This window comes from Humulus lupulus, chromosome 5 (assembly GCF_963169125.1).
Source record: "Humulus lupulus chromosome 5, drHumLupu1.1, whole genome shotgun sequence".
NCBI classification, from domain to species: domain Eukaryota; kingdom Viridiplantae; phylum Streptophyta; class Magnoliopsida; order Rosales; family Cannabaceae; genus Humulus; species Humulus lupulus.
In genome coordinates this window covers 232,595,618-232,652,948 of record NC_084797.1, presented here as the reverse complement: position 1 = coordinate 232,652,948, position 57,331 = coordinate 232,595,618, and the positions used below count along the sequence as shown (strand labels likewise).

The 57,331-nt window shown below is 41.3% G+C and overlaps 2 protein-coding genes and 1 long non-coding RNA gene across 3 annotated transcripts; all 3 read left to right on the top strand.

The window, feature by feature from the left end:
• The first annotated feature begins 891 nt into the window (after positions 1–891).
• Positions 892–2,714, top strand: LOC133834054 (uncharacterized). The gene is made up of 3 exons (XR_009893294.1): positions 892–1,067; positions 1,151–1,755; positions 2,474–2,714. It is a non-coding gene; the product is annotated as an uncharacterized LOC133834054 (long non-coding RNA).
• Positions 2,715–21,544: 18,830 nt separating this feature from the next.
• On the top strand, positions 21,545–31,453 carry LOC133778378 (uncharacterized). Its single transcript, XM_062218275.1, has 14 exons — positions 21,545–22,036; positions 22,148–22,901; positions 22,989–23,124; positions 23,205–23,298; positions 23,383–23,481; positions 23,597–23,896; positions 24,028–24,135; positions 24,236–24,307; positions 24,557–24,643; positions 24,788–24,859; positions 24,966–25,055; positions 30,678–30,785; positions 30,917–30,985; positions 31,145–31,453. Exons 1-14 carry the CDS (start codon positions 21,782–21,784, stop codon positions 31,217–31,219), a joined length of 2,319 nt encoding a protein of 772 aa, XP_062074259.1. The 5' UTR covers positions 21,545–21,781; the 3' UTR covers positions 31,220–31,453.
• Positions 31,454–32,343: 890 nt separating this feature from the next.
• On the top strand, positions 32,344–36,031 carry LOC133778377 (tetraspanin-10). Its single transcript, XM_062218274.1, has 11 exons — positions 32,344–32,611; positions 32,931–33,043; positions 33,147–33,201; positions 33,323–33,378; positions 34,234–34,281; positions 34,441–34,489; positions 34,592–34,675; positions 34,779–34,846; positions 35,062–35,187; positions 35,315–35,390; positions 35,579–36,031. Exons 1-11 carry the CDS (start codon positions 32,558–32,560, stop codon positions 35,642–35,644), a joined length of 795 nt encoding a protein of 264 aa, XP_062074258.1. The 5' UTR covers positions 32,344–32,557; the 3' UTR covers positions 35,645–36,031.
• Positions 36,032–57,331: the final 21,300 nt, after the last annotated feature.

Here is a 57,331-nt window from a genome sequence, read left to right as displayed (position 1 = left end):
GGGTGATCGTGAACGTCGAACAAGTGTGAAATGCCCTATCTTCGTTGTCCGTACGTGCTCATAATGGCTTCACCTCCATTCGAAGCCCAGATCTAAAAAGGAGAAAGCCTCAACTTCGTAAGCCCCACCACAACCCAACCCACCTTCGTTTGAAGACCATATCCAAGGAGGAAGCCCCACCGTGACCTAGTGAGCACCCACATTATTTTGATATAATATAGCCAATAATCGCATGATTGCATTGCATTGCATTACATATCATACAATATGTATAATTTGAGCATATGCATATTCTTATAAGTGTTTTCATGTATAAGTATAAAAGTTGTGTATGTGATGTCTATATGTATGCTCAATATTATTAACCTTGTGGCATTTGAGTTGTCTTTTATGGGTGTTTGATGTGTTCAAGATATAAGAAAGTATGAAAAATATGGACAAGGCATGGAATTAAGTGAGAAAAGTGAGATATAGAAGGCAAAAGATGTTAAGTGGTGAAAAATAGTACAATATCGATTACTAGTATTTCGGGGTAAAATTTAGTATTAGTGGATTTACCAAATATAATTGAGGTATGATTAAGGTCTCATTGATGAAGTAAAAATGGTTTTAGAACCATTAGATCAATTCTTGATGGGAGGTATACATAATCAGTGGTATTGATGCAAAGTCAAAACGAGCTTAGCATAAATGCGCTACGCTCGATCGGGTAAGCATAACTATTGGGTATGAACTCATATGGACCTAAGGTTTGGTGTGAGTGTTTTACACATAAGGATAATAGGCCCAGCAGATGATTAAGTCGAAATTATTGAAGTGATAAGATTTTCATAAGTCAAAATGTGAAATGATGAGGTGCAAGGTGTCAAATTTTGATACAATAAGGTCAAATCATTGAAAATAAAGAATTTTCATCAACCTTATCACTTTGCACGACCATTACTCTGAAAAACAGAGAGAAAAGAAAACCAAAAACCATTTTTTGGCTGGTTTGAAGAAATTCTAAGGAGATCCAAGTGAAATCAAAGGCAAAGAAGTGGATTAAGCTTAGTTCTAGCCTTTTTATGGTAAGTTCTTGTACTTGGAAGTTAAAATATGTTTTTTTGAATTTCGATGAGAGCTTATCTATGGTGTTTTATCTCTTGTTAAGATATTTCTTGGTGGTTTCCAAGTGGTTTGAGGTTTAGAAAAGCTAGAAGAGATTGTTTTCGCCGAAAGTTGCTCGGTAAGTGAAAATTTGTGTTTTATGAGGTTTTTGGGGTTCTTGGAGTACAAACTGATTTTTGGTTATTTGATTGAGTTTATAAGAGAGTATATATGTTTATAAATGTTTGAATAGATGTGGAGACTCATTTAATTTGGGTGATGATCTAGGAGATAAGAATTTTATCAAAATCGGTATATGATAACTTTATGATGAATCATGTTGGTATTTGGGATATATGGTTATGGCGGGTTATTTGATGTTGATTATTTGTTGATTTTGATATTTGAGGATAGCTAAAATTAAGGGGAAACTCTGTCAAAATTTCTCCAAATGTCTAAGATAAATTTAACGCTCGATCTAGGTGGTTTAAGGCATTTTAGGCATGAATTGGATCAGAAATTTGATATGATGTTTTATGGGTATTTTTAAATGAGAGTTCAATGTATTACTGCTATCATTATGATGAGAAATCCATGCCATTGTCAGAATAAGCACATCAACACCTAAGACACCACTTGTTACACGGTGAAATATATTTTGGACAGAAGGTAAGTAAAGTATTCAACTGCAACACAAGAATTACATGTTATGTGAAAATATGCATTATATGAATATTTTGTGAGCAATTGGTATTAACATACATTGACACTTCATCATAAATTTGCATGCATGACATAATAGTGATATGGTAAATTATTCTATGATATAAGACCACGCATGATATTATGATGATTAATTATATGATGCCTTTGCAAGTTTTGTGCAACATAAAAGAAAGTTGTCATAAGAAGTTTAAGTTCAGTGCCACTGTTTTGAAAAGGCAAATGAAAGTGTTAATAAGTGTAAACGGAGGCCTATAGTAGGCTTATAGTGGCTGCCCAATAATTTGGGCTAGGTTTTAGTGAACCAATTATATTGTTTGCCATGTTTCCGTTTTTATTTCTCCTCCATATGAGTTATTGTTATATGTATTGACACCACAGTGTGTGGCCGCCTTAACTCTTGAGCCCGACGGGGCAACGATGGAATAAGGTTTTTAATGTGCTCTACTGTGGTGATGGCTAGCCGGAGGAGAACCCATGGGATTTTATATGATATGTATAACAAGCCCTGCAGACATTGGCTTAATCAAACAGTGTGCACAATTTTAATGGGCCCAAAATTTAAAAAGAAGTTGTGTATGTCCTTTGACATTGAGTAATCATTAGCATTGCATGCATTACTTTGCTTACTGAGCTTTAGGCTCACAGTTGTCCTGTGTTGCAGGTAGAGAAAGAAATGATTGAATGACATAAGGAGAACTGAAGCATGGTCCTGACCCTGATTTGTACATATGAACATATCGACCTTTTTGTGGGTTATTTCAGTTATCAGTGTGATATTTGTAATAAAGTGTGAAGTTATGTTTTGAAAACAAATTGGGTTATTTAATACTTATGTAAAGTATGTTTGAGACACACTTTATGTTTAATGTAAATAATGTGAAATAAGTTTTCAAGTTTAAAAATATATATATATATGTCCAGACTTCCGCAGTAATAAAATTATGATATAGTTTTAAAACGTAACACCTCAAATATGGTTTTGACTGAAAATAAGTGAGGGTGTTACACCTAGGCCCATCGCCATTTGAAGACCATATCTGAGAAGGATGAAGGAGGAAGCCCTTAGGTGTAGAAACTCATATCTTGTCACCCAATCGATTCCTCCACTACCAGCGAGGGAAGAGGCTTTGTCGTCGTCCAGATCTTCTATCATCATTCTGGCTTGAAGTGCTCCGAGCTCCACCGATCTACTTGCAAGATAAGGGACGAAGAAGAAGAAGAAAAAAGGAGAAAAAAAATCAATTTTTTTTTTTATTATGTTAGATTAGTTTTAATTTTTGTTATGTTTTTATTTATTTGATTTACATTTAAGATTTTAAGTTCAAGAATATGTTTAATTTTAATTTTTATTCATTAAAATTATTTTTACATTTTAATTCATTTAAATGTATTTAATAATTAAAAATATTTTTTTTTAATTTTTAATTCATTTTATTTTTTTTATATTATTAAATTAATCAAAAAATAAAATATGAGGACAATTTGTTTCTATTGAAAATAGTTTGAACAAAATCAGGCTCAGAGAGAGTATTATTGTGTTTTATTTTACAAAATGTAGGGTGTATGCCCTAAATATCCACGGGTTATTAGCGAGCTGGAAAATGACATAATTCTATTAGTCACGTGGAAGCCACCTACCCGGAGCTGCTGTTACAAGTCTCTACCTCTCTAGCTCGAGATAACCAAAGGTTTAGTGATTATTAAGGGATCGGATCAGCAGCATGGACACTACGAGTTGAGACTACATCAAGCTCGGGGTACGAGCTTGAGATGACACCTCTGACATTTTATGAAGTCAACCACGCAATGTAAACGTGCATATATCAGACATCACGTGTCTACTCCATTCCTGAATTCTCGGACACGCAGCATAAACGTATGTGTTCAGGCACCCACGACTGGGTTAGGCCATACGGCCCATTATCCCCCTTACCTATTGATTAGACCACACTTCATTGTCAGGTTTTAGGAATTAATCATGAATGTCACAAAAGCGACATGATGGGTAAGAAGGTCACGGGATGACCTCCTTTGCCAACACCCAGGTGCTCTCTCCCTATAAATATGGAGACCCTGGGAGTTGCAAAGGGTTGGCTTCTAATTGGTAAATAAATACCCTGTAAGGAATATCAGAGATATATCAATAATATTGGCTGGTGGACTAGAAGGATTTTAACCTTTGAACCACCTAAAAAGCTCTTCGAGTTATAATTTTCCTCTGAGATCATTCATCGATTACGGTTCATTATTTAGCACTAATCCCTCTCCTTATTCATATAATTATTTGTTGCCGAAGAACTGCGTCAACAGTTTGGTGCTTTCATTGAGAGCTTTTAGATTGGTGCTATCACAATACCCAACCATGGTAGTCACTCGCTCAAGACATGGTAATGAGGCAGACCAACGTGATGGGCAAGAGGCCCACCATGCCGCCATGTCCGATGATCAGAACCCTGAGGTTCAACAGCGGTCGGGCAAGCAGCCAATGGGCCAAGATGACACTGGAAGTTCGGCTCCCCGGCCGCCCAATCCGAACCCGAATTTCTACACTGCGGTAGAAATGGAAAATGCACAATTGAGGAGTCAGCTGGCGAAAGCAAACCAACAGATTCAAGAGGTTTTGGCCCGGTTAACCCCTCTGAAAACCGACGCTAACGTCGGAAAGAGGCATGGAGAGACTCATAGGTCCCGCCGGGGTAACCGGTCCAGGCCCAGTCAGTCGGTCAGACCCCCAACATCAAATTCTACTCCCACGTCGCACCACCAGGAGACCACATTTGAGGAGCTTCCTAGGGCCGAGCAGCAGTTCAACCGATCGGTCCGGACCTCAACTCCTAGCTCACTTCCGCCCTCGAGCGCACCCAGGAGGGCTCGAGGAAGCTCGCGAAGGAGATCCAGGGAGGGATCGTGATGACAACCCGCCCCGGCCAGCCATCCTGCACCCCGCTCGGACCGCCGAGCACAGGACGCGGAGGATGGTAGAGCAGAGCGACCGCGACCTAGCTTGATCTGCCCTGACGGGACTAGGATCGCGTCCCCGGTCAGGCATCCTCCTTCACCAGTAAGATACCCATCTCCTCCCCGGCCAGTCCAAGACATTCCGGCTCATGGGAGCAGCAGGAGAAATCCTCCTTCTGTCGGACCTTCCCATCGTAGCCGGGCGCCTAGAGAAGTCCCGGATCCTCACCCCCAGCGGCGGGCTCTGAGCTTTTCGAATGGAAGTTATTGGACCGGAAGTCGTCGAAGTGACATGTCCAGCGGAGACCAGCGCCATCATTTGAGCTCGGCTCAAAGCCCTCAAGCCGTCCCGAGGGGCGACCTCCGAGATCGTTTAAACTCTTAGAGAGGAGACCCAGTTGGAAATGGCAATCGCGCTCGCCAAGGGGAAGGCCTGTCTGAGGTACGTGACAGCAGGAACTTCCCATATAACCTATCTCAAGATAGGAGGGACAATAACCCGTCTAACAAGTACCATGGAACCGGAGCTGTTGAACAGCCCCGGAACAACCAAGGAAGTCAGGGCCAAACCCTTGAGCTTCTGGCTTAGATGGAGGAGCTGATGAGGAAGCTCTTGTAGGAAAAAGAAAAAGACGAGTATGACTCGGGGGACGAACTTGAGCTCTTCACCCCCAGCATAGCAGCTACGGCGTATCCACCTGGTTTCCGTATGCCTCACTTATCCAAGTTCAACGGAGACGGGGACCCGTCAGATCATCTGGGTATGTTCAACACCTTGATGATGGCCCACAACATTGGTCCCGAGCTGAGATGTGTAATATTTCCTTCCACCTTGACTGGGTCGACCAAGCAATGGTTCAAACAGAGTAAAAAGCAATCCATCAGCTCGTGGAAAACCTTTTCTGCCGACTTTAAGAGGGCATTCCGAGCTTCTCAGGCTGCCCCCGTCAAGGCCGATACCTTGGCGAATGTAAGACAGCAATCCGACGAGCCTCTGAAAGCTTACCTGAGCAGATTCGCGAACGTCGCTACTCGAGCCAGGGACGCAGACGATAGTTCCAAGCTCATGGCCTTGAGGACTGGGATCCTTGTCGGAGGTGGACTCTGGGAAGAAATACAGAGAAAGGGAGTTAGCACCGTAAATGAATTCCTAAATAGGGCCCATGGATGGATAAACCTAGAGGAGGTGCGAGCATCGGCCACGGGAACCAGCCAGGCCCCTGAACAGCCCGATGGAGTGGGAACGGATGTCGTGACAGCGACACAGACCATCACACAGAATAACCAGTTTGGTGGAGGAAAGAGAAAAGGGAGCAGCGAGGGTGGCCAACACGGCCCAAAGAAGAACAAGCCCGTAGAAAAATTTAAGCCGGTCTACGTGACTTATACCGAGCTCACACACACTAGGGAGAACATTTTCCTAGCAAACTCTGCTCGGCTCCCCTGGAAGAAGCCGGAACTGTTGAAGCACCAGAAAGGTAAACGAGACCCTTCCAAGTTTTGTCGTTTCCACAACGACCTTGGCCACAACACCGATGATTGTAGGCACCTGAAGGATGAGATCGAGACTCTCATCAGAGTCGGACCCTTGGCTCAATATGCGCGGAATAAAGTTCCCGCCGGCCACCCAGCTCCGGAAGTTCCGATAAGCCAGCCCGGGTCTCGGGTAGACCAAGACGTCCCTCCTCGTGTGATAGGAGGAGAGATCTCCACGATCTCAGGAGGTCCCCATTTGGTGCGCACAAGCAGAGGTGCCCAAAAGAGATACATCAATGAACTTAAGGCCCATAATGGAGTGGAGTTCGTCCCTGATCACCATCTACCCAAACAACAACGATTGGAGAGGCAACCAATCATATTCACTGAGGAAGATGCCAGTCACGTCCAGTTCCCTCATAACGACCCTCTGGTTGTAGCCGCTCAGCTCGCTAACCAGAGAGTTAGAAGAATACTGGTCGATAATGGGAGCTCGGTGAACCTGTTGTTCCGGTCTACACTGGAAAAGATGGGTTTATCTGTCACCGAGCTGAAAGCAACCTCCATGATGCTATACGGATTCTCTGGAGAAGGGTTGGCGGCCATAGGAACGATCGAGCTAGTGATCACCTTGGGAGAGGGACCTCGGACAGTCCCGAAACTCCTCAAGTTTGTGGTCATCGATTATCCCGCCGCGTACAATGCTATTTTGGGCCGACCTACATTGATTGCGTTTGAAGCCATAACCTCCATCTGCCACCTCGCGCTAAAATTTCCCTCCTCGAGGATATGCACGGTCCGAGGTGATCAGCTTGCTGCCAGGGAATGCTACAACATTTCTATGAGGGGAAAATTAAAACCCGGGCAGGTAACGATGACCGTCCAGGACGGGTATGAGGAATCTCAGGAACTTGTGTCTAGTCCTCAGATTGAAAAACCTCAGATTGTCAAAGGGGAGAATATCATCTTAAATAATGATATCGACCCCAAAATAGGCGAGGATAAATCCGAGCTCCAAGCCATCGAAGAGCTCGAAGAGGTAAATATCGATCCACAAGATCCCTGGCGGGTGGTAAAGCTCAGGAAAAATCTATGTAGCGAAAGGAAGGCGGAGCTGATTAAGTTTCTGCAGGAGAATCTAGACGTGTTCGCCTGGTCTCATGAAGACATGGTGGGGATCAGTCCGAGAGTCATAATGCACACCCTCCACTTGGATAAAAGCATGCCTACGAAATCCCATAAACAAAGGCGCCTAGGAACAACCCGAGCTGAAGCCCTAGAAGAGGAAGTAGCCTGACTCTTAAAGTGCGGCTTTATCCGCGAGGCAAAGTTCCCGATCTGGGTCGCCAATCCTGTATTGGTTCCGAAGCCCAACGGGAAATGGCGGACCTGCATCGACTTCTCCGATCTGAACAAAGTCTGCCCCAAAGACTGCTTCCCCTTGCCAAGGATCGACCAATTGGTAGATGCCATGGCGGGGCACGAGCTCATGTCTTTTATGGATGCATGTTCAGGCTACAATCAGATCGCCATGAATCCAGCAGACTAGGAACACACTAGCTTCATGACCCCAACTGTAATGCCCCAAATTTCCTAATAAGGTTTAGGACCTTGATTAGGAGGCCGGGAGGGCCATAATTGATGTATTATGATATTTAATGATTATATGCATGTTCATGTGAATTATATTATTGTATGATGATAAATGCATGCATATGGGTGTACTTATAATGAAAATGGCATTTTGGTAATTTGGCCTATTGGGTGCGTATTGTAATTTGTGAATGAGATTTCATTATTATGGAGATATATTCGAGCTATGCGGCATGAGACAATCTTAGATTATGAGTTAGCGGTTTTGTCATTGATGGACCCAAAACGGGTATGTTTTAAATATTTATACTCGCAAGCGCACGAATCGTATTTATAGAATAGTGTTCGTGTAAGCACGAGGTCGAACCCAAATGAGTTGTCTAAAATCGAAAATAAAACTATTTTAAATCAAAATTAATAAATTCTAACCTAGTTCCAAAGATTGATGGGATTTTTGTATAATAAAAATAAAATAAAAGATAATAATAAAGAAATTAAAGACAATATATATAACATAAATTAAAAGTAGAAATCAAGGTGGTAAAATAAGACTATTAAGGATTAGAATCCACAAAATATAAGTTTAATAATATTTACATGTACATTGATTCCCAAGTTTTAGTGATAGTTAAAATAAATAAAACTATCATTTTCTAAATAGATTTGTAATTTTAAGCACAAATTTCTTCCAAAAAGATAAGATTTTTCTTCACTTTTCAAAATTATAATTTCAAAACATTTAGTGTAAATCAATCTAATGAAATAACAAATAAATCAATGAATATTATTTATAAGGCAAAACATAATATTTCTGTTCTAAGCATGGATGTGTACAATTTAATGACACATCTTACACAAAGAATATTATGTTTTTGCACTAATGAAGAACAAAGTTTAAATATGTGCTAACAATCCAAAATACATGATATTTAAGATGAAAGAAGATATTTGAATAAGAAAATCCATAAACTTTATTGCACAAAATGGGAAATCAACATACAAAATAAACACTATCTAGTTACATATTGTTTCATCATCACCTTAATAATCTTAAAAAGATTAGAAACACATAACTAGAAGAACAAATACAAACTAAAAATTACAAACATAAATAGGAAAATTTGGAGGATGAACCCCCAAATTGTTCCTCTAAAAATACATAGAAAAAAATAAAAAGAAGAAGAAGATGAAGAGAATAGAGAGGTTTTGAAATGTGTAGAATTTTTGGTATGGTAACCTCTCCCTCCCCAAAATGGACACCACAAATCCCTTATTTATAGCCAAATGATGATTAAAATAATCAATTCAAATTAATTAAATTGATTAAATTAATTGAATTAATTATAATATGGCAAATAGGAATAAATTATAGGGTGTAATAATTATGTTTTGGAGTAAAAAGTGCAGAAAGTGAGGTAAAAATGTGGTATTTTTGTCATGGGGGAAAAATGGTACAAAAGTATTTTTTGTTGGGCTCAAGAACAACATAGCGTGCAAATGTTTGGTGGCTTTGGGGCTGCTTTATGGCAGGTTGGAGCTGGGGCGTGTTGGAGGCTCATGGGCCTTGGGTCTGGTTTGCTTGCTTGGCGTGGAGTGGTGCATGGCTGTATGTGGCTGATGGAGTATATAAACAAATTTCCCTCAAATTGGCTGGACGAATGAAATGCTCATGGTCACGTGGCTGGAATGCTGGCACGTGGAAGGCATGTTGATGGCAGGTGAGTCAATTGCTGAAGAAGGGAGTGTTGGTGCTTCGGCTGGCGCAGGAGAGCAGTTGGGCCTGGGATGTTTGCTGAAGGAGGCCCAAGTGGCTGTGGAGAAAAATGCCACATCTCAAGAGATTTTCTTTCAAATTTTTCACTTGTTTTCCTTTCTTTTCTTTATTTTTCAAAGCCAAAAAAATACAACTTACTCCCTACAAAATAAACACAAATTAAATCAAATTCAAATATTTTCAATTATAAAATAAATCAAGCTAATTCTTTGAAAATATTAATTATAACTTAATTTATATTTAACACTTAAGCTCAATAATATAGCATTTTTTTACCACAAATTAAACTACAATAATTTAAATAATTAAACTACAATATATTACAACAAAATAACTATAAAAACACACAAAAATATATAAAATCAAAATAAACCTAATAAATTCAAAATTACTTAAAAACTTAATAAATCAATTAAAAACTCAAGAATTAAGCAACAATTAGCACATAAAAAGTGGTAAAATAACTCTATTTTGTAGAGTTATCAGTCATAACGGGGTCAAATTTGGGGTAATAGGAATGTTTATTTGGTGATAGATTGAGAATATTTGAGATCAGGGTGAAATTCTGGAAGTTTTGACTATAGTGTCCCCGGAGGTGTTTTCGGGACCCCGAGCACTAGGTTTTATTTGAGGTTACTTAAGCTTGAAGTAGCTTGACAGATAAGAACGTACGTTAGAAACTTCTCGTTCTCTCTCAAAACAGTCCGTTTTACCGTTTGAGCCTTTTTGAGGAAATCTTGAGTAATAGGAGTCGGAATCAAGCAAGGGTCGAGGCATAGCGATCCAAGGAAAGATTATAAGCTTTTTAACCGAAGGATTTGATGGAAAACAACCCAATCGAAGGTAATCAAAGTTTGAAGTTTGAAGTTTTTAAAGTTTTTAAGCTTAGAATTGGACTTTGTTAATTGTTGAGTTTTTGGTTGGTTTGAGCTTTGGGTTTTGAGGGTTTTGGAGTATTGGGAAGCTTGGGAACTTTGATTTGATGAATGGGGAATGTTTGGGTATGTTTTTGGAAGGTTTGAAGTGTTTAAAACGCGTTTGGGAATGGCCCAGGGTTGGGGGTCGCGGCCCTGTTCTTGTGCGCCGCGGCCCTAGTTCGAAGAAGCAGGTGTCAGGGAATTGTCCTTGCTGGGCGCCGCGGCCCTTGATGGAGGGAGTCGCGGCCCTTGCCTCAGAGAACCCTGGGGGCTGCGGCCCAAGGTGCTAGGGCCGCAGCCCTTGCCCTGTTTTCACCCCGTTTGCTCGTTTTGACCCCGGGAACTTAACTATGGGCCTCGGGAGTGTCCCTACCACTTGGATTAGTTTGGATTGACCTCTTGGGGGCTAGATATTGGTGTGGAACCTTTGATTATCATGTTATTAATGGTATTCCATATTTGGTTATGATTAGGTGACCGCTAAGGGCTTAAAGGTTGATCGTTCTCAAGGATCGTTCTTATATTGGTACTAGCTTTAATCTGAGGTAAGAAAACTGCACCCTGTGTATATGTGACATGCATGGTTATCATTGAAGCATGTTGGTTGATTATTGAGTATGACATGCATGGTTATTATTGATGCATGATGGATGTTTAAATGTAAATGTTGATAGCATAATGAATGCTTGGCAATCTTGCCCATTGGCATATGACTATTGTTGAGGCATGCTGGATGATTAAGTGTGATGCATATAATGCACGAGAAACATGTGATTAGGGCATGCCATGAATGATGAATATGAGATTGGCCAGAGCTTGAGTCTCTGAATTTGTGCATGATCATGATTATGCTAGAAACTGTTTAGTAAGCATGCTGAATGCCTTGTTCTTGGATAACTGGCATATGATATATGTTGATAGCATTGCTTACTTGTGTATGGTACTGACTAATTAGTCAGATTTGACAAAAGGTGCTAGTATCAACTGTGAAGTTGTGACTCATTAGTCAGGTTCGACAGTGGTACTGGGCACTAGTCACGATGCACTGACTCTTCAGTCAGAATCGACAAAAGTGTTAGTGTTAACCGTGAAGCTGTGACTCATTAGTCAGGTTCGGCAGTGATACTGGACACAGGTCAGGTAGTGCTGACTTATTTGTCAGAATGGCCTTAGCGTGAATCACGCAAGCCAACAGAGATTATATCTAATCGACTACTAGCATTGAATGACTCAAGGAGCATTAATGCCTGACCGACCCTAAGGGTCGATGAATGGAAAAAGAGCTTGGAGGCTAGTAGCTTACCTAACAGCCACTCTCCCGCTAGAAAAGAGAGCTTGGAGGCTAGTGGCTTACCTAACAGCCACTCTCTCGCTAGAATCATGTAATGTTCACCCATTGGTTTGAAAGCTTTATATTCAATATGATTATAATGATAATCATTTGATAATGTTTATGAAAAGTGTTATGTTTTCTTGCTGGGCTTCGGCTCATGGGTGCTATGTGGTGCAGGTAAAGGCAAGAGGAAGCTGGACCATCCTTGAGTTGAAGAGCTTAGGTGATGACGTGTACATATGCAGCTGCTCGACCGCCACGGCCGAGGTTTAAAGTGGAACTAGGGTTGAACCCTGTTTTGCCGCTTAGAACAGCTTGTAGTAAATATTTTCTGTAATAAACTCTGAAATTTATATTTTTGGGATCCCAATGTATATATTAAATGTTCTAGTGAAACGTTACATCATAACCAAAATGTTTAAACCCTAAACCGCTAATCATACTTAGATCACGTTTTGGCCAAATGACTCTTGTTAGCGGGTTTAACACTGTTTACAAGGCACACTGTAACGGTCCCAGGAGTTGGGGCGTTACACCAACTAACGTTTATTGTTACAAGGTCATGCCCTTCGGGCTGAAGAACGCCGGAGCAACATACCAGAGGTTGGTAAATAGGATGTTTGCCAACCAGATCGGGAAGAACATGGAAGTGTATGTTGAAGAAATGCTAGTCAAGTCGAAAATTGCCGATAACCATGTTTCCGATCTGGAGGAATGCTTTAAGATATTGAGAGAGTACGACATGAGACTTAACCCCCAAAAATGTACTTTCGGGGTCACGTCAGGAAAATTCCTAGGTTTCATTATCAATACCAGGGGGATAGAAGCAAACCCCGATAAGATCAGGTCGCTACTCGAGATGCCCTCACCTCGGTCGCAAAAGGACGTTCAAAGTCTGATAGGAAGGGTGGCGGCCCTTAATCGGTTTATTTCTAAATTTACTGACAAGTGTCTGCCATTCTATAACCTGCTCCGGGGGAATAAGAAATTTGAGTGGACCGAAGAATTGGAATGTGCCTTCCTCGACCTGAAATCACATTTAGCCGAGCCGCCCGTATTATCCAAACCAACGGCAGGAGAGCCTTTTTTCCTTTACCTAGCTGTCACAAAAGATGCAGTTAGCGTCGTCTTAGTCCGAGAAGAGGACCGGTCTCAAAAGTCAGTCTATTACATCAGCAAGAGGCTTCTCGGAGCTGAATCCCAGTATCCGTTGATGGAGAAGATGGCTTTCTGTCTCATTACGGCCTCCTGAAAGCTCAGGCCGTATTTCCAGTCCCACTCGATACACGTCATAACCGATCAGCCTTTAAGGCAGGTTTTGCAAAAACCTGAAGCATCGGGACGTCTGTTGAAGTGGGCTATTGAACTCAGCCAATTTGGGATTTTGTACATACCGCGAACTGCAATAAAAAGCAAGGCCCTGGCTAATTTTGTGGTAGAGTGCATAGGATTCCGAGAAGATCCTGTAGAAGAGTTAACCTAGGCCTCCTTAGCCCAGGCCTCATGGAAGGTCTTCATAGATGGCTTGTCTAACGAGAACGGCACCGGGGCCGGAATCATATTGATATCCCCAGAAGGACATTGATTCCACTCGGCATTGCGGTTCGGGTTCAAAGCGTCCAACAACGAGGCTGAATACGAAGCTTTACTGGCCGGGCTAAGGGTGGCCCAGGAGCTGAAGGTCGGCTCCGTTCAGTGTTACAGCGACTCCCAGCTCGTGGTAAACCAAGTGTTAGGGGAATACCAAGCACGGGGAACCAAGATGGCTGCTTACTTGGCCAAGGTAAAGAAAGAACTGTCTGCATTCGAGTGTGGCTCAATCGAGCAGATACCTCGGGAGCAGAATGCCAAAGCGGACGCCCTCGCAAAGCTCGCTACCTCCGGGGAGGTGAAGACTTTGGGGTTAGTGCCGGTAGAGTTCTTGGAAAAGCCAAGCATAGAGGAAGTCGGGGCGGAGGTCGAGATGATCGATGCCAGACCGACCTGGATGACCCCTATCCTTGAATATCTCATAGCAGGAAAGTTACCCGAAGAGCGAAATGACGCAAGGCAGGTACTTTACCAGGCTCCAAGGTATACAATGATAGATGAGATATTATATCGGCGTGGACACTCCCTACCTCTCCTACGATGTGTTATGCCAAGCGAGGTGAAGACCATTTTGCAAGAGATGCATGAGGGTTTTTGCGGAGATCACATTGGGGGGCAAAGCCTGGCCCTGAAGATATTAAGGCAAGGATATTACTGGCCCACTCTGTCAAAGGACTCGATCTCCTACGTCAAAAAATGTGACAAGTGCCAGCAATTTTCCACAGTTTCCCGAGCTCCCCCGGTCGAGCTGAAGAAGATCTCGTCCCCGTGGCCATTCGTGATCTGGGGGATTGACTTGGTTGGTGCCCTCCCTACTGGAAAGGGAGGAGTTCGTTATGCGGTGGTAGCTATCGACTACTTCACCAAGTGGGCAGAAGCAGAGCCCCTGGCAACGATCACTTCAAAAAGAGTCCTCGACTTCGTGGTCAAGAGCATTATCTGCCGATTTAGGCTGCCAAAGAAGATCGTATCAGATAATGGAACGCAGTTTGATAGTGACCTCTTCACCGAATTCTGTGAGAGGCACGACATTGTTAAGAGCTTCTCATCCGTGGCCTATCCCCAGGCCAATGGTTAGGTCGAGGCCGTCAATAAGACGCTAAAGGAAAGCCTTAAGAAAAGACTGGACGAAGCCAAGGGAGTCTGGCCTGAACAGCTCCCCCAAGTATTGTGGGCATACCGGACCTCGCATCGAACGCCGACGGGTCATACTCATTTCTCCCTGGCTTTCGGGAGTGAGGCAATCCTTCCTGTCAAAGTAAAGGTAGCCTCGCATAGAGTCCAGGCATTTGACCAAGACCGTAATGACGAATTGCTATGCGCGTCCCTCGACCTGATTGACGAAAGATGAGAGGATTCACAACTACAACTTGCGCATTGTCAACAAAAGATCACTCGTTATTTCAACTCAAAGGTCAGGAAACACGCCTTTAGCATTGGCGACCTGGTCCTCCGAAGAGTCTTCCTAGCCAGTAAGGATCCCAAGGACGGAGTATTGGGACCGAACTGGGAAGGGCCCTATCAAATAACCGAGGTCATAAAAGAAGGAACCTACAAGTTAGCTCGGCTTAATAATGGAAAAGCAGTCCCACGAACTTGGAATGCTATCCATTTGAAGAAATATTACCAATAATATCTTTGTAAGGCTTAATCAGAAAAGCCATATTTTCTTTATTAAGTAATGAGAATTAAATCTTTTTACATTATGGTATATATTTGTGGATGTAACGTCAAGTAACCACGAAATACCCTTTCCTAATTACTTGGAGGGCATATGTCCTGGATATAACCAGGTCGTCCTAAAACTTAGAAGTTAGTTCAAATTGATTGATCGATGTTTTTCTTAAAAAGCATGAGATATCGATAAAGGATTAACACGAACTAAGTTGTATCCTGGATATAACCAGGTCGTCCTAAAACTTAGAAGTTAGTTCAAATTGATTGATCGATGTTTTTCTTAAAAAGCACGAGATATCGATAAAGGATTAGCACGAACTAAGTTGTATCCTGGATATAACCAGGTCGTCCTTAAAACTTAGAAGTTATTTCAAATTGGTTGATCGATGTTTTTCTAAAAAAACACGAGATATCGATAAAGGATTAACACGAACTAAGTTTTCAAATTAATGTCCTGGACATAACCAGGTCCTAAAACTTAGAAGTTATTTCAAATTGGTTGATCGATGTTTTTCTTAAAAATCACGAGAAATCGATAAAGGATTAACACGAAATAAGTTTTCAAATTAATGTCCTGGATACAACTAGGACTTAAGTCTTAGAAGTTGATTCGAGTTGATTAACATGTTTTTTCCTAGAAAAGTATAAGATGTCAATCACAACACCAACAGAAACTAAGTTATCGCCAAATGCATAGAAGATAAGTAAAGGATGTCCACCGGCGTGGGGACCTCCCATTCCTGCTTCAGGAATAAATACTTCAACCCCGCTAACAGACGGTAGGAGTTAGGGGGGAGCTGGAAGGGGGCTAACTTCACGTAATTTAAAAAATTCGCGAAGTACTGGTCCAGTTGGAGGAAGGCCCCAGCCTTGAGATGCTCATCGCTCTAGGCGGCGTACTCCTCGTCGAGCGGTGCGCAGCTCCGCTCACCCTCAAGGGGAGGTTGGGCGTCCAGAGCACCCCTCCCTATCTCAATATTATGGGAAAGCATAATTTTGTTGACTTTCCCCTGGGTGGTGACCTTCGAGGCGATCCTCTCGGCCTCGAAAAAGGCGTCAGGCCCCACCTCGACCTCCTTCTCCACGGTGGGACCAAAGTTGGGGATCAGGGAGTCTGTGGCCACCTCTTTGCCTTTGCTGGCTTGCTGGGAAGACGAGCTGCCAGCACTCTTCTTGGATGCGCTCTTCTTGGGTGCCATTTGGTCGCCTAACGAACAAAGAAGAAAGTTTAGAAAAGGTGACTTAAGCATAAGAAAGAATCTAGCGCGAAGGGTTTCCTTTACACGGGCTGAGGTAATCCCAGCCCGCAGCGAGTGAGACCATGCGGTTCTATGAACACGCGCCTGTGCTCCCAACGGGTCCCCGATTGCTCGGGATCCATGTGTCAGGAGGGTTAGAATAATTTTTGCCTTGGAAGGAAAGTTTCGAAAGGCAAAACCGCCTGTGAAGCGTGTCCCCTAAGCTACCCAATTTTTTCACCCTAGAAACTGGTTGTTCCAAACAGGCATACAAATTTTACCCAGAAAATCACCCCAGAGTTGTATCCTATGAGTCATGCTCCTAAGCAGTTTTTCCTACAGTCGATACCCCTAGGATAAAAACCTACGCATAAAATACCAGCAAAGAAGAACAAAAGACAAACAACCTATTGCATGCGACTAAGAGAAAGTTTACCTATGCAAGAGAAAGGGAAAACATTTAAAGCATGCAACAAACGGAGGACTTACAGAATTTTTTTGCTGTGTAAAGACTGAAAGGAGCGTCTGGGTTGAAATCCTGTTGGAATCGTTGGTACCGGAGTCACGAAAGAGCCCTCGCGTCTGAACTTCAGGAACGTTGGGAATAGTGACCGGACGAAAGAAAGGGTTTTGAAACTGAGAAGAAAGAAGAAGATGAGGAAAATTTCAAATAAAAGGGTGGCTCATGCGAAGGGTGGCCAGCCTTATATATACGTAAAAGGCCAAAGGATGAGGGCCGTTCGATTGTCTTGATGTGGGATACGAGGATCACTACTTGAAAGACGAAACGGCGGCCGAAGATAGGCTAGGCCATTTAATGCGATTTCGGAAGACGAACCGTTACCAACCACGATGCTCCACGTATCCGATACCAACGTAATGGGCGGGATATGAAGAGTCCACAAAGAAGCCTAAAAGCCCCCACTGTGGCCCCAGGTGGCGTCATATGCCACGAGCAGGGGCTTGGGGGGCAAATGTACACCCTAAATATCCACGGGTTATTAGCGAGCTGGAAAATGACATAATTCTATCAGCCACGTGGAAGCCACCTACCCGGAGCTGCTGTTACAAGTCTCTACCTCTCTAGCTTGAGATAACCAAAGGTTTAGTGATTACTAAGGGATCAGATCAGCAACATGGACACTACGAGCTGAGACTACATCAAGCTCGGGGTACGAGCTTGAGATGACACCTCTGACCTTTTATGAAGTCAACCACGCAATGTAAACGTGCATATATCAGACATCACGTATCTACTCCATTCCTGAATTCTCAGACACGCAACATAAACGTGCGTGTTCAGGCACCCACGACTGGGTTGGGCCATGCGACCCATTATCCCCCTTACCTATTGATTAGATCACACTTTATTGTCAGGTTTTAGGAATTAATCATGAATGTCACATAAGCGACATGATGGATAATAAGGTCACGGGATGACCTCCTTTGCCAACACCTAGGTGCCCTCTCCCTATAAATATGGAGACCCTGGGAGTTGCAAAGGGTTGGCTTCTAATTGGTAAAGAAATACCCTGTAAGGAATATCAGAGATATATCAATAATATTGGCTGGTGGAATAGAATGATTTTAACCTTTGAACCACCTAAAAAGCTATTCGAGTTATAATTTTCCTCTGAGATCATTCATCGATTACGGTTCATTATTTAGCACTAATCCCTCTCCTTATTCATATAATTATCTGTTGCCGAAAAATTACGTCAACATAGGGACCTAATTGTTATTTAACAAAATAAATGGTGCCATTCATTTTTGTTTAGTATTTACCCAATAAATACTGAATAATTTAGACTAGGTGCCCATTTTTAGATAACTATTTTAATTTTTACCCATTTATTAATCATCTTACTTTTATACACAAATTAATGAATATTCTCAATATACCCTTTCTCTACATAAGTTGTCCAGGCATGCTATAAAAAAATATTATATCAATTGTAATTGCCAAGATTCAAACACATGCCTAATAGGATAACATAAGAAGCCACATAACCTCACATCCAACTCTTTTTTACTGTTAGTAGATAGATTTAAATAATATTTAATAACAAAAAAACACAACAAATACATAGTTAAATTAATAGCTAAAAATTTATACATTTTATTTTGTTAAGCATAGTAGTATAACTTTTAAACCTTGTGGTTTAAATTTTAAAGAGTCGTGATTTAAATTTTAAGTATTGTAGTTTAAATATTAGAGACTAGTGATTTAAATTTTAAGGAGTCGTGGTTTAGATTTTAAAGGATCATGATTTATATTTTATATGGTCGCTGTTTAGATTTTAATCGCTTGGTTTAACTTTTAAACCTTGTGGTTTAAATTTTAAGCCTTGTGGTTTAAATTTTAAGTCTTATGGTTTAAATTTTCAGCCTTGTAGTTTAAATTTTAAATATTAGGAGTTTAAATTTTAAGGATCCGTGGTTTAGATTTTAAAGGATTATGGCTTATATTTTATATGGTTGCGATTTATATTTTAATCGCGTGGTTTAACTTTTAAGCCTTGTGGTTTAAATTTTAAAGAGTTTTTGTTTAAATTTTAAGCATTGTGGTTTAAATTTCAAATAGTCGTAGTTTAAATTTTAAAGAGTCGTGATTTAAATTTTAAGTCTTGTGGTTTAAATTTTAAAGAGTCGTGGTTTAGATTTTTAAGGATCATGGTTTATATTTTATACGATCGTGGTTTAGATTTTAAGCCTAGTGGTTTAGCTTTTAAGCATTGTGGTTTAAATTTTAAAAAATCGTGGTTTAAATATTAAGCCTTGTGGTTTAATTTTAAAGAGTCATGGTTAAATTTTAAAGATTAGTGGTTTAAATTTTAAAGAGTCATGATTTAGATTTTAAATGATCATGGTTTATATTTTATATGGTCGTAGTTTAGATTTTAAGCCTAGTAGTATAACTTTTAAGCCTTGTGGTTTAAATTTTAAAGAGTCGTAATTTAAATTCAAGCCTCGTGGTTTAAAATTTCAAAGAGTCGTAGTTTAAATTTTAAGCCTCGTGGTTTAAAATTTTAAATCTTGTAGTTTAAATTTTAAGCCTTGTGGGTTAAATTTTAAAGAGTCGTGGTTTAAATTTTAAAGACTAGTGATTTAAATTTTAAAGAGCCGTGATTTATATTTTAAATGATCATGATTTATATTTGATATGGTCGTGGTTTAGATTTTAAGCCAAGTAGTTTAACTTTTAAGCATCGTGATTTAAATTTTAAGCCTTGTGGTTTAAATTTTAAGTCTTGTGGTAATTTAAATTTTAAAAACTAGTGGTTTAAATTTTAAAAAATCGTGACTTAGATTTTAAAATATTATGATTTATATTTTATACGGTCGTAATTTAAATTTTAAGTCTAGTGGTTCAAATTTTTACAAGTTGCAGTTTAAATTTTAAGGCCTATGGTTTAAATTTTAAAGAGTGATGATTTATATTTTAAGCTTTGTGGTTTATATTTTGAAGAGTTGTGGTTTAGATTTTAAGCCTTGATGTTAAACTTTTAAAGGATCATGATTTAGATTTTATGTCTTGAGTTTTATATTTTAAATTAGGCTATTTAGCTTTTTTACCCCCCGAACTATTACATATGTATTATTGTGCCCCCCAAATTTTTCAGGCAATTAAAAAATCCCCCCGATCTATTCACAGTCATGTAAATTAGGACTTCTGTCCAATTCCGTTCATTTTTTGTAACGGGAGGATGATGTGACCTTTTTTTTACATAATTTGGGATGACATGTGGGAACCGTATAGACCTTATTCAAATTGTTCATCTTTGAAACCCAGAAAATCAAACAAATTCTTTATCTTCTTCATAGCTCAGATAAGAAATCCTTGCAACAAGTAACAATTTCAGAAATCCCCAAAATATCAAACCCAAATCTACAGCCATCCCCATCATTAACCCATCGAAACCTCATGGCAAAGCTGTCTTCTCGGCCATATTTAATGAAACTAGTTGTCCCCAACGTAAGACCCATGAACCTCGTCTCTCACACAAACTCACGAACCTTGTCTCCCACTGACCCCTCACCAAAGACCCACAAACCTCTAGAGCTCCTCCCCGTCCGCCATTGTTGCCTCTTTCAAAGATCTGGAGATCGATTGACGTCGTCACCTCGCCCAGACCCATCCGACCACAACCCCACCATCTTCAGACCCATCTGACCTCGACAACATCAGATCCAACCGAGCTCGATGTGTTTACTGGTCAACGTTTTTCTGAGAGAGTAGGCCTCGTCGATGAACTCGGCTCCTAATGAGACGGAGAGGGACAAAGGTTTCTTGGAGTTGGAGTTGGCAAGGCGCTGGTAGGTTTCAATGGTCTTCCACCACGTGTTGACTGATGGTTGGTCTGCGTTGGGTTTGGAAGAAGATGGAGAAGTAAGGGAGGTAATGAAGTCGGAGACAATGGCTTGTTGGGATGGCTTGAAGTTTCCGTACCATATCAGGTTAATGGAGATTTTTCCAAAGAGAAGAGGGCCATTGTGGTACTGGAAAGGAAGTGGCTCCTGGGTTTTGTCGGACTCACCGGAAAGAATCCCACGTGTCATCCCAAATTATGTAAAAAAAAAGGGCACATCATCCTCCCGTTACAAAAAATGAACGGAATTGGACGGAACTCCTAATTTACATGATTGTAAATAGATCGGGGGGATTTTTTAACTACCTGAAAAATTCGGGGGGCACGATAATGCATATGTAATAGTTCGGGGGGTAAAAAGCCTAAATAACCTTTAAATTATTGTTGTTTACATTTTAAAATTTATAGTTTATATTTTAAGCCTTGATTTTTACATTTTAAAGAATAATTTTTCATTGATTGAATACATTCTTATATATATAATTGTCACATATATACATATATGACACACTATAATTAAAATGTATTTTTAATTTAATTATAATATAACACATATAATACACATTACAATAATACTTATAAACATGTACTCAAATAAGAATTTAAAAAGTCTAATTCAAATAAGAATTTAAAAAGTCTAATAATAATAATAATAAGTAAAATTCAACTATATAGTGTCTAATTTTATTAACTATTCCTATATTAAGTTTTCAACTTTTCCCATAAATATTAATCAGTCCAAGAGAAGAACAAAAAATCAGTTTTATGTTAAGCTTTTTATTTGGAAGCAAGACAAGAACAAGGTGCCACGTCGATGCAATCTGTGGTGGATAGAGTTAAAGAGTTCAGAGACTCCACTCTGCAAAGCTCTTTCACTCACTGTTCGTTCTTCTATCTCGAAAATTCCCAGATGAACTGGGGCCTCAATCCTTCACAAAAATTAGTTTATACTCGACCAAGTTGAGAAGAAGATTAAAACCCAGTAATCCAATGCACTTTTGAAGCTGTTTGATGAGCTTAAAGCTTGTTATATCTCTGAGATAATGGACGGTCTCGCTCTCACTGTTACCTCTCCCGTGGCTTCCACTTCTTCTTCTTTCGCAATTGCTCGGAAACCCATTTACTCTGTTCCGTTCATCACAACGAGAAGACTGATAAAAGGCCGTTCTTTGTCGAAATACCCCAATAAATTTGTAGTTTTTGCTTCTAATGATGAGCCTAGGCTCGACCCTTCGGACCTAATGGAGCTCAAGTTCGGGCGCATGCTCGGCGAGGACCCTAAACTCACCCTTGCCAAGGTCCCTTCTCTCTCTTTGCTATTCTCTCTTGTTTTTTAGTGTTTTTGGTGAAGTGGGCTCTTCCAAAATTATGTTTCTTTTTTTGTATTTATTTTTGGTTTTTAATTTCAGATATTGGGTAGGAAAGCAAACCCAGATGTTAGTTATATTGAAATAGAGAAAACTTTTCACAAGAACAAGGGTAAAATGCCTGAAGTGAAAGATATTCCTATTGATTGGTCTAATGGTGGGCAGCCTTCAAAATCATTGGATGGTTTGAATTTGGTTAGGCCTGTTCCTAAGAAAGGCTTTGAATTCAAAAATGATGATAATAAGGCATTTGTACCTGAGATTAAGAAACCGGTTCGGCCAGTTAGGAAGGCTGTTGATGGTGTTAAGCGTAGTCTTCCTAATGTTATTTTGAGGAAACCAAGTATGTTAAATGAGCCTGATGTTGAAGATAAACCATCTAGGTTGAGACTTCGACCGAATTTGTCATTGGCAATGGGGAGTGAGCAAAAAAAGGATGAGGGATTTAGTGACATGACCCTGTTGCGAAAACCCGAACCAATGAGTGTGAGTGAAAATGTTGATTCGAAAGAAGACAATTCGGGTGATTTAGATGCTGTAGAAGTTGGTGATATGGAGTTGACAATGAAAAAAGAAGAGCTCGGCGATGGATTTAGTGATTTCACTTTGTTAAAGAAGCCCGCTGCTATGCCTGTCAAGACAGTAGATGAAGGTTCTAAAGAGCAGGCTGCTAATGCAGATTATGTAGAGTCTGATGTTGTTGATGCTATAGGAAATGAGAGCTCAAGGGATTCATTGGAACTGACTGGAACTGGCAATGAATTGGAGGATCATTCAATATTGAAGAAACCTACTCGTAAGGATGATCTTTTGTTGGTATAGATCTTTATTGTTAGTTTTAATAAAGCTGCAAATTAATGTTGTGCTTGGATTTTTTTTTAAGGATTGCAGCCAGATAAGCAGAGTGTGATAGGTTCCAGTGAGAAGATAGCAGAGAAGGAACCTCCTCCGGCCACGAGTTTAGTTGATTCCAGTGCCAACTTATCTGTGGAAGCTTCACTAATAGTAAAACCAAAAAGGTGCATTTAGTCATGCCTTATATTTGTTTGTTTCCATTACTCTTATTCTAGTTTTGTCTGTCTGACATATGCACTTGTAGATTAGACCAAACTGCAAAGGATGTGTCAGTAAGCCTGGACAGTGTTGAGGAACCTGCTGAGTTTGAGAATCTCCCTGTTAAATCATCGATGGAGGTAAGTTTATGCAGTTTCATGTCCATAGGTTTCTAAATATTAGTGTTTTTGTGTTGGCTAATGATCTTGGATGCTTATGAATAGGGATTTGAAGAGGCTGATTGGACTAGAGCAGAAAATTTGGTTAAGATGGGAGATAGAGGAGAGGTGGAACTCATAAGCTGTAGCAGTAGAGGTTTTGTTGTAAGTATACATGAAACCGCAGTAAAGTAGTCTTTGGAACAGGCTACTTTTGTTTTGTATTTTTCATTTATAGGCTAAGGTACAACCTTTATGAACTAGAGTTACGTTTTTACAGGTATCTTTTGGCTCTTTAATAGGATTTCTTCCATACCGAAATCTTTCTGCCAAGTGGAAATTCTTAGCATTTGAGTCATGGTTGAGAAGGAAGGGTCTAGATCCATCACTGTACAGACAAAATTTAGGAGTTATTGGCAATTATGAGACTGGAAAAAATAGTCCATTTCTTGATAAGAGCCTAGATCCCAACATCGATATGAAAACTGGAGGAGAGATTTCATCAGATATGAAGGTTGAAGAACTTCTCAGGATTTATGATCAAGAGAAAATTAAATTCTTGCAATCATTCATTGGCCAGGTTTGCAAAAACTTATCTAAGTTCTAAGTTTTATAAGCCTTATTAGTTTGACTTTAAGATTTGGTTTACTGAGATTGTTGATTGATTTTTTTTTCTCTTCTTGTGATATAAATAAAATCAATATTTTGCAGAGGCTCAAAGTAAATGTACTGCTGGCCAACAGAAAAACTGGAAAACTAGTATTTTCTCTAAAGCCAAGAGAGAAAGAAGAGCTAATTGCGAAAAAGAAAAGTCTAATGGTGAGAGGCTGTATCTAATATATTTGTATTTTGATTTGATCTTCGCCTAATTACTAATCTCTAACATTTTGACAATAACCATTGACATATCTCATGGCAGGCTAACCTTCAAGTTGGGGATGTTGTGAAATGCTGCATCAAGAAGATTACTTATTTTGGTATTTTTGTAGAGGTAAGTGGAAGGTTTCCCAACTGCATTATTCTTGATATCAGTTTTCCTACAGGAGGAGCTTTTTATGCAATTAGTTTTTTTTTTTTAAAAAAAACAATGATAATGAAATTGGCAGCGAGTGTCGTGTTGCTTTAATTTTCAATAGCTTGTAATGAATGAACAGCATCTAAACATGGAATTATAACTGAAGATCCTGGTTCTCTATCGCAAGATCTTTTGTGTTGAATTTTCTTAAACGTATTGATGTAGGTTGATGGAGTACCTGCACTAATACATCAGACCGAAGTATCATGGGATGCCACACTGGATCCTGCAGCATACTTTAAAGTTGGCCAGGTTAATCAAAATTAAATTGTATCGATTTTAAATAGATAGGTTTAAGCTATAAATCTATGCTGATAATTCTGCCCCCTTATTACTATGTTTAGAACCTCTTTGGCTGCATCTTGTGACTCATAAATATTATATTTCTGGACTCAGATTGTGGAGGCAAAAGTTCACCAGTTGGATTTTTCGCTTGATCGAATATTCTTATCCCTTAAGGAAATTATGGTATTACATGTCTCTGCTTTTGTATCTTATTAAAATCCAGCGTGAGAGCATAGACGCCATGTTGTTTTTCTTGTTTACTAAGGTATATTAATATTTTATATGGCAGCCTGATCCCTTGGTTGAGACTTTAGAATCTGTGGTCGGTGGTCGTGATTCCATGGATGGGAGACTTAAAGCCGCTGAAGCAGATGCCGAGGTTATTAATTTTTCCCTTTAACCAGTAATATGTTAGTGTGTTCATCATGGCTTCAAGATGCTTTTAGATTGGTGTTAGTGGAATGGTCAAGCCTATGTTTCACCCATGTTTCAATACTTCATCATAAGGACCTACCTAGCCAAAAATATGGTAAGAATCAACCTGTCAATTTCAAACAATACAGCAACAACAAGCCAGGGAACCAGAAAAAAAATGCACAGCCAAACAGAAACAGAAAATAGTCAGAATTCTCCTTCCATAAACTCTAGGATTCAAGAGCCTAGTCTCTCCAATTACTGTTTACAAATTCCACACCTCATTCTAACTTTTTGGGCCCCTTATATACTTAGGTACCCACTGAATAAACCTACACCCTCCCTTACATAATACTTGCTGTTATAACTACTTTCTCAGTCCCCAAACTACCCTTTCTCAGCTCTACTCTAACGTCTTCTAGCATAGACAAAGGTCAATGGTGGCCTATCAATACCGCCCGCTAGGAGTTTCACCTTGTCCTCAAGGTGAAATGTCGGAAATTGGTCCTGAATCACGCCAAAGTCCTCCCATGTTGCTTCAAAATCTGGTAAGTGACGCCACTTAATCAACGCCTGGGGAGCTTCCTTATGTGAACCTGGCCGAACTTCCAGAACTGATTCGGGCTCCAACATCCACTCTAAATCAGCCGTGAGACCTGCTGGAAGAACTGTTGCTTGCTGGTTTGGACCCAAGGCCTTCCGAAGGAGAGAGACGTGGAAAACTGGATGAATGGCAGCGGTGCTTGGTAAGTCCAAGCGGTAAGCAGCAGCCCCAATTCGTGCAGTCACTTTAAAAGGCCCAAAATACCGAGGCGCCAACTTCTCATTAACGCGTTTAGCTACGGTGCGCTGCCTATATGGTCTCAACTTCACATACACCATCTCCCCCACGTCATAATGAACATCCCGCCGTTTCTTATCCGCTTGTTGCTTCATTTTCTGTTGTGCCCGCTGTAAATTCTGTTTTAACAGTTCCAAAACAGCATCTCTTTCCGTCAAATTCTGCTCTACTTCCGCGAATTTAGTGCTGTTATACTCAAATCTAATCAATGGTGGAGGGTCCTGATGGTAGACAGCTCTAAAAGGAGTCATTCCCGCTGCCGAATGAAAGGAAGTATTGTACCAATACTCAGCCCAAGGTAGCCACTTCACCCATTGGCTGGGTTTAGAGCTCACAAAACAGCGGAGGTATGTTTCCACACAACGATTCACCACTTCCGTTTGGCCATCGGATTGTGGGTGATAAGCGGTGCTTTGCTTGAGTGCTGTCCCTTGGAGTTTAAACAACTCTTTCCAAAATAAACTCAAGAAGATTTTATCTCTATCGGAGACAACGGACCGCAGAATGCCATGAAGTTTCACCACCTCGCGCACAAAGACAGCCGCTATTGATGCTGCTGAATAAGGATGTCTCAACTGAATAAAATGTCCATACTTGCTCAAACGGTCGACTACCACCAATATAGAATCAAACCCATTTGATGTGGGCAGCCCCTCAATGAAATCCATGGAAATATCTTCCCAAACTTGTTCCGGAATGGGCAAAGGTTGCAACAACCCAGCAGGAGATTGAGCCAAATATTTGCTTTGTTGACACACCGAACATTCCATAACAAATTTCTGCACATCCTTCCTCATTCCTTTCCAATACAAGTCAGCGGCTAGTCTTTGAAATGTCTTAAAAACTCCCGAATGACCCCCCACTTTGCTGCCATGGTACTCTTGCAATAGCAATGGTATAAATGGTGAAGAGGATGGCAAAACCAGCCGCCCCTTAAACTTGAGACAGCCTTGAAATAAAGAAAATCCCCCACTCGGCTTGCCCATGGATAACTCTTTTATGATTCCAGCCAACGTTGGGTCGCTTGCAACATGTGCTTGTAAGTCCGGAATAGAAATGAGGTTTGGAACCGAAATGGCAGCGAGGATGGGCTCCCCATGGAGTCTTGATAACGCGTCGGCAGCCTTGTTTTCTAACCCGGGTCGGTATTGGATATCAAAGTCATATCCAAGTAACTTTGTGAGCCACTTTTGATGTTCTAACGCCACCAGTCGTTGTTCCAACAGAAATTTCAAACTTTTTTGGTCAGTCCGCACCAAAAACTTCCTTCCAAGTAAATATGGGCGCCATTTAAGCACCGCCAACACTGTGGCCATCAATTCCCTTTCATACACCGACTTAAGCTTATCTCTGGCTGATAATACCTTGCTGAAATACGCTATTGGCTGTCCTTGTTGCATTAAAACAGCCCCCAATCCCACGCCTGAAGCATCCGCCTCCACCACAAAAGGTTCCGCAAAGTTGGGCAGCGCCAAAACAGGGGCAGAACTCATGCCTTCCTTAAGCCGATTAAAAGCATCTTGGGCTTCTGTTGACCACCCAAACGCGTCTTTTCTCAGCTGGTCTGTCAAAGGCCTTGCAATACCTCCATACCCACGCACAAACTTATGGTAATAGCCAGTCAAACCCAAAAATCCTCTAAGTTCGCGAACTGATTGTGGGGTTGGCCACTCTTTCATTGCTGAAATCTTGCTTGGGTCGGCTGAAACACCCTTGGCTGAAATTATATGACCCAAATATTCCACCCTCTCTTGTGCGAACAAACATTTCTTGTGATTGGCATACAATTGGTGAGTTAATAAGCGGTCCAAAACCAAGCTGAGATGGTGCATGTGCTCCTCCAATGAGCTGCTATACACCAAAATATCATAAAAAAAAACCAGAACAAATTTGCGTAAATAGTCGCGAAAAACCTCATTCATAAGGGCTTGAAATGTGGCTGGGGCATTGGTCAACCCAAATGGCATGACTAGAAATTCATAGTGTCCGTCATGGGTGCGAAAAGCAGTCTTCTCCACATCTGTGGTAGCCACTCTAATTTGGTGATAACCCGACTTTAAATCCAGCTTTGAAAACACTTGGGCTCCATAGAGTTCGTCTAACAACTCATCAATCACGGGGATGGGAAATTTATCAGCCACCGTCTCCCTATTCAACGCCCTATAATCCACGCAAAAACGCCAACTCCCATCTTTCTTTTTCACTAGAAGGACCGGGCTTGAAAATGGACTTGTACTTGGGCGAATAATACCCGCTTGTAGCATCTCTAAGACCAGCCGTTCAATCTCATTTTTTTGCACCTGAGCATAGCGATACGGCCTCACCGAAACAGGCTGCGACCTGGGCTTAAGTGTGATGACATGCTCCCTAGCTCGGCTAGGAGGGAGACCCGACGATGACTGAAATACTTGCTGGAATTTCTGTAAAACAGAGTTAATGGTTGCTGGAATTGCAGGAATGGCCGTCTCTTCCTCTGTAATTAACGCCCCAAAGTGAACCCAAAACCCTTGGGCTTCCCGTTCTACCGAACAAATCATGGCTTTCAATGTAATGGGCGACTTACACAAACTTGGGTCTCCTTGTAATGTTATCCAAGTTCCTGCCATTTCAAACTTCATGATCATTGTACGCCAATTCACTTGCATATTGCCCAGCGTTTCCAACCATTTAATCCCCAAAATTACACCAGCTCCTCCCAATTCCAGCGGAAGAAAGTCCGTCACCACCCACAAAGCTCCCAAATCCAGCTCAACTTGTGCACATATTCCTTCCGTCCGCACTTTCCCACCGGTGCCTAACAACACCCCATAACACGTAGTTGCTGTAATCGGTATCCCTGTAGCCGATACAACGTCCATAGAAATAAAATTATGGGTCGCGCCGCTGTCGATGAGTACCGTTACTGGTTGTTGTCCAATATGGCCAGCCAACTTCATTGTATGGGCGGATGAAATGCCCACCAAGGAATTGAGGGACAAGGTTGCCAAAGTTTCTTCGCCGGCTGTAAGTTCCTCTGAATCTGGCGAAGGTGGCGGGGAGTCATCTGTGTTCGCATTATCCTCTTCATCTGACAATAAAAGGACCTGTAATGCTCGCTGTTCGCACTCATGACCGCGAAAAAATTTCTTATCGCACTTGAAGCAAATACCCCGTGCGCGCTTGTCTTGGTATTCGGCTTCTGTAAGCCGTTGGAACTGCTGCGTTTTGGGTGGTTGACCGGCGACGGAACTGGGAACGGTCGTGCGTGTAGGCGGTGACGAGGACGGCGCACTTGAGGCTGGGTGTCCGTACGCGTGCGGCTGAGGCACACGGTAAGTAGACTGGTTTAGGGCTTGTTTCAAATGGGCTGGAAATGACTGAGTTGATTTAGTCGAACAGGGCCGAAACCCAAGGCCCAAATGCAGCAACTGGTTTCCTTCTTCAACCCTCTGTGCTGTATCCATGATTTGGGCTAACCCAATGGGTTGCAGAATATGCAGAGCAGCTTTTATCTCATCCTTCAGACCTCTCATGAAGCTGCCTTCCAAAATATGCTCAGGGATATCTGGAACACGTGAAGCAAGGACCTCCCAACGCACCAGATAATCCTTGACTGTGGATGTTTGGATGATCGACAGAAGCTCCTCAGACAATGACCCAATCGGTGCCGCACGGAATCGCAGTAAAATCAGCCGTTTCAGCGTTGCCCAGGAAGTGATCGGCCTTCTCTGATTTTCCCATTGGAACCACGTTAAGGCATCCCCATCGAGTCCGATGATTGCCGTCTCCAACATTTGTGGCTCCGTCAAATGCATCAATAAGAAATATCTCTCTGTTCTGTAAACCCAACTGTCGGGGTTATCCCCGGAAAATAGCGGAAGCTCCATTTGAGGTGGCCGATAATCATGGCTGAAGGTCTGGCCCGCAAACGGCGGCTCCGATGATGGCTGTTGCTGATCGTGAGGCTGGCTGGAAGGTTCCCCAATGATTGGGGGTGTGGGGGAAAAATTCTGGCCGCTTGGTGAATGCTCCTCCTCCATCGTGCGTCGCTGCTTGTCGGATTCCATGGTCATAGAGCCCCCCGTCGGCTTCCTCGATGCCTGTAACAGCTGAGCCAAATGAGCCACCAAGAAATCCATCTTCTTCTCCATAGCCGGTAGCCTAAGAACCTCTGTCTTCATCGATTCCAGCTCTTTGGGAAGGTGCTGAAATTCAATTCTGAAGCCATCCAATTCCTTCCTAACTTCCGACTGCAACAACTCCATTCTCTCCTCCAATACTTCCGTTTGCAGATCTTTTTTTGGCCCCATGAGATCGAATGCTCTGATACCACTTTGGTAAGAATCAACCTGTCAATTTTCAAACAATACAGCAACAACAAGCCAGGGAACCAGAAAAAAAATGCACAGCCAAACAGAAACAGAAAATAGTCAGAATTCTCCTTCCATAAACTCTAGGATTCGAGAGCCTAGTCTCTCCAATTACTGTTTACAAATTCCACACCTCATTCTAACTTTTTGGGCCCCTTATATACTTAGGTACCCACTGAATAAACCTACACCCTCCCTTACATAATACTTGCTGTTATAACTACTTTCTCAGTCCCCAAAATACCCTTTCTCAGCTCTACTCTAACGTCTTCTAGCATAGACAAAGGTCAATGGTGGCCTATCAAAATAATGCTTTAAGAACACACGTGACTTTTTTTACATTTTGGAAAAATTGGAAGAACACACATTTAAAGAGATATGTTTAAAACTTTGACAGTGGGCTGATGTGGAATCTCTTATCAAAGAGTTGGAACAAATTGAAGGCATTCAGTCTGTGTCAAAAGGCCGCTTTTTTCTTAGTCCGGGTTTAGCTCCAACATTTCAGGTATTAGTGCTTGAATTTTTTTACACAAATTATGGTGATCTTTCTTTTCTTTGGTGAAGAAGGTGCTAAAACTCGCATAATAATGAGTGCATCTTCTATATGTTTTAAACTAACAATTTACCTTGTTGTAGGTTTACATGGCATCCATGTTTGAGAATCAGTACAAATTACTTGCACGATCAGAAAACAAAGTACAAGAGGTAAATTTTTTTGAAACTAGTCAGATTTCACAAGTCTGCCCTTGATCACGACACTACCATCATCCCATGTGCCAAATTCGGAAATCTCAATCCATCTGAATTCATTTTTTCGAGTACTAAATCTTGTTTTCACTGAATCCACACTCTTATACTTGGTAGGTCATTGTTGAAACGTCTTTGGATAAAGAGGAGTTGAAATCTGCAATTCTAACAAGTACCAACAAAGTGAATTAGTTCCTTCTTGTCCAGACTAGTGAAGTGTTCAAATTCCTTTGATAGCTACTCTTGACACAGGCATTTTCAAGAATATTTTACTTACAGGTTGTAAAAAAAGGGGTCTTATTCAAAAGGGGAGAATGGATCATTTTTGCTTTCTTTTATAAAGATTCATTCTGTAGACAGAATCTGTATATTTTTTTAACCATGTAATGAAAATTTTAGTGATGTAATTAGTATTTATTTGACACACTTGCATGGCATCAAACAATATATATAAAAATATATAGGCATTAGATTTTGTAAAAAAATGGACTGTAATCCGTTGTGTACTGCCAATTTTATTTTATGTACTTGGATTAAGATTTAATGTATATGGATTTGGTTTGATGTACTTAGGCTTGTAATAATAATTAACAACTACTCAACCAACTATTAATTGGACAGTTTTAAGGTGAATGGAATGCATTAACATGACAAAGTCCTATTTATAAATAAGATAGGCATGACCAATGCCAGGTTTCTTGAACAATAGTCTTTTTCAATTGAGCTTGAGTTTGGTATCCATAATTCGGTTCCTTAACACGAATGACTGTTGTTGTTGTTGATTTTTTTTTTTTGAGATGAACGAATGACTGTTGTTAGATGGTAAATTAAAAATATCCTTGGTAAAATTTGATATTATAAGTAATATTAGGTTGATACAAATTTACACTCAATAGTTTTGTGACATGTCTTTATTTCTTTACCACTCATGAATATAATGTCATTTATTTTGGAAAACATGCGTCTTTAAGAATTATTACACATTATTGAGTGTTAGTTTTGTTAATTTTATTCATTACTTTGTTTACTCTATCTAAAAAAAACGACATAGATATGTTTTAAGATACAATGATGAGTCTTGCGTGAGGAAAACCAAGTTGACTTGTAGTTTTAGTTAGTTTTGACCATATTAGGAGCTAAGCAAAAGGCTTTAAAATCTTTGTGGCCCGTTATTCTTTGTCGGGTCGTGTCCAATGGCGAACCTTGGAAAAACATGAGCCACGCCCATGTGCGATTGGAATGCAGCCCATTTCTCATTTGACCAAAATACCCTTCTTTATCAACTCTAATCTCTATCTCCATATTTGACCCAACTCTTGACTGGACCAGCCAACCCCAACAGCTTTGCCTTACTATTTTTCTTCACCCACGACTGCTTCATCATCACACTAGTGACTAGTTAGTGTTTCAGAAGAAAAACTTATTTTTTTATTTATTAAAAACAATACCCTTGCGCCCAGAAAACTCTCTGACATTCTCTATCCACCTCTGTCTCCTTTCTCTGAAAGTTTCAGAAGAGTAGAAGAGAAAATGGGTGTTGGAACCAGCACCTTTGTGATCAGATGGGTCAACTTTTTAACCATGGTATTTTCTCTCTTCTCCTTCTTAATCCTCATTCTCTTTTCTTGTACAAAACCCTTCTTTAGTTTCCTCCATTTCATGCTATTTTGCCACTGTTGTTAACTTGATATAGGTTATAACATCGATAATAGGTTTTAAGAACTTCGAACTCCATTTTTCATACTGTTATTCTGCAATGTACTCTCATTTTTCTATTTTCAAGCTCTTGCTTAAAAGGGTCTTTAGAAAACCCTGTTCCAAATTATATTTGCCAAAATAAGTTGCTTTTTATGTTTGTTATGTTTTTCATTTTGGGCTTTACATGCTTTGTATGTATGAACAGCTTTTAGCAGTGGTTGTGGTGGTGTTTGGGGTGTGGATGAGCACTCATCACGATGGCTGTAGAAGGTCCCTAACTTTTCCAATCTTATGCCTCGGCGGTGTAATCTTTCTTGTGTAAGTTGTTTAATTTTTCTTCCTTATTAAATTCCATTTGTTATATATTCTCTAAACATAGACAAGTGAGCTGTTTTATTTTTTCATTTTTGGGTGTGTATAGATCTATAATCGGCTTCTTGGGCGCATTGAAGAACAGCTCCATATTGTTGTGGATTGTATCCTTGCCCTTATGTTATAAAGATTTGTAAATTTGTACTCCATCAGATGTATGCATGTATGTATGTATGTATAAATTCAACTTTGTTTTCTGGGCTTTCCTTGACTTTGTACTTGCAGTATTTGATCATGCTCTGCTTCATACTGATCGGAATTCTGGTATTTACAGTGTTGGCGTAAGTGCTTTTGTTCTACTAAACTTCAATCAATGCTTCACATGAGTTGTTGAATTCTCCTTTTCATTGACTAATTGTTGAATAGTATCAATCGTCTATATTGCATAACAATAATGACCGCTTTTAAGTTAATTCTCATTTAGATGATTATCTTGTTAGAGTGGAAGTCTTAAGTACAGAAAGTGTAGTCACTAAGATTATATGCAGCAATAAATGAGAGGATCTTAATGTTGTGTTGATGAGAATTCTGATGTTATTATACTCTCTCACAGTGTTAGATTAAATTGTTCTTGCTTTATAATTATTACTAGTAGTACCCAAGAGGGGTAGCTCAAACCGTCAAGCATGTTGTTTGCTTCTACAAGGTCGAAAGTTCGAGTCCTTTTTAGATACTAACTTAGCAATTGTTATAGTTTCTTGTCCCTCTTACATACCATAATGTTCTTGCTTTATAAGTATTACTAGGAGTATTTAAGAGGGTTAAACGGTTAAGCATGTGGTTTGCTTCCATAAGATTTGACGTTCGAGTCCCTCTTGGGTAGCAACTAGCAATTGCTATAGTTTTTTGTTTCTCAAATATTGTAGGGTTAGGCAAGGAGAATAAAAATTTACTGTCTCAATTACATTGTCTCCAACCTCTATAATGTATAGAAGAGAGTATGTATATTTATTAAGATAAAAAAAATTAATATAGATGTCAAAATATGGAGAAGTAACCGGTTGGAGATAGGAAAATTAGGACAGCAAATGTTTGTTCAAGCAAGGAGTTCAGTTTCGAAAAAATGAGCATTACTAGTGTGTCGATTAGTTATCAAGGACTTTGGATGTTACATAAGCTCTCTTTTTCACTTGTAGGTTCATTGTAACAAACAACGGTTCCGGTCATAGCGTGGATGGTCTGAGGTAAGATTTCAGTTTAACCGATGAAAGTAACAAGACATCATGCTTTAAGCTCTCTAAATTGTCTGAAGAATAGGGCTTCATGCCAACAATCATCTAAAAATGATAATCTAATGCATAAATTGGTAATGGGAAGAAATTAATGTTGTCTTGGTTGGTCAGATACAAGGAGTATCAGCTTAAAGATTACAGTTCCTGGTTTCTAAATCAGGTAAGCAAACACTTTAATTTACAATATGAGAGATATTGCAGATCGAACATCATCTTTACCACATTCATTTCGTGATATTGAATATTAGTCATCTCTTTACAGCTGAACAATACTCACAACTGGAAGGAGTTGAAGATTTGTCTTGTGAAATCTGAAGACTGCAACAACCTGTCAAAAAAATATAAGGTGTATGCTTTCGACTTGTTAAAATTCCTATTTTTTATGTTTCACGCTTGCTTGGTTTTTCAAATCTCATATTGGCTTAACATATCTTTCTTCTTCTTTGTAGACTCTTAAGCAATACAAATCTGCAAAACTGACCCCTATCGAGGCCGGCTGCTGTCGGCCACCCTCTGAGTAAGTTACCCTTTTTTCCCCTTTGTCTGTGCAATTAGTAATCAGCTCCTCATTTCTTTACAAGGGTATTTTTAAAAGTTTTTATATTTTTTTTGAAAAAAGTGATAATTGTAAAATGTAAAAGTACATATGCATTATAATTTTAAAAAATACTTATTTAAGACTGAGTGAAACTCCAAGTTAACTGACATTCCCATTTACCATTTCATCTATAGCTGTGGTTATCCAGCCGTAAATGCTTCATTCTATGATTTAAGTTTTCATCCAGTAAGTTCCAACAAGGACTGCAAACTCTACAAGAATTCTCGCCAAGTCAAGTGCTACAACTGTGATTCTTGCAAGTAAGCATCATCACCATCTCTCTTAGCCATGGATTGGAATGGCCGAAATCAATGGCGGTGATGTCTCGGTCATCTGTAATGGTTGCATTTCTCATATATGTTTTTACCTTCTTAATGGTTTTTATAGGGCTGGAGTAGCACAATACATGAAAACAGAGTGGAGAGTTGTAGCAATCTTCAATGTTGCCCTCTTTCTTGTCTTGGTAAGCCATTCTGATCACCCAACTTGCAATCAATTATAGACAGTTGAGTCTTATAAAAGTGTCATTTAATATTGAATAAAATTTTAACGAGGAAGTTATTTGAAGATTAAGATAATCTATAAATATATAAAAAAAAATTGAGGAGTTAAGTTTTCTTTTCTTACCTTTTGTTGTGTTATCAATGGCAGTCCATGATATATTTTGTGGGATGCTGTGCAAGACGAAATGCTTCAAGAAGCCAATCCAAAGCTTAAAAGGGTTTTCCATATAATTGATTTTTTTCCCTTTCAACAATGAAAAATCAACGGTTGTTGTTGAAGATGGGCCGAGTTCAATCACTACAAAGTAGCCACTTCTAACGTTGTTGTATCAACCGGAGAAAAAAAGAGAGTAAGAAAGCTCTTGGTGATGGGGGGCTTTCGACTTACGTGAAGTGTTGAACGTGCAATGCAATTGTGTAAAAAGAAAACGAGTAAAGAAAATGGAATGTTATTTTTGTTATGTTATGTTATGAAGACAATATATGTCGTATTTGTTTTAACCATTTGAGGTTTGAGTATGAACTATCATTGGTTCAAGACTTCACACCTTAACTTTGTACAATGTTTGGTGGGAAAATCTACAAAGCGACATCAAATCTAGGTCTCTGGCATTTTAACAAAAAAGGAAAAATAATTTGGAGTCTAAAGCACGAGAGAGAACGAGGGTGTTGAAGAGTATTTCGATCCTTCTTTTTCATTGACTTTAGCTCCTTTTTCCGATTGAAATCTTAAATCTTCAAAGCTAACAAAGCACCTAGGGTTATCGTGATGCTTAAGTATATATTTGAGTAGAGTAACAATAGAAAAGTTATATTTGTCTTTGTTGTTCTCAACATTGACTATTTATAGCAACGGAGAGAAGAACCGTGGATTAGGTGGCAGAATATGATTAGTTAATGTGTAACCAACCTTCCCGTGTTTGCTTATCCTCTCTCAAAGGTTATATTAATAACATTAAAATTTGTCTTCCGCTTATGTGAGAAGAACTTACCTCATTCTTTATGCATATTAATAAGGGTTTATACATTTTTGGATCTTGTGTTTTTTTCCATTACCTGTTTGGACCCTGTGTTTTGATAAATTACTTTTTGGATCTTATGTTTTGTAAAATGGTTAAAATAGAACCTTAAATCCGATTTTGGTCAATGTTTTCTCAATTAAAATCACAAATAATTTACCAAACTAACAATTCAGAACAAAAATAAAATCATTATACTAAAAAACTGTGTTGTTATATTCAATTTTTTTTTTCATCAAAATTGAGTTTAGGGTTCTATTTTAACCATTTTACAAACACATAGGGTCCAAAAAATAATTTGTCAAAACACAGGATCCAAACAAGTAATGAAAAAAAACACAGGGTCCAAACAAGTAATGAGAAAAAACACATTGTCTAAAAAAAAGTATAAATCCTATTAATAAAGATATTACTAATTTAAACGTCCTATAGTGGGTTTCTCCAAATAAATGATTATTTGGGCTACGTAAAGAGCTTTGGGCCCATTATTACATGATATGTTTGGTCTTAGGCACATTGCGGCATTTTTTTGGTTGCAACAAACGATATATTTTTTTTCCTTCAAATTTATTGTCATTTTTTGAAAGTTACTGTCCTTTGGTCAACTTCTCAAGTTAGTGGCCTTTGAAGAGATATTGTTGTTTTAATTAGGTCATTTTATAGTTGTTTTTCTCTAGAGGAAATTGTTTAAAATACAATAGATTGTCCTTTTTTCTACAAACCTTATTTTTGTGTGTTTATTTCAATGTCCCTCAAAATCTTTATTTTGTACCACTTTCTTCTAAAATTTATGACTAAGAGTACTTCCAATAGATGTTCTACTCTACCTATCAAAATACATGATCAAAACTCCACTTTTTTTTATTTTACCTCACAATTTTGTATTACACCATACACCAACTTCTCTATATTTTCTTTTACATCATTTAAATATTATATTTATAATTATTATTTAATAGTTAAATTTAATGAATAAAATTTAAAAATAAAAAAAAACTAGCTGATGGGAGAGAGAAAGGAATAAAAGATAAAAAAAAGTATTAAAAAAATGTTTACATATTTATTATTCGTATTTTTCACCGCCGACACATGACAACCCCCAGTGGCTGGCGAGGATGTTTGTGTACATTCTGGGGGCATGTTACTGCTTGAGGCCTGTAGTCGGAGAAATGATCTTCATAGATAAGGTTTTATTCGAAGGGGGCAGTAGGTGTCTTGGTGAACTACTCGCCGATGTTCGGTCTCGGAGATGAAGGTTCTCCACTCGGACAGTTAAGGCAAGGGGTCTTGTATCTCTATCGCCTCCCAGGCCCAATGTAATGCCCCGAAATCCCTAATGCGGTTTAATGACTGGATTAGTAGGCTGGGAGGGCCATAATTGTTTAATTATGCAATTAATTGATAATATGCATGTTTATATGAATTATATTATAATATGATGTTAAATGCATGCATGTGGGTCCACATTTCAATTACAGGGGTGTTTTGGTAATTTGGCCCATTGAGGGTGTAATTGTATATTTGTATGCATGTCGGTGACATATTGTTGAGACCACATTATAATGTGGATTTGTTCGAGCTATTCGGCATGAGACGATCTTGGAATGTTAATTAGCGGTCTAGTCATAACAGGTTTAAGCTCGGGGCTCGGGATGAGTCTCGGGGTGATTTTAATGATTAGAGCGTTGCTGGGAATTAAAGGGTAACGGGATATAATTATTGGTGTTTGAGTATTTTGAGAATAGCAGGAATTGGAGAGCGTTAATTATGATTAACGAAATAGGTGGGAAATACCAATTTTTCCCTTGGGAGCTTTTAGAAACCCTTAATTGACCTAGGGGTATTTTGGTCTTTTCACCCCTAGGATAGATATAAGCCATTGAAGGCTGTAGAAAGAAGAGAAAACAGAGTAACTTCAAAAGCTTCTTCCGTACCTATTTTCTCCCTGTTTTCTTTGTATTTTTGAGCCTAACTTGAGGATTCAAGCTTGGGAAGTAAGTCTTGAGAGCTTGGGAGTGTGGTCCACCATTGAAGAGCATCATAATCTTAGCTTGAGGTAAGTTTCTAGCCATTAAAATCCCTGGTTTGATCTGTTTTAGTTGTGGTTTTCAGTTGAGATTTCTAGGTTGGATGATTGGTTTTGTTGGGAGTTTTGGCTAGGGTTCTTGTGGTTGTGATGCTTGGGGTGTGTGAGGATGGTTTTTGGGTTCATTTGGCACCAAAAATGAGGTTTGGAAGCATGCGAGTGAGGACAAAGGACGCTGGAAAGACTCATGTTGGTTTGTAGGGCCAGTCGTCATTCCAGTAAGCAGTCATAGTGACGTGGGGCGTTACATCTAAGGTGCTGGTTCTCGGATCTAGGAGGTGGAGCGGTGTATACTGAGCTCAATGAGTCTCGGCAGAATATTTATCTGGCCAATGAAAACCAGGTCCCATTCAGACGACCTGACCCCATGAGGAATCAGAAGGAAAAAAAAAGACTCAAATAAATACTGCAGATTCCATAGAGACATTGGACACACAACCGACGAGTGTCGACAATTAAAGGACGAGATCGAAGGTTTGATCTCGAGAGGATATTTCGGTCAATATGTCAGAAACCAAAATCCCAATCAAGCATCAACAAGTCAGAGGGCAGCAGTCGCATAGCCTGCCCAACACAATAACTTCCGAGCTCGGGATGATGAGAGACCTCCTTCGATTGATGGGGAGGATGTAGTAACCATCTCAGGGGGACCTCATATCGCATGTTTGGGCAAGAACACCCAGAAAAGATACGTAAACGAGCTCAAGACTGGAGACGGTTCTCCTTACGAACCCGAACCGCGAGCTCCAAAACAATAGAGGGTTAAGACTCAACCCATAACATTTACCGAAGAGGACGCATCGCATGTCCAATTTCCTCATAATGACCCCCTGGTCATTACTCTCCAGCTCGCGAACAAGAGGGTACGCCGAATCCTGATTGATAACGGGAGCTCGGTGAATATTCTTTACAAAGCCACTCTAGAAAATATGGGACTTGTAACGCCCTACTTCTTTAGAGCCATTACTAAGTGAGTTTAAAACGTGTTTTTAACTCGCTAATTGAGGTTTTAAAGCAAACGTGTAATCAAATCATAAACAGAGTCATAAACTTTGAAAATAATTCCATTTACTGAAAAACATAAAATGTTTAACATTTGGGATCCCAAAATACTGTTTATAAATATTTACAACTCAAAACATAATTAAAGTCGACTATACGACAAAATAAGGTTCTTTATAAACAACTTCCAAAAAAAACACCCCTGGCCGTGGTAGCCAGGTAGACCAGACATGTACGCGCCGCCTCATGCTCTCCATACTCATGGTCGGTTGACTTTCTCCTTGCCCTTACTTGCACCACAGAGCACCCGTGAGCCGAAGGCCAGCAAGAAAACTCCACATAAAAAGATAACATATGCATAAGAACCACTCAGCATATAGCAAATTTTCCAACAGACTAAACACATACGACCATGCCGTCCCAAACGCTTTACCAGGCCCTGGGCTACGGTCTACACCGTAAGGACATCCCAGGTATCCTTTAGGGTCTTACCCTGGCAACTCACACTCCGCGTGCTAAACGCTGCTTCCGGCCCCTTGCCGTTCTCGGCCTTCGCCGTTCCCAGCCTTTGTCGTTCCCGGCCCTTGCCAATCATTCACATATATGCATACACAGCATAATTAAAACATAACTCAAACATTTACATACATAATCAATGGGCTACACCCAACACATAATCAAATAGGGTCGTGCCCTACAACATAACTATGGGGCCTCGCCCTGCTCTATGGGTACAACAACTTTCTTACCTGTGTCCCGAGCTTCTTGAGCACTGAACCCTCGAGCACGGTCCTCAAATTCGAGCCTCACCGAGAACCTAGTCACAACACATAAATAGCACTCCCATTACTAACCAATTCAAAAGCATCTCCCAGAACCAATCTCGAGCCCTCGGGACCTCCCAGATCCCTACACAAAGTGGCGGAAGCATCCCCCGAGCCCCCTGGGCAAAAGCCTAAAAACTGAAATTTTCCCCTGCCCAAAAATGGCCTAGCGTTGTGGCACTAGTCCTTAAAGGTCGCGGCGCCCAGCGTGGTTCCTTTCCCTTGATGCAGCCTAGCGCCGCGGCGCCTTTTCGCAAACCCAGAAATCTGGGTTTCTCCAAACGTTTTTCCCAAGCCAAAACACTTCCAAATCATTACCAAGACTTACCTAAGTCCCAAATTCAATTCAAAACCCCAAATAAACTATCTAACAACTTATAAACATCAACAACAAGCCTAGATACACAATCAAACTCAAAAATCACTTAGTGGTTCAAAGTTCTCAAAACTTAAACCAACCCTTGCAAAGTTTAAACTAACCTTTAGAATTCTTAAACTAAACCAGAAATAACTTTCAAATATGCATGGAATTCATACCTCAAGATGGAATTCGACCTTGAGCTTCTTCCTACTTCAACTTTAAGCTAAATCCCTTTGATTCCCAGCTGAATTCTCACAAACAACAAGTTGCAAATTTAGCTTCAACCCTCATTCTCAAATCCTCAAAACAAGCGTAAACTTTAAAGAAAAACCATGGTTGAATTTCTTACCTCTGTGATTAACACACCCTTGAGCTAAAGCTTGAATTCAATTACTCCAATCTCAGCCCTAAACCCCTTTCTTGATCCCAAGAGATTTTCCCTTCCTTCCTCTCCTTCTTGCTTCTTAACTTTTCCTCAACTTTCAGCAAGAGTTGAATTTGTCTAAGTGTAGGAAATGTGAATAGCTTTCCCACTCAGCCATAGTTATCTAAATCCCAGCCAAAATACCCATTTGCCCTTCCATCTAACCCATATTCTAACTAATCCTCGAGGGCAACTTAGACCTTTCCTATCCTCTTACAAAAATACCATTTTCTCACTTAGAGTAACCATCCTCAATGGTTACCTATGGTTACCCAAGTTACTAAAATACCATTAACCATTAATTAAGAGTCCCCAACTAAATTTATAATATTCCCATTGTGACTTTAAGCGGAATAGCTCTCTAAGACCGTCTCGGAACGTGCATCACAAATATATCACCATTATATCAAGAATATCACATATATTACATTTATGCCCTCAACGGTTAAAATTACCAATTGCCACTAACAACCAAATGGGGTCCACATGCATATTTACTTCACTTAAACATGCATTCCTAATTACATAATCATCAAATACACATATATTATCATAATAACCATTTATTGCCCTCCAGGCACGCTAATCAAGGCCCCAAGCCTTATTAGCAAATTTGGGTCGCTACAACTATCCCCTCCTTACAGAGATTTCGTCCTCGAAATTACCTGAACAACTCGAGATACCGCTCCTGCATGTCTGATTCAAGTTCCCATGTCGCCTCCTCAACTTGGCTGTTCCTCCACAGCACTTTCACCAAGGCGATGGTCTTGCTCCGCAAAACCTTATCTTTCCGGTCAAGAATCCGAATCGGCTTCTCCTCATAGGACAAATCCTGGTCCAGCTCCAATCTCCCATAACTCAGTACGTGTGTCGAATCTGATACATACTTTCGGAGCATGGACACATGAAAAACATTATGAACCCCTGATAAGGCTGGAGGCATCGCTAACTTGTAAGCCACCTCCCCAACCCGTTCCAAAATCTCAAAGGGTCCAACAAACCTAGGGCTCAGCTTGCCCCGAACACGAACCGTTTCACTCCTCTTAGAGGTGAAACCCTAAGGAACACATGGTCACCAACCTGAAATTCTACACTCCTGCGTTTCAGGTATGAATACTCTTCTGGCGACTCTGGGAGGCGAGCATTCGCGCTCTAATCTTTTCAATCGCCTCATTGGTCCTCTGAACCATCTCAGGACCCAAATAACTTTTCTCACCCGTCTTGTAACACCCTGGTTACCCCAGAACAGTTACGGTGAACGGTGAACCAGAAATTTGACCCGCTAACCGAGTCATTTGGTTAAAAATGTGCTCTAAGTGTTATTAACAGGTTATGGTGAAAACAATAAAAAGGAAATGATATATTTTATTAAGTATATAACTGCTCATGAGCTTTTCAAAACGTTTACAAGTTATTTACAACTCAAAATGGTCACTACTGTTTCAAATTTACAAACCCGCCGACCTAAGCGGCAAAATAGGGTAAACCCCCTAGTTCCTCTGAGAACTCCTTGACCGTGGTGGTCAAGCGGCCACATATGTACACATCACCACCTAAGCTCTCCACTCAAGGCTGGGTGAGCTTTTCTTTCCCTTTACCTGCACCACATAGCACCCATGAGCCATGGCCCAGCAAGAAAACACAATATAGCATGATATAATATCAACAATGATCATAATAATCATTCAAGACTTTCAGTCCAAAACAGATAGGTGACAGTCACAAAAGTCACTAAAGTGGGTACAACTCCCTTTAGCCATGTGACGATAGGGTCACCAGGGCTTAACAGACAAGTGAACCTTTCACTAGCTTAAACAGGATAGGTGCATGGTGACTGGTCACCAACATAACCTTTCTCATGACCATAGAGTCATAACTCTGGAACATCGTTCCCTAGCCATGTGACAAGCGATCACCTGGGCCTTAGGCCCTGGCTCTGAGTAACTAGTCTTAGACTAGCCAAGCGCTTATAAGTTCATCGACCTTAGGGTCGGTCCAGCGTTAATGCCTTAGAGCCATTCAACGTTGATATCGATTAGATCTAATCTTCATTTGGCCCTGCGTTCAGGACGCTTATGCCGGTTCTAACTCTTAGGTCAGTATCCCTGACTAGTCAGTGCCATATACAAGTAAACAATATTCGCTAGCATGTAATATGCAATCCATGTCCACATTTATCAACCAAAATGCCTCAATAACAATCACGCATGTCATACATACACAGGGTGCAGTTTTCTTACTTCAGATTCGAGCTAGAATGATTAAAAGAACGACCCTTGAGAACGATCAACCTTTAGCCCTTCACCTAGTCATAAAAATGAGCAACATAGGTTTCCAAACCAATATCTAGCCTCCGGGACATCAATCCAAACTAATCCAAGTAGTAGGAACAATCCCGAGGCCTAAAACTATGTTCCCGAGGTCAAAACACACAAACGGGCTCAACCCTGCTCAAGGGCTGCGGCCCTGGCACCTTGGGCCGCGGCCCCCAGCCAACTTTGAAGCAAGCGCCGTGGCACCCTATACATAGGGCCGCGGCGCCCAGAAGGTACAGACTTGGCCACCTGCTTCTTCAAGCTAGGGCCGCGACCCCCAACCCAGAGCAATCCCCAAACACGTTCTCCTTCATCCCAAAGCCTCCAAAAACATGCCTAAACATTCCCAAATCATCAAATCAAGTTCCCAAGCTTCCCAATGGTCCAAAACCATCAAAACCCAAGGCTCAATCGAACCAAAAACTCAATGATTCACAAAATCCATTTCAAAGCTTAGAAATTCTAAAATCTCAAAATTTTAAACTTAGATTACCTTCGATTGGGTTGTTTTCCATCAAATCCTTTGGTCAAGAAGCTTCTAATCTTTCCTAGGATCGCTATGCCTCGATTCTCGCTTGATTCCGACTCTTAGAACTTGAGATTTCCTTGAAAACGCTTCGAACGACAAAACGAACTAACGAGAAAGAACGAGAGGTTTTTCTTCTATTTGATAAGCTACTTCAAGCTTAAGTAACCTCAAATAAAACCTAGTGCTTGGGGTCCCGAAAACACCCCAGGGACATTATAGTCAAAACTTCCAGAATTCCATCCTGATCTCGATAACTCCCAATTTATCATCAAATAAACATTCTTATTACCCAATAATTGACCCCATTATGACAAAACCGCTAATCCATTATATAAGACCGTCTCATGCCGAATAGCTCAAATATATCTCCATAATAATGGCATCTCATTCACAAATCACAATATGCACCCAAATTCACAAATATACCCTTAACAGGCCAAATTATCAAAACACCCTAATATTCAAATGTGGACCCACATGCATGCATATAATATCATATCATAATATAATTCACATATACATACATATTATCAATTAATGGCATAATTAAGCAAGTATGGCCCTCCCGGCCTATTAATCCCGCCATTAAACCACATCGGAGAATTTGGGGCATTACAACTATCCCTTCCTTACAGAAATTTCGTCCTCGAAATTTACCTGAACAACTCGGGATACTGATTCTGCATATCTGACTCCAGCTCCCAGGTTGCTTCCTCGACCTTGCTGTTCCTCCACAATACCTTAACCAAAGGTATTGTCTTATTCATGAGGACCTTATCTTTCCTGTCAAGTATCTGAATTGGCTGCTCCTCAAAGGAGAGATCTGGCTTAAGCTCCAGATCTTCATAACTCAAAATATGGCTCACATCAAATACATACCTCCGAAGAGCTGAAACATGAAACACATTATGCACGGCCGAAAACGCCGGTGGCAAGGCCAACCTGTAAGCCACCTGACCAATCCTTTCTAGGATCTCAAATGGACCTACATATCTGGGGCTCAGCTTGCCCTTCTTCCCAAACCTTCTCACCCCTTTCCATGGCGAGACTCTAAGGAAGACATAGTCTCCTACCTGGAAATCCACGTTCCCGCGTTTGGGATCTGAATAGCTCTTCTGTCTACTTTGAGAAGTAAGCATCCGAGCTCTAATCTTCTCAATGGCCTCACTGGTCCTCTGAACTGCCTCAAGACCTATTTATCTCATTTCACCTATCTCATCCCAATGAATGAGAGATCTACATTTCCTACCATACAACATCTCATAAGGTGCAACTCCAATGGTAGACTGATAACTGTTGTTGTAGGAGAACTCTATCAAAGGTAGATACTTACTCCAGGATCCACCAAAGTCCAGCACACATGCTCGCAGCATGTCTTCCAATACCTGGATCGTCCTCTCAGATTGCCCATCTGTCTGAGGATGTTAAGCAGTACTGAACTTTAGTTGTGTCCCCATGGCCTTCTGCAAACTTCCCTAGAACTTGGAAGTAAAAGTAGGGTCCCGATCTGACACGAACGACCTAGGCGCTCCATGGAGGCGCACGATCTCTCTCACATAGAGATCTGCATACTGGTCAACTGTATAAGTAGTCCTCACTGGAAAAAAGTGAGCTGACTTGGTGTAGCGATCCACTATCACCCAAATAGAATCATGCTGACCAACAGTCCTGGGTAAGCCCACCATGAAATCCCTCGTGATGTCTTCCCACTTCCACTCAGGGATATCCAGAGGCTGCAATAACCCTGCCGGCCTCTGATGCTCAGCCTTGACCTGCTGACATGTCAAGCACTTAGCCACATACTCAACTACATCCCTCTTCATCCACGGCCACCAATACAACGATCTCACATCCTGATACATCTTCGTGGTGCCTGGATGCAAAGAGTAAGGTGTAGTATGAGATTCATCCAGAATCTCTCACTTCAAAGCAATGTCCAGCGGAACACATATCCGCCATTTGTATCTCAGCAAGCCTATCTCAGACATTGTATAATCTCTGGATGCTCCAGCCAGAACATCCTCCCTGATCTTGATCAGCTATGGATCACTCAGTTGACCCTCCTTAATTTTCTCTAACAGCGTAGGCTGTAGTGTAATATTAGCTAACTGGCCCACTAGCAACTCTATACCAGCTCTAGTCATATCATCTGCTAACTCTCTGGCTATCAGCCTCATACCATAAATCTGACCCGGACCCTTCCGGCTTAAAGCATCAGCTACCACGTTGGCCTTTCCTGGATGATACAAAATTTCACAGTCATAATCTTTTACTAACTCCAGCCAACGCCTTTGCCTCATATTCAAGTCTTTCTGGGTGAAGAAGTATTTCAGGCTCTTGTGGTCTGTATAAATCTCATACTTCTCTCCATAGAGATAATGCCTCCATATCTTTAAGGCAAAGACCACAGCTGCTAACTCTAAATCATGAGTAGGATATCTCTTTTCATACTCCTTCAACTGACGAGAAGCATAGGCAATTACCTTCTCTGACTGCATCAGGACACAGCCCAAACCCTGATGAGAAGCATCACAATAAATGACAAACTTCTCCTGATCTGTTGGCAGGCTCAGAATCGGAGCTATAATCAATCTCTGCTTCAGTTCCTAGAAGCTGTTCTCACATTTATCTGACCACACAAATTTCTGGCTCTTGCGTGTCAGTTCAGTCAATGCAGTAGCAATCTTTGAGAACCCTTTCACGAACCGCCTATAATAACCTGCCAATCCAAGGAAACTTTTAACCTCAGAAGCATTCTTTGGCCTTGGCCAATCTCTGATCACTTCGATCTTCGCTGGATCTACCTTAATCCCCTCCTTACTGAAAATGTGCCCAAGAAAAGATACTTGAAATAACCAGAACTCACATTTCTTGAACTTAGCAAACAGTCTGTGTTCCCTCAGTCTCTGTAGAACCAACCTCAGATGCTGCTCATGCACTGACTCTGATTGAGAATATACTAGAATATCATCGATGAAAACGATCACAAACTGGTCCGGATAATCCTTGAACACTCTGTTCATCAGATCCATAAACACAGCAGGGGCATTAGTCAATCCAAAAGACATAACTAGGAACTCATAATGCCCATACCTGATACGAAAAGCAGTCTTCGGTATGTCTCCTTCCTTGACCCTCAACTGATGATAACCAGAATGAAGGTCGATCTTTGAGAATACCTTCTTACCTTGCAACTGATCAAACAGATCATCTATCCTTGGCAAAGGATACTTGTTCTTAAATGTCAGTTTATTCAGTTCCCTATAATCAATGCACATTCTCAGAGAACCATCCTTCTTCTTTACAAACAGAACTGGCGCACCCCAAGGTGAAAACTAGGTCTGATAAAACCTAAATCCAACAGTTCTTGCAACTGTACCTTTAATTCTTTCAACTCAGCTGGGGCCATTCTGTAAGGTGCTCTAGACACTGGCTCCGTCCCTGGTGCCAGTTCTATAATGAACTCAATTTCTCTATGCGGTGGCAACCCTGACAAATCTTCTGGAAGCACATCTAGAAACTCACAAAATAACCTAGTATCTTCTGGTCTCACTGGCACGACCTAGGTGGTATCAACCACACTGGCCAAGAATCCAATAAAACCTCTTTGCAATAAATCCCTAGCCCTCAACACAGAAATCATAGGTATGCGAGGTCCATGCACAGCACCAACAAACACAAAATGATCCTCACCTTCAGGCTCAAAGGTGACCATCTTCCTTCTACAATCAATGGTTGCCCCATACTTTGCTAACCAATCCATACCCAATATCATATCGAAGTCAGTCATAACCAACTCTATCAAATCCACTGATAACTCTCTGCCCTCTACTGTCACTGGCAAAGATCTGACCCATCTCCTGGATACCACTAACTCTCCAGTGGGTAACAGAGTTCCAAACCCCACAACATAAAAATCACAAGGTCTACACAGTCTATCAATAACACTACTAGCCACAAAAGAATATGTAGCACCAGAATCAATCAATACATTATAAGGGGTTCCAGCACTAAGAAGCTGACCTGTAACAACTAAGGGAGAAGCCTCAGCTTCTGCTTGTGTCAATGCGAATACTCGAGCTGGGGCCAAGCTATCCGCTTTCTTGAGTTCTTCTTTTCTTGCCTTTGGGCAATCCTTTCTAAGATGACCCACTGCTCCACATGAGAAGCAGGCCCTTGCCCTACACTCTCCCAAATGATGCCTCTTGCATCTAGGGCACTCGGGATAAGACTTCCAGGCTTCACTACCACCTGGACGACCCATTGAAATACCACGGGGCCGCCTATCAGGACCTGGAACTGGGAAGGTGTCAGAAACCTTCCTCTTCTGATCACTGGGGCCTCCACCCCTACCTGAACCCACAAATGGAGGACCTGGCCTCCTAAATTCCTTTCTGGCTGCACTATCACGCAAGATCCTGTTCTCTGCACTCTCAGCTATGGGTGCCTTCTCAACCACCTGTGCATAGGTAGTAACCCCTACCACAGTGGTAATACGTACATCTCGGGCTAATCTAGGCTGTAGCCCCTGAAGGAATCTCTCCCTCCTGGTCCCATCAGTGGGCACCAGCTCCATGGCAAACTTTGCCAAACGATCAAATTTCAAGGCATACTCAGTGACTGACAAATTTCCCTGAAGTAGCCTAATGAATTCCTCAGCTTTTGCTACCCTAATGGCATCATTGTAATACTTTTCATTGAATAAAGTCTGAAACTCTTCCCAAGTTAGGCCATTCACATTCTTGGTCTGGGTAATCACTTCCCACCAAATCCGGGCATCCTCCCGAAATATATAAGTGGCACAGGCCACCCTCTCATTACCAGATACCCTCATAAAATCAAGGATAGTGGTAATCATACTCATCCATTGCTCAGCCTTGGCAAGATCTGCACTGCCCTCAAATACTGGAGGTTGCTGCTTCCTGAACCTTTCATAGAGATGCTCCCATTTATTCCCAACCTTAGGCAGCTGCTCTACTGCTGGCACCGACACAGGAGGTGCCTCTGATACACTGGCCACTGTAGGCCCTTGCTGCTGCTTCAGGAGTCGAAGCTCTTCCCCCTATCTTAATATTGTAGCCTGCAGATCACTCACAATCTACTGCCAGTTTACAGGAGCTGGCTGTGGAATCTGTGACTGGTCATTTTCCTCACCCTGACTATTATTATTATTCTGGCCCTGATCACTCTGGTCAGCTAAAGTATCTGTCTACCCTGGATTCATTCTTATCTGTTATACCTTGCTGAAACAATGGTCAATACGACCAGTCAGGTAGTAATAACTAAACCTCTTGCTGCCTTATGGTCCAAGAACAAGCAGACAATTATCACATTCCACAGTCATATAAATATACAGGCAGATACATGTCTATAGCATTTAGCACTCAGCATGTATCACATAATAGTTCATAAACAACCATACTAATAAGTATGTTCCAGCAATCTCAGTACTAATAAGCACACAGTTGTCGAGGATATAATATTTCAGGGCATAGGTTTAACATGGTGTCTCATGCATACAGGTAAAGCATATATACTATATTTAAGCAGTTATACATATAACTACATAAATAGTTACCAAACCATGAGTCGAGCTTGACTTCAGTGATGTGTGTACATGCCCAGCCAGTCTGCAGGAACCTTACTTGGCATGCTCTGATACTAAGTTGTAACGCCCTGGTTACCCCAGAACAGTTACGGTGAACCGAAAATTTGACTCGCTACCCGAGTCCTTTGGTTAAAAACGTGCTCTAAGTGTTATTAATAGGTTATGGTGAAAACAATAAAAAGGAAAGGATATATTTTATTAAGTATATAACTGTTCATGATCTTATCAAAACATTTACAAGTTATTTACAACTCAAAATGGTCACTACTGTTTCAAATTTACAAACCCATCGACCTAAGCGGCAAAATAGGCTAAACCCCCTAGTTCCTCTGAGAACTCCTTGGCCGTGGTGGTCAAGCGGCCGTATATGTACACATCACCACCTAAGCTCTCCACTCAAGGCTGGGTGAGCTTTTCTTTCCCTTTACCTGCACCACATAACACCCATGAGCCAAGGCCCAGCAAGAAAACACAATATAGCATGATATAATATCAACAATGATCATAATAATCATTCAGGACTTTCAGTCCAAAACAGATAGGTGACAGTCGCAAAGGTCACTAAAGTGGGTACAACTCCTTTTAACCATGCGACGATAGGATCACCAGGGCTTAACAGACAAGTGAACCTTTCACTAGCTTAAACAGGATAGGTGCATGGTGACTGGTCACCAACATAACCTTCCTCATGACCATAGAGTCATAACCCTGGAACATCGTTCCCTAGCCATGTGACAAGCGGTCACCTGGGCCTTAGGCCCTGGCTCTGAGTAACTAGTCTTAGACTAGCCAAGTGCTTATAAGTTCATCGACCTTAGGGTCGGTCTAGCGTTAATGCCTTAGAGCCATTCAACGCTGATATCGATTAGATCTAATCTTCATTCGACCCTGCGTTCAGGACGCTTATGCCAGTTCTGACTCTTAGGTCAGTATCCCTGACTAGTCAGTGCCATATACAAGTAAAAAATATTCGCTAGCATGTAATATGCAATCCATGTCCACATTTATCAACCAACATGCCTCAATAACAATCACGCATGTCATACATACACAGGGTGCAATTTTCTTACCTCAGATTCGAGCTAGAATGATTAAAAGAACGACCCTTGAGAACGATCAACCTTTAGTCCTTTAGCAGTCACCTAGTCATAACCAAATATGGGACATCATCAATAAAAATGAGCAACATAGGTTTCCAAACCAATATCTAGCCTCCGGGACATCAATCCAAACTAATCCAAGTAGTAGGAACAATCCCGAGGCCTAAAACTATGTTCCCGAGGTCAAAACACACAAACGGGCTCAACCCTGCTCAAGGGCTACAGCCCTGGCACCTTGGGCCGCGGCCCCCAGCCAACTCTGAAGCAAGTGCTGCGGCACCCTATACATAGGGCCGCGACGCTCAGCAGGCACAGACTCGGCCACCTGCTTCTTCAAGCTAGGGCTGCGACACCCAAGAACAGGGCCGCGACCCCCAACCCAGAGCAATCCCCAAACACGTTCTCCTTCATCCCAAAGCCTCCAAAAACATGCCTAAACATTCCCAAATCATCAAATCAAAGTTCCCAAGCTTCCCAATGATCCAAAACCATCAAAACCCAAGGCTCAATCGAACCAAAATCTCAATGATTCACAAAATCCATTTCAAAGCTTAGAAACTCTAAAAACTCAAAACTTTAAACTTAGATTACCTTCAATTGGGTTGTTTTCCGTCAAATCCTTCAGTCAAGAAGCTTCTAATCTTTCCTAGGATCGCTATGCCTCAATCCTCGCTTGATTCCGACTCCTAGAACTCGAGATTTCCTTGAAAACGCTTCGAACGGCAAAACGAACTAACGAGAGGTTTTTCTAACGTACGTTCTATTTGATAAGCTACTTCAAGCTTAAGTAACCTCAAATAAAACCTAGTTCTCGAGGTCTCGAAAACACCCCCAGGGACATTATAGTCAAAACTTCCAGAATTCCATCCTGATCTCAATAGCTCCCAATTTATCATCAAATAAACATTCTTATTACCCAATAATTGACCCCGATATGACAAAACCGCTAATCCATTATATAAGACCGTCTCATGCCGAATAGCTCGAATATATCTCCATAATAATGGAATCTCATTCACAAATCACAATATGCATCCAAATTCACAAATATACCCTTAACAGGCCAAATTATCAAAACACCCTAATATTCAAATGTGGACCCACATGCATGCATATAATATCATATCATAATATAATTCACATATACATGCATATTATCAATTAATCACATAATTAAGCAAGTATGGCCCTCTTGGCCTACTAATCCCGCCATTAAACCACTTCGGAGAATTCGGGGCATTACACGTCTCATCCCAATGGATAGGTGATCTACACTTCCTCCCATATAGCATCTCATACGGTGCCACTCCGATAGTCGCTTGATAGCTGTTATTATACGAGAACTCAATCAAAGGAAGATATTTACTCCAAGATCCCTCAAAGTCTATCACACAGGCTCACAACATGCCTTCCAATATCTGAATCGTCCTCTCAGACTGTCCATCTGTCTGAGGATGATAAGCGGTACTAAACCGTAACTGCGTGCCCATAGCCTTTTGCAGGCTCTCCTAAAACTTGGAGGTGAAGGTGGGGTCTCTGTCAGACACTATCGACCTCGGAGCTCCATGAAGTCAAACAATTTCCTTCACATATAATTCAGCATACTGTTCCATAGTATAAGTCGTCCTGATAGGCAAAAAGTGGGCTGACTATGTATACCTATCCACAATCACCCACACCGAGTCATGCTATCCCATAGTTTTCCGCAAACCAACCACAAAGTCCATGGTAATGTCCTCCCACTTCCACTCTGGAATCCCTAGAGGCTGCAGCAACCCTGCTGGTCTCTGATGTTTAGACTTGACCTGCTGACACGTTAAACACTTGGCCACATAATCCACCACATCCTTCTTCATGGCCGACCACCAATATAAAGCTCTCAATTCTTGGTACATCTTCGTCATACCTGGATGTAAGGAGTAGGGAGTGGTATGCGATTCATTTAGAATCTCCCGCCGGATATCAGAATCCATCAGAACACAGATCCAACCCTTGTACTTCAGTAACCCCATCTCTGAAATAGAAAAGTCCTTTGTCGCTCCGACTAAGACATTCTCTCTGTAACCTCTCAACTGGGAATCTTTCCCCTGCGCCTCCTTGATCCTCTCAAGGAGTGTAGACTGTAGAGTGATGTTGGCTAATCAGCCAACCGCCAACTCTATTCCCCTCTCTAGTCATCTCCTCAGCCAACTTATCAGATATCTGCCTCGAACTGAACAACTGTCCTAGGCCTCTCCGACTCAATGCATCAGTCACTACATTAGCCTTTCCAAGATGGTAAAGGATATCACAATCATAATCCTTAAACAACTCCAGCCACCGTCTCTGGCGCATATTCAGATCCTTCTGAGTAAAGAAATACTTCAAACTTTTATGGTCAATGTATATCTCGCTCTTCTCACCATATAAATAATGTCTCCAAATCTTAAGTGCGAATACCACCGCTGCCAACTCCAGATCATGCGTGGGATATCTCTACTCATACTCCTTTAACTGTCTCGATGCATAGGCTATCACCTTACCAGCTTGCATCAGCACGAACCCCAAACCCTGTCTGGAAGCATCACAGTAGACCACGAACTTCTCATTATCTGTCGGCAAACTCAACACTGGCGCAGTGATCAATCGCCACTTCAATTCTTTGAAACTGTTCTCACATCTATCTGTCCAAACATACATTGTCTTATTTTTCGTCAATTCTGTCAACGGTGTAGCTATCCTGGAGAACCCCTTAACAAACCGCCGATAGTATCCTGCCAATCCTAGAAAACATCTCACTTCTGGAACGTTGCTCGGTCTAGGCCAATCTGTTACTGCCTCAATCTTACTTGGGTCCACCAGAATCCCCTCCTTATTGACGATATGGCCCAGAAATGTGACTTGCGATAACCAAAACTCACACTTACTAAACTTTGCATATAACCTATGCTCCCTTAACCGCTGCAGTACCAGCCGCATATGCTGCTCGTGCTCTGTCTCTGACTGAGAGTACACCAAGATGTCGTCGATGAACACAATCAAAAACTTATCCAAATAATCCTTGAAAACCATATTCATCATATCCATAAAAGTTGCTGGGGCATTGGTTAATCCAAAGGACATAACCAGGAATTCATAGTGTCCATACCTCGTGCGAAAAGCGTCTTTGGTATGTCCTCTTCTTTGATCCTTAACTAATGGTATCCTGATTGGAGATCAATTTTGGAAAACACTGTACTTCCCTGTAGCTGGTCAAATAGTCATCAATCCTAGGCAGTGGATACTTATTCTTAATGGTTAGCTTGTTCAGCTCCCTGTAGTCAATGCACATCCTAAGGGATCCATCCTTCTTCTTAACAAATAACACTGGAGCACCCCATGGTGAGAAACTCAGTCTGATGAACCCCAAATCCAGTAACTCTTGTAACTGAATCTTTAACTCTTTCAACTCCGCCGGAGCCATTCTGTAAGGTGTTCTAGATACTGGCTCCACCCCTGGCGCTAACTCAATAACAAAGTCAATCTCCCGCTGTGGTGGCAATCCTAGTAGATCCGTTGGAAATTCACACACCACTCTGGTCTCACCTGGTCCAATTAACTCAACTCTAGAGGTATCCACAACATTTGCTAGGAATCCTATGCAACCTTCCTGCATCAGGTCTTTAGCCCTCAATGCTGAAATAATAGGTATTCGCGATCCACTAGACGTCCCCACAAACACAAAGGGTACCTCCCCTTCTGGTTCAAAAGTCACCATCTTACGCTTGCAGTCTATTGTTGCCCCATACTTTGCTAACCAATCCATCCCTAGGATCATATCGAAGTCATCCATCGCAAGCCCAATCAGATCAACAGAAAATTCCCTACCATCTACCACTACTGGTAAAGCTCTAATCCATCTCTTAGAGACTACCAGTTCCCCAGTTGGCAACAAAGTCTGAAAACCCCTAGCATACACAACACTAGGTCTACACAGCTGATTTATCACCCTAACAGACACAAACGAGTGGGTAGCTCCCGAATCAAACAATGCAGTATACAAAGACCCAGCACTAGAAATCTGACCTGTCACAACTGAGGGGCTAGCCTCAGCCTCAGTCTGAGTCAAGGTAAACACTCTGGCAGGAGCAAGACTGTCACCCTGCTTCGGCTCCTCCTTCTTGGCTTGTGGGCAGTCCTTCTTCAAATGATTGGCACTCCCACAGACAAAACAAACCCTGATCCTGCACTCACCCTGGTGTCGTCGTCTGCATCGAGGACACACTGGGAAACTCCTCCAGTTGTCACTTCCGCCCTGACGGCCACCAAAAGCACCCCGTGCCCTCCTATCAGAACTGGGAGGAACAAAAGAATCTGGGGCTTTCTTCTTCTGCTTACTGGGGCCACTACCCCGACTAGATCCAATAAAAGGAGGCACTGTCCTCCTAGTATCGCGCCTAACAACGCTCTCTCTCCAAATCTGGTCCTCGGCCCCCTCAGCTGTAAGGGCCTTGTCCACAGCCTGAGCATAGGTAGTAGTCCCTGGATCCAAAGTACTCTTCACATCACGGGCGATCATAACGTTCAACCCCCGTACAAATCTGTCTCTCATTGCTGCATCCGTCGGCACTAAATCTGGCGCAAACTTCGCCAATCGATCAAATTTCAAAGCATACTCTGTCACAGTCAACCGGTTCTGAGTCAGGTTGATGAACTCGTCATCCTTTGCAGCTCAGACTGCTACACTGTAATATTTCTCGTTGAAGATATTCTTGAATTCTTCCAAGGACATGACTGCCACATTCCTCCTCTGAACCACAACATCCCACCAGATGCGAGCATCTTCTCTAAACATGTAACTAGCATAGGCAACTCTCTCATTTCCCTCAACCCTCATGAAATCTAGGATAGAGGAAACTATATTCATCCACTGCTCTGCCCGCAGTGGGTCTGGTCCACCCTCAAAGATGGGAGGATGCTGCTTCCTGAACCTCTCATACAGAGGTTCCCACCTGTTCTCAACCACAGGCTGAACCGGCACTGGCGCCACACCCTGCTGAATTGGCAGCCCAGTGACCTGTGGAGGGGCCTGCTGCCTCAACTGACGAAGTTCTTCTTCTGTTCTTTGCAACTTGGCTTCCATTTCAGCAAACATCTCTTGCCAATTCTGTGGGGCAAGTGGAGGGTCCTGACCCTGATTGTCATCCTCAGCCCGACTGCCGCGGAGTCTAGATGATTGTCGAGGCATCACAACTATATGCCTGCAACCAATGATGCCGCTCATCAGGCATGATAACAAAATCCAATACCACCTCCCAATCACAACAGCCAACCATGAATAGCAACCCAGATAACATACAAATAGCACATAACACACAACGGGCCATGCCCTGGCATCATGCATATGTTAACCCATTCATCATGCTTTATATGAAATAAGCACGCAAACAAGGCATTCAAGCACATATTCAAGCATATAATCAATCATACCAACCAACCCTGAGTAGAGCTTATCACTGACAGCGTGTGTACATGTTCGGTCAATCTCTAGAACCAATAAACCTTGGCTCGCTCTGATACCAAGTTGTAACGCCCTACTTCCTTAGATTCGTTACTAAGTGAGTTTAAAACGTGCTTTTAACTCGCTAATCGATGTTTTAAAGCAAACATGTAATCAAACCATAAACAGAGTCATAAACTTTGAAAATAATTCCATTTACTGAAAAACATAAAATGTTTAACATTTGGGATCCCAAAATACTGTTTATAAATATTTACAACTCAAAACATACTTAAAGTCGACTATACGACAAAATTGGGTTCTTTACAAACAACTTAAAAAAAAAACACCCTTGGCCGTGGCAGCCAAGTAGACCAAACATGTACGCGCCGCCTCACGCTCTCCATACTCATGGTCGGTTGACTTTCTCCTTGCCCTTACCTGCACCACAAAGCACCCGTGAGCCGAAGCCCAGCAAGAAAACTCCACATAAAAAGATAACATACGCATAAGAACCACTCAGCATATAGCCAATTTGCCAACAGACTAAACACATACGGCCATGCCGTCCCAGACGCTTTACCAGGCCCTGGGCTACATTCTACACCATAAGGACATCCCAGGTATCCTTTAGGGTCTTACCCTGGCAACTCGCACTCCGCGTGCTAAACACTGCTTCTGACCCCTTGCCGTTCTCGGCCTTCGCCGTTCCCAGCCCTTGCTGATCATTCACATATATGCATACACAGCATAATTAAAACATAACTTAAACATCTACAGACATAATCAATGGGCTACACCCAACACATAATCAAATAGGGTCGTGCCCTGCAACATAACTATGGGGCCTCGCCCTGCTCTATGGGTACAACAGCTTTTTTACCTGTGTCCCGAGCTTCTTGAGCATTGAACCCTCGAGCACGGTCCTCAAATCCGAGCCTCACCGAGAACCTAGTCACAACACATAAATAGCACTCCCATTACTAACCAATTCAAAAGCATCTCCCAGAACCAATCTCGAGCCCTCGGGACCTCTCGGATCCCCACACAAACTGGCGGAAGTGTCCCCCGAGCCCCCTAGGCAAAAGCCTAAAAACTAAAATTTTCCCCTGCCCAGAAATGGCCTAGTGCCGCGGCGCCCAACATGGTTCCTTTCCCCTGATGCAGCTTAGCGC

Bases quoted from the DNA above. Each gene is read 5' to 3' on its own strand.
- LOC133778378 (XM_062218275.1), top strand. From the start codon at position 21,782: ATGGACGGTCTCGCTCTCACTGTTACCTCTCCCGTGGCTTCCACTTCT. The intron at 24,860-24,965 runs GTATTACATGTC...TTTATATGGCAG, and splicing joins TATCCCTTAAGGAAATTATG to CCTGATCCCTTGGTTGAGAC. The intron at 25,056-30,677 runs GTTATTAATTTT...AAACTTTGACAG, and splicing joins CCGCTGAAGCAGATGCCGAG to TGGGCTGATGTGGAATCTCT.
- LOC133778377 (XM_062218274.1), top strand. From the start codon at position 32,558: ATGGGTGTTGGAACCAGCACCTTTGTGATCAGATGGGTCAACTTTTTA. The intron at 34,282-34,440 runs GTAAGATTTCAG...TTGGTTGGTCAG, and splicing joins CATAGCGTGGATGGTCTGAG to ATACAAGGAGTATCAGCTTA. The intron at 35,391-35,578 runs GTAAGCCATTCT...TATCAATGGCAG, and splicing joins TTGCCCTCTTTCTTGTCTTG to TCCATGATATATTTTGTGGG.